The sequence below is a fragment of the Dendrobates tinctorius genome, unplaced genomic scaffold, assembly GCF_039654945.1.
Source record: "Dendrobates tinctorius isolate UK_male_01 unplaced genomic scaffold, ASM3965494v1 ptg000161l, whole genome shotgun sequence".
In the NCBI taxonomy this organism is placed as follows: Eukaryota; Metazoa; Chordata; class Amphibia; order Anura; family Dendrobatidae; genus Dendrobates; species Dendrobates tinctorius.
This window is the reverse complement of record NW_027361828.1, coordinates 8,309,753-8,381,841: the sequence shown is the minus strand read 5'-3', so window position 1 is coordinate 8,381,841 and position 72,089 is coordinate 8,309,753. Positions and strand designations below refer to the sequence as shown.

Below are 72,089 nucleotides of genomic sequence, written 5' to 3'. Positions count from 1 at the left end.
TATGTGGACCTTGCCATTGATGGAGTTGCGTAGAGCACACCTGATTTTGTCCGCAACATTGTGGAGAGGAGGCATGTTTCGCCTGGAGATGTAGTGATGACTGGGAAGCACTTACTGTCGGACAGCCACTGCCATCCAATCCAAAACCGTCTCAACATGTTCTAGCCTCACATTTGTCCAGTGGTACTCGGGTATTTGAAATTACGCAGAATGTGCACCAGAGGAAGGTGTTTCATTTGGACACGTAGCATGCACAGAACAAACACGTCATGTCCCTGCAGCAGCTATAGCATCACCACTAGTAGCACCATGGCCATGTCCATGTCTCCTAATTGATGCTATACTCATTTATAGCACCCAAAAAAATACACAAGAGAAAGTGCAACGCAGATTATTACACTCTACATCATACAAAAATAAATATATGTGTGTCTATGACTGGAAGAGAAACTGAGGGAGACTAAAGGCACCTCAACGCGCGTTTTACCACTATGGACTTCGTCAGGAAACATCTCTCAGTCATAGATATGTAGCATCATGCCCCATGTTATTGTGAATGGATATATAGATTTATTAAACCCAGCTATTTACTGTTATATGCAATGTGTTTTGTCTGACTTTTATGGTAATAACACCACTAGTAATATGTATACTCATGTGTGTACCATTATATTTATTTTTGCAATCATATTTGGTTTTTATGTGAGTATGTAACACACATTGATGCATTTGCATATAGTACTTCACTAGTGGCATATGAATGTTTACAAATCGAAAATGAGCCATTGTTTGGCAACTGCTCATAGTGCTTAAATTATATGTACGTGAATTTTTGCCCTGGGTGCAGGAAAAACTAGATTGGCCCCTGTAAATAGTGACTGTGCCTCGTTGAATATACAGTATACAGTAAGTAGCCACTTTTTCTCCTTGATATAAAATAGTCACTGGGGCCCCCAAATTAAAAAAAATGGCCACAGTGCTGAATATAAATGTAGGTACTTTTCTCTTTTAATATAAATTAAGATACTTCTGTTAATCGTGAATATAATATAAGCTACCACTGCCCCTAAAAACCAGCAATGGGACCCTGAATGTAAAATAAACCACAACTGCTGTGCTAGAAATAAGTCACCACGGTGTCCCCAGAAGAACTATAAGCCATATGAAGAGAATTAAGCCACCATTGTGCCCACAGAATGTGTACCTGCCCCCTAAAAAATTACAATGGCACATCACTGTGCCAATGGCATCATAGAAAAGGCCCTGAGTGCAAGGTGAAAGACACCACTGCTATAATTTATCATATGCTGGTCTTAAGGATGCAGTTACAATTGTATACATTACGAGCACTGTAGGATTCCATATTTGGCTCTATTCCTTGCTGCTCATTGCTGCTTAAAAAATAAAAACAAAAAAGTAAAATTTTTGGGGGACGGTTCAGACCCATTAGACTTCCACCCAATAGGTGTGCCACTGGTAGGATCGTCTATCAATAATAGAAGGTATATTATGTGTTTCTCCTGACAGGGTTAATTGCCACTCCATAGTATTAGAGATTTGTTGGAAGAAATGACTTCAGTGTCCTTCAGGTGCAATGAATTCCATAAATCTGAATGCAGTTAATCTGTAAGGCTTTAGCTTCTTCTATTGGTGCTTGCAAGCTGAAGTTCAAAATTTAGAAGTGTTGTCAAAATTTGTTTTAAATTAGCCACAAAAGCAGTATTTGCACTAAAATAGAATTCTACATAATCACTTGATAATTACCTTGCAACTTCAGCCAGACCATACAGTTGATCCTGCTGGTCTTTATGGATTGTGCTACAGTGATTTTGTGCCGACCATGTAGACATGATCACTGTGATCAAGGACGAACACTGACAGCTTAGGGCCCCTTTGCAAGATATATTTCTCAGCAGTTTTAGAGATAAGACAGCAGAGTCGGAGCATGCACAACTCTGCTCCATTCAGTAAGGGACTGCAGATCTCTGGGGGGGGACAGTGGTCTGATCCTATGGATTGGAGATAACTTGATTATTTGGTGAATAACGCTTCAAAGAGCAAGGTTGACTTTTTACAATTACAGTATCATACATGAAGCAAAAACAAATAAGTTCACATATACATACATACACACATATGTACATCACCAAAGTTACATGCACCCCAATGAGTCTTTGAACCCACGTACTGAATGGCCACATGAAACCAAAGTTCTTATTATTCTTATTTTTTTTAATTCACCTAAAGTTTGCCCATGTAGTGAATGCATTGTCTGACCAAAATTTGCACACACTCCAATCCCTCAAGGAAGAAATTTGGAGGATGGTCTCCGAAAAATGTTTTCCCAGTTTAAAGGAGCGGGTCTTCTATACTTGTAATGCCCATACACTAAGTTTATGGGCTTGAAAACCTTTTCCCATGTGGGGCTACACCTTAACATACTGTGTAACCATTTTTGGAACGAACATCATATACACCCTTGAAAAAAATTACTTGGCTGTTGCATCATGGAACACGTTCACCCTGGTGATCTAGTGGTGGTGTTGAAAGAGAGGTGGAGGATGGCCTCCGAAATTTTTTTCCCAGTTTAAAGGAGCAGGTCTCCTATACTTGTAATCCCCATACACTAAGTGTATGGGCTGACAAACATTTCCCCCTGGGGGGTACACATCAACATACTGTGCTAACATTTTTTTAAAGGGCATCAAAACAACCCTTTTACACAATAAGTTGGCTGTTGCATCACAGACCACGGTCACCATGGTGATCTATTGATGGTAGCACCAAATAGCCAAAATCAGGAAGCGTATACCCATGCGTGAGTGTGAAGAGGTGCATGGGAATACACCTCCCAAAAAAGACACCGTATTGGAGGTTATGTTTCGCTGTTATCATTCAGTGGTGTAGAGAAGTCTGGCCCAATCCTGCCCTTGTTCATTTTTATATGAGTCAGCCTGTCAGCATTTTCAGTTGACAGGTGGATGCGCTTTCAGTTATAATTCCACCAGCGGCACTAAAAACCCGCTCTGACAAAACGCTAGCGGCTGGGCAGGCCAGGACCTCCAAGGCATAGAGAGCCAGTTCTTGCCTCGTGTCCAGCTTGGATACCCAATAATTAAAAGGCACAGAGGAATCACGGTGGACTTTGGTACGTTCAGCAAGGTACTCCCTCAGCATCTTCCCAAACTTTGCACTCCGTGTGAGAGTACCCCACGCCTCTGGCAATGGGAGGGTTGGAGAAAACTCTCCCAGAACTTTGCCAGTGTTCCCCTGCCTCTGCTGGATTGGAGTTGCGTCTCTCTTGCCTGAACTCCTTACTTGTTCAACTGTGACCTCTGCTGCCAGCATTTTCAGATGGGAATTTTTTTTTAATAATTCCGCAACAATGGCCCTCTAGTATTGCAATATTTTAGTACACCTGTCTGCCTCTGGAAGAAGAGAATGAATTTTCTCCTTGTAGCATGGGTCTAGAAGTGTCACCAACCAGTAATGAGTGTCACTGAAAATTTTGATAATGCGAGGGTCATGGGAAAGGCAGCGCAACATAAAGTCTGCCATGTGTGTGAGACTGCTAACAGGCAAGACTTCCGTGTCCTCATCAACAGGATGACTGACCATGCTGTCCTCCTCCTCCTCCCTGTCCTCAAGCCATCCACGTTAACAGACGGTATGACAGTTGTGCTTGTGGTACCGTCTATAGCGCATGACAGTAGCTCCTGTTCTTCCTCCTCCTCTTCCTCATTGTCAACCAATCCATGTTGGGATGACATGAGGCTGGGCTGTGTGTAATCACCCTGTATGGTTCCTTGCTTCATCGTGCTCCGCCTGCAATGCATCCTCTTTCATTGTGAGCAGAGAGCTTTTCAGAATGCAGAGAAGTGGGATGGTGACGCCAATTATGGCATCATCGCTGCTCACCATCTTGGTGGAGTACTCAAAGTTTTGTAGGATGGTACATTTGTCTGACATCCATGTCCACTCCTGAGGTCTTATATGTAGAGTCTGAACTGAATACCGACGGCCTTGTTGATGCTGGTAGTCAACAACTGCCCTCTTCTGCTCACAAATCCTTTCCAACATATGCAGTGTAGAGTTCCAACCTGTGTGGACATCATACACCGGTCGGTGAGCCTGATGCTGAAAATGCTGCTGAAGCACGGCAAGGGCGGCTAAAGCTGTAGCTGATTTTCTAAAATGGGCACACAGGCTGCGTACTTTGACAAGCAGATCCGGCAGCTCAGGATAGGTTTTCAGAAACTGCTGAACTACGAGGTTAAGCTCACCTCGCCTCAGAGCTGCCACCAGGTTCGGGCCATTGTCACACACGACCATGCCTGGCTATAGGTTCAGTGGTGTCAGCCACAGATCTGCCGGCTCTTTCATAGCAGTCCACAACTCTTCAGCATTGTACGGTTTGTCACCTAAGCATATTAGCTTCAGCACAGCCTGTTGCCGCTTGGCTGAGGCAGTGCTGCAGTGCTTCCAGCTTGTGACTGATGTGCTCATTTCAGAGATGGAGGCTGAAGAGGAGGAGGTGCAGGAGCTGTACACTGTGGGGGCAACCCTGATTGACGTAGGGCCCACAATCCTCGGCATCTGAAGGACATGTTCCATCCCAAGGTTGGACTGGGTCCCAAGTTCCACTATGTTAACCCAGTGTGGTGTCAGTGAGATGTAGCATTCCTGCCCACAAGCACTTGTCCACGTGTCCATGGTTAGGTGTACTTTCCCTGTAACAGCATTGTTGATGACACAGGTAATGCTGGTATGCAGGCATGGCTGGTGGTGCAAATGGCCTGTTTAGGGTTATCGGCAGAGTCTTTAAAAAACAACCAGACTCGGGAAGACCTAACTGCGGCCACCATACTGCTTCTTCCTGCCTGTTAGGGTGCTACGCCTCCCTCCCCCTGTGTGCTGCTGTCATCATTCTGCATGTTCTCCTGCCAGGTTGGGTCAGTTACTATATCATCCACCACCTCGGCTTCCACTTCCGCACCCTGGTCCTCCTCCTGACTTTCTGGCAATTGTGTCTCATCATCGTCCATGTGTTGTGACACGATACCACTGTTGCCTTTGTGTGAACGTGGCTGCTCAAATATTTGGGCATCGCTACTTGCAATCTCATCTTGCCTTGCTTTAAGTGGACCGGGCGAGAGGCCCGAATCTATAAATGGAAAAGTGAACAGCTCTTTGAAGTGTCCAAGTGTGGAATCAGTTGTCTCCGGGCACTCGGCATGGCAAGAGGAAGGAGGATAAGGGTGGGGAATATGCAGTACAGACTCACGGCTACTCAGACTTGACCGTGTGGAAGACGGGGTGCATCATCAGGTGGTGGCAAAGTGACTGCAAACATTATCCGCTATCCAACCAACAACCTTTTGACACTGCTCTGGGTTCAACAGTGGTGTTCTGCGGTCCCCGAGTAATTCAGACAGGAAGGACAGGCGAGAACATATGGGTGTTTGTGTGGCACAATTTCAGCTTGCCCACAGCCTCAACCTCTGCATGCACCATCATGTCCACTTTCCTGTCCCTTGCCACTCACCTTGCCCATTTTAAATGGACTAGAATATTTTCTATGTTCACTACAAATGGCTGAATTGGAAGCGAACTTATATGTGATCCGTGTACGGGAAAACCAAAGTTTAAAATAGCTGGACTGTAGGTAAATTTCTTTTGTTTTTAGCAAACTGGTGTCAATAAGGTAAAACACAGCAATAACAGTTGAATGGAAGTCTCAAATGCCACAATTTGTTGCCTACTGAGAGATGAGGTGTCTGAGGGAGATACCACACTGTTTAATATGTGGTTTGTATTTCTTGCTTTTTTTAACACAAAATAGGGTATAGAACTGGGGTAACAGACAGCCAAAACAGTTGAATGGAGGTCTCAAATGCCACAATTTGTAGCTCACAGATAAATGAGGAATCAGAGGGAGATAACACACTGTTCAATATGTGGCCTGTATTTTTTTTTTTTTTTCGCAAAATAGTGTATAGAACTAGGGTCACAGACAGCAAATGCAGTTGAATGGAGGCCTCATATGCCACAATTTATAGCCCACAGATAGATGAGGCATCTTACAGAGAAAACACACTGTTCAATATGTGGCCTGGATTTTTTGTTTTTGAACTCAAAATAGTGTATAGAACTTGGGTCAGCCAAAACAGTTGAATGAAGGTCTCAAATGCCACAGTTTGTAGCCCACAGATAGATGAGGAGTCAGACGGCGATACCACACTGTTCAATATGTGTATAAATACAAAAAAACACAAATAAAAACACCAATACCACAGTACCAATTAATAAGTAACAGGTATACTCCTGTAATACTGACTGGAAACAACAAAAAAATAGGAGCAAAAGAACCTCAATTGAGTAATATCAAATATAATATTTTAATAATTCAATCATAAAATTATTTATGTAAAATTATAAAATTTCATCATATGAACAAAGAGTATATATAGAAGGACACAAACAATGAAATCTGAGGCATCAGAATTAAATGTATAGACCAGGTGAAAGGACCAAAATTACATCCAAACCATTAATACAATTAATATGATATATATATATATATATACACTGTATATACTATATCTATCTATCTATCTATCTATCTATATATATATATATATATCTACTACTTGTAGCAACCAGTGTACTATCCTGTATGTATCAAAGTCTGCACCTGATATCCGGCTAGCAAGTAACAGAGAACATTGAGAGTTAGATTAATGCCAAGACACAGAGAAAAGTAAAAAGATCATACCCTAAGGCCTGTTTCACAGTTCCCTATTTGACGGGAGGCTAAATCCGCCAGAGCTGTTAAAAATGGATCCGCCTCCGTCATGTGCAAAACGGATGTCACCGGATCCGTGTAGTGTACGGATCCGGTGAAGTCGGCCAGCGGGGGAAATTAAAAGGAACCGCGGTCTGGGAAGGAAAGAGAGAGAGAGATAGAGAGAGAGAGATTTGCATTGCTGCGGCTTTTCTGGAAATGCAATTCAGGGTTAAACTGCTCGGCAGAGGAATTCTGCTGGGCATGCGCAATTGAAAAAACGTTTCAGAGTCCGTATCCTTCGCCAGGAGCTGCTAAAATTTTCACGGATCCGTAAAAAACGGATGTGACGGACAACCATCAGTCAAAATCCGCCACTAATGTAAGTCTATGGGGAAAAAATGGATCCACCCAAAAAAGGGGCGGATCCGTTTTTTTCTAAAAGTGGCTGATTTTGACTGACGTCAACCGCTGCGGTTTCTGACGGCATAGTGGACCTATTAGGGTATGACCTTTTTACTTTTCTCTATATCTTGGCTTTAATCTATTAACTCTCAATGTTCTCTGTTACTTGCTAGCTGGATATCAGGTTCAGACTTTGATACATACAGGATAGTACACTGGTTGCTACAAGTAGTAGATATAAATATATAAATATCATATTAATTGTATTAATGGTTTGGATGTAATTTTGGTCCTTTTACCTGGTCTATACCAATAATTCTGATGCCTCAGATTTCATTGTTTGTGTCCTTCTATATATACTCTTTGTCCATATGATAAAATTTTATAATTTTACAAAAATAATTTTATGATTGAATTATTAAAATATTATATTTGACATTACTCAATTGAGGTTCTTTTGCTCCTATTTTTTGTTGTTTCCAAACTGTTCAATATGTGGCCTGTATTTCTTGTTTTTACCGCAAAATAGTGTATGGAACTAGGGTCACAGGCAGGAAAAACAGTTGAATGGAGGCCTCAAATGCCACAATTTGCAGCCCACAGATAGATGAGTGGTCTGACGGAGATATCACACTTTTCAATATATATATATATATATATAAACTTGGCACACACCAAAGGTTTCTGATGCAGAAAGGTGATTTTTAATTATACAACAGTACATACATACACAGACGTTTCGGTCTAGGACCTTCATCAATGTACGATATATTGTACTGTGAGATTCTTAGTGACTGGGCTTTGTGAGATAGACCAATCCTGTGAGGAGGCACATGAAGCCGTCCCACTGCGTGGTGGTTTGTGGAGTGTGGACGCAGTATCCGCCGCGAATCCCAAGTCTTCGCGGCGGATACTGCGTCCACACTCCACAAACCACCACGCAGTGGGACGGCTTCATGTGCCTCCTCACAGGATTGGTCTATCTCACAAAGCCCAGTCACTAAGAATCTCACAGTACAATATATCGTACATTGATGAAGGTCCTAGACCGAAACGTCTGTGTATGTATGTACTGTTGTATAATTAAAAATCACCTTTCTGCATCAGAAACCTTTGGTGTGTGCCAAGTTTATATATATTTAGTTCACGGATTGGGATCCTACTTGGGCACCACCTACAATTCTCAGGGTTGTGCCAACGGTTTTGTTCTTACTTTTCAATATATCGCCTTTATTTTTTGTTTTTACCACAAAATAGTGTATAAAACTAGGGTCACAGACAGCCAAGACAGTTGAATGGAGGTCTCAAATGCCAGTTTGTAGCCCACAGATAGATGAGGCGTCTGATGGAGATAGCCCACTTTCAAATATTTTTTTTTTTGCCCAGCTAAATTGTGTCAATAAGTAATCTAAGACACAACAAAAAAAAATCTATGGAGGCCTGAAATGGCACAATTTTGAGCGCAATGATATGCCATTTGTGTGGTGGATAAAAGCCAGTGTAAAATATTTGCCCCGTAGTTAAATATTTTTTTGGCAGTTAAATATTTTATGGGCAGCAAAATAGTGTCAAGAAATTATATAAGACACTCCAAAATTTTTTTACAGTACCACAAAAATGGCCGAATTTTCGGCGCACTCAGATGTGATGGCTGGGATGGGAAAACCCGTTGAAAATAGCTGGATTTTCACGCTGTACTATGCAATGGATTTGGCTGTATTCTGCAGTGTCAACAAGCAAATGGAGAAAAAAAGGGGACTCTGGATTGCGTTGGAATAAAATAATCAGGATTAAGATGCAAAAAAAATATTACTGCCCACTGATACCTGGGGCTATGTATATACGGTCAATATGTGTAAGGCTATGTTTCCTCATTCCGGAATCCGGGTGCTTTGGGTGCAGCGGACACCCGCCCCGCCCAAAGCGCTGCCCCCTTTTGTACGCGCGGTGATTCCGCATGTGTTCATTGAACACATGCCGAATCACTGCATCCTATACACAGAACGGTGCTATTTATCTTGCGGAGACTGTGCGTCTCTGCAATATAAATAGATATGCTGTGGTCTACAAAGACATGCCGCATGTGGGTTTATGCGGGTGTGCCACCTGCGTATTTGTGCGCATAGTGGAGATGGGATTTCATAAAATCCCTTCCACTATGTTTTAACATTTGAATGCTGCGGCAGGTTGGTCACACATGTCAAACATAGTGTTTGACTAGTGTGACCAACTTTTTACTATTGAGGCTGCCTATGCAGCATCAGTAGTAAAAAAGATATAATGTTAAAAATAATCAAAAAAATATAAAATCATGTTATTCTCACCTTCCAGCGTCCCACGCAGCGTCCCCAGGCCTCAGCGATGTTCCCGGCAAGTCCCGTTCCCAGGAATGCCTTGCGACAATGACCTTTGATGACGTAGCGGTCCCGCGTGACCACTACATCATCAAAAGTTATTGTCGCAAGGCATCACTGGGAACGGGACCTGTCGGGAGCATCGCTGAGGCCTGGGGATGCTGTGTGGGAGGCCGGAAGGTGAGAATATCACAATTTTTTATTTTAATTCTATTTTTTACAGGGATATGGTACCCAGAGCCTGGAGGAGAATCTTCTCTCCTCCAGACCCTGGGTACCATCCGCACACTTTCTGCTTACTTTGCGCATAGTGGGCATAGCCACATGCGGAAAGGAAGCGGAGCAATGCATTCTTATGTGTGCGGAATTCCCACGATTCCGCAAAAAGAATGAGCATGCTGCGTATTTTTCTGCGATGCAATTTTGCTGTGGAAAAATACGCAGCATTAGAACAGCATGTGCGGAATGCCATTGAATAATAACAATCTTTATTTTTATATAGCACTAACATATTCTGCAGCACTTTACAGTTTGCACACATTATCATCACTGTCCCCGATGGGGCTCACAATCTAAATTCCCTAACAGTATTGTCTTTGGAATGTGGGAGAAAACCGGAGAACCCGGAGGAAACCCACGCAAACATAGGGAGAACATACAAACTCAAGCAAAAAAGGGGAGAAGCCAGCGCTGCTTATGGTCAGAACGCAATACATAAAGTGCATATGCACATATTAATTTCTAACTGTATTCAAAATGAGATATTTGGCAAACAATTGATCAATCATTTGAGCCACCCCGCCGCGCCAAGGCAATCTCATATGGGGCAGTCCTACTCTACGTTTTTTATATTCGCTGAGCCATTACGGTCTCCTGAATGCATTAAAAGCAAGATCATATTGAATGCAATCTGTACCTGAAACATAACTGAATCACTCCCATGGAGCCAGAAGAAGTGAGCGCAGATAAAGGCCAGCCAGGTCTGAATATAGACATCTAAGGTTTAACCTCCACACTCACCTGACCAGCAAACACAGATGAAGGGTGACACAGGTGCAGACACAGGTGCACAATTAAATAGAGCTTGGGGCAGGGCAGGGCTGCTGTGTGCGCACAGCAGCCTAGATCCATCACAGTGAACACAGAAAAAATGGCGAAAATAACCCAGTGCGCACGACAACAGTGGTGGTCAGCCACAAACCAACATCAAGCAAAAAACGTAGAGTAGGACTGCCCCATATGAGATTGCCTTGACGTGGCGGAGTAGCTCAAATAATTGATCAATTTTTTGCTAAATGTCTCATTTTGAAATACAATTAGAAATTAATATGTGCATATGCACTTTATGTATTGCGTTCTGACCACAAGCAGCGCTGGCTTCTCTTCTTTTTTTACAACATACAAACTCCTTGCACATGTTGTCCTTGGTGGGATTCGAAGGCTGCAGTGCTATCCACTGAGCCACCGTGCTGCCCCATTGAATACAATGGGTTGCTTATTTTATGCGTTTTTGCAGCCTATTTGCGGCGAAAAAAGTGGCAAAAACGCATAAAATCCGCTGGAATTCTGGACGTGTTCACATAGCCTAACAGGCAGCAGCAGCAGACAGAAATGGAATGTATGCAATGAAGTATGCCACATACAATGCCTGCCTGCTATTGATATTTATATTTATATACCCACAGACACTCCCTGCCTACCTAGCACTGCAATCTATATACCCCATAATTAGTCCTTAGAAGGACTGTTGATTAAGCTGAATTTGTGTATTCTATTATGGCATGCCCACACTAACTTATAAACCCCCAAATATGACCCTATCTCAGCAGCAACTCTCCGTATACTGTCTGATACCGGAGGTGACAGTGATGAGCAGGGCGGCGGCAGGTCTCATATAGAACTGATAACGCTGTGCAGCCAGTCAATCAATGTAATATCACAACCAAGATGGCTGTGGCATTACAGTGTGTGGCAGACAATCCCTACATGTTGATTGGTGTTCTAAAGAGAGCCAAACATGCAGGGCGGGGCCCGAATTTCTGACAAGCAAACCCAGAAATGCTCGGCGCTGTCCGAGAACAGCGAGTATAGCGATGCTTGGGCAAGTACCGAGCATTATCGAGTATGCTCGCTCATCACTAATAGATACACATAGATAGACACACATATGCATATACATACACACCATGCATACATGTGCACACACTTATACAGAATAATGAACCCCAAATAATGCTCCTGACAGAATAATGGGCCCCAATGCCTCATAGAATACTCTATACAGAATGGTCCCATATAATGCTCCATACAGAATAGGCCCCATATAATGCTCTATACAGAATGGGCCCCATATAATGGTCCATACAGAATGGGCCCCATATAATACTCCATACAGAATGTGCCCCATATAATGCTCCATACAGAATGGGCCCCATATAATGATCCATAAAGAATAATTGACCCCATGAAATGCTCCATGCATAAATAAATAAAATACTTTACTTCTCCCTCTTCCCTCACAGGTCTGACTTCTCAGCCAATTCTACAGTGCTCAGGACATGTAGTGACGTCATTGCACCCTTTACACAGAGATGTCACAGAATTAGAAGACATGGAAAAGACAAGACCTGCAAAGGAACAGGGAGCGGTAAGTATTTCAAACAGTTAAAATCATGGGGGACGGCCCTCCCAACTCACTGGCCCCATAGCGTTCTGATGTCCATGATGGCGAGTGGGCCCCGACACTTGCATCGGGTGGTGATGCCAGCCCTGTCTGCCTGCAAGGGCCCCCCTCTACCTCCGGGCTCCGGTTCAACTGCATAGGCTGCACCAGCAGTATGTCCACCCCTGACTGCGATTATCTATTGACGGTAATATAGTTGGCACTGTGACCATCAAGGACAATGAAGTTGTAACAAGGTGGCACAGGGTGATAGTCATGGGCGAGTCCACTAGGCCACAGTCAGTGAGCACCCCGGCCCCTTGCATATGAAAAAGCAGATAAAGTCACAGCCCTGTAGCACGGTCAATTAACTCCAGCACACAGTTGTCATCCACCCAGGAACAGCGTCCTCCAAATGTATTACACTTCAAGCTTCATCTCCAACAGTAGAACACTTTAGTAAAGGTGAATTAGAGGAGGTATTATTTCCGGCGCTTTCCCTATCAAGTTCTGTCACAGCATCAGTTCCCATCCGGTTCCTGGGAATTGACAGTCCTTCGGTGGGCACTTTCGCAGTCCTGAGGCCCGTTTTCACTGTCTGGCAATCCTTGGCAGTCCTTAAGTAACCAGGGATATCCTCCACTCCCAGTACTACTGGGAGACAGGAACTTCCTCTGTCTCTGAGGCTGCTAATCCAGCCCCCTGTTTAACCCTTACTGTCCCTAAACTAATCATGTTCAATAAAGTACTGTATAATACAGGGACATGAATTAGGGTAAACATCACACAGTACACATACAGCAATAAAACAGTAGTTCATAACAATAGCACGTTAACACATAGACAACTATCAGGACACCGCATGGGGGACACATGTCCGATATAAAGGAGAGAGGGAGCAACTGAGGGTCCCCGCCACCTCCTTACAAAGTGAAGTGGCAATATGTGCATAGTAAGTATGTTATCACTGTAGGACAGTTCAAATATACCGGTGGGAGCAATGTGGCAGCAGGAAATTTATCAGGCAAGTGTTGTATTTTGTGATTTTGTAGCTTTCCCTGCTTTGCGGCTATTTTTAAAAATATTTTATATTCCAGTTTACTTTTATAGCTATGGATAGTAAATCAAAGTGATGATAAAAGATAGATTTTTTTTTTAACCCTTTGACCCCCGGGCCATTTTCCTTTTTTGCCTTTTCGTTTTTTGCTCCCCTTCTTCCCAGAGCCATAACTTTTTTATTTTTTGGTCAAAATGGCCATGTGAGGGCTTGTTTTTTGTGGGACAAGATGTACATTTGAACGATATCATTGGTTTTAACATATCGAGTACTGGAAATGAGAAGAAAATTCCAAGTGCGGTGAAATTGCAAACAAGTTCAATTCCACAATCGTTTTTTTTCCCATGTTCACTAAATACTAAAACTGACCTGCCATTATGATTCTCCAGGTCCTTTTGAGTTCACAGACAACAAACATGTCTAGATTCTTTTTTATTTAAGTGGTGAAAAGAAATCTCAACTTTGGTGAAAAAAAAAAATGGCTCCATTTTCCGAGACCGGTAGCGCCTCCATTTTTCGTGATTTGGGACTGGGAGAGGGCTAATTTTTTTGCGCACCGAGTTGATGTTTTTGCTGATACAATTTTGGTGTACATGCAATCTTTTGATCACCCGTTATTGAACTTTATTGCAATGTAGCAGTGACCAAAAAAATCTAATTCTGCATTTTGTTATTGTTATGCCATTTACCGATTGAGTTAATTATTTTTTATATTGATAGATCGGTTATTCTAAACGTGGAGATACCAAATATGTGTATGTTTGATTTTTTTAATTGTTTTATTTTGAATATGGCGAAAGGGCATGATTTGAACTTTTATATTTTTTATTTTTTTAACCCCTTTCTGCCATTAGACGTACTATCCAGTCCATGTGACCTGGGCTTTACTTCCCATGGATGGGATAGTACGTCATAGCCAATCAGCCACGCTCACGGGGGGAGCGCGGCCGATCGGAGGTAGGTGTAAGCTGATTCTCACAGCTGACACCCAACACTAAGTGCCAGAAGCGGTCACAGACTGCTTCCAGTACTTTAACCCAATGAACACTACAATCAAACAAGATCGCAGCGTTCCGGAGCTGCCTTTGGATCAGAGACCCTGCGGTCCCGATCGCTGCAAAGGATACCCGATGTCGTCATGATGGCATCTGGGTCTCCAGAGCTGAGAAACTTCCTGTCATGCGCAGTGCATGTCGGAAAGTCTCTCAGGTTAGTGTATAGAAACTGCAGCGCTGACAGCTTCTATAGCATGCAGATCTGAATGCTATTTAGAAGCCATCAGCCTGCACAAAATGAGCGTCCCATAGTGGGAGAAAGTGTAAAACTTAGAATGAAATAACATTTTTTTTAAATAATTGTAAAAATATATATATTAAAAAAATAATAATAAAAAAAATCAATATTTATTCGATCATTAAATAAATGAAAACAAAAATCTAAAAAATAAAAGTACATATATTTGGTATTGCCGCATCCGACCCAACCTATAAAACTGTTCCACTACTTAACCCCTTTAGTGAACACCATAAAAAAGCAAGGCAAAAACACAATGCTGTATCATCGTACCGCCGAACAAAAAGTGGAATAACATGCAATCAAAAATACGGATATAAATAAACATGGTTCTGCTGAAAACGTCATCTTGTCTTGCAGAAAATGAGCTGCCATACAGCATCATCAGCAAAAAATAAAAAAGTTATAGCTGTCAGAATAAAGTGGTGCAAAAACAATTATTTTTTCTATTAAATTATTTTTTATTATATAAAAGCGCCAAAACATAAAAAATTATATAAATGAGGCATTGCTGTAATTGTACTGACCTGAAAAATAAAACAGCCTTATTAATTTTACCACACACGGAACGGTGTAAAGGCCCCCCCAAAAGAAATCCATGAATTGCTGGTTTTTGCTCATTCTGTCTCCTAAAAATCGGAATAAAAAGCGATAAAAAAATGTCATGTGCCTGAAAATGGTACCAATAAAAACATCAACTCGTCCCACAAAAAACAAGACCTCAAATGACTCTGTGGGCCAGAATATGGATAAATTATAGCTCTCAAAATGTGGTAATGCAAAAACTATTTTTTGCAATAAATTGCGACTTTTAGTGTATGACAGCTGCCAAACATAAAAACCCACTATAGATCAAACCCCCCTTTATCACCCCCTTAGTTAGAGAAAATAATAAAATAAAAAAGTATTTATTTCCATTTTCCCATTAGGGTTAGAGTTGGACTAAAGTTAGGGTTAGGGTTAAAGTTAGGGTTAGTGCTATGGCTAAAGTTAGGGTTAGGATTAGGGTTGGGGCTAAAGTTAGGGTTGGGGCTAGAGTTGGGGTTACGGTTTGGACTACGGTTAGGGTTGGGATTAGAGTTAGGGTTCGGATTAGGGTTAGGATTGAGATTAGGGTTAGGGGTGTGTTAGGGTTAGGTTTGTGGTTAAGGTTATGGTTATGGTTGGGATTAGGGTTAGGGGTGTGTTGGGGTTAGGGTTGGAGTTAGAATGGGGGGGTTTCCACTATTTAGGCACATCAGGGGCTCACCAAATGCAACATGGCGTCTGATCTCAATTCCAGCCAATTCTGTGTTGAAAAAGTCAAACAGTGCTACTTCCCTTCCAAGCTCTGCCAATGCACCCAAACAGTGGTTTACCACTAACATATGAGCTATCAACATACTCGGGACAAATTGCACAACAACTTTTGGGGTCCTATTTCTCCTGTTACCCTTGGGAAAATAAAAAATTGGGGGCGAAAAGATTATTTTTGTGGAAAAAATATGATTTTTTAGTTTTACGGCTGTACGTTATAAACTTATGTGAAGCCCATAGGGGTTCAATGTTCTGACCACTCATCTAGATAAGTTCCTTTGGGGGTGTAGTTTCCAAAATGGGGTCACTTGTGGGGGGGTTTCACTGTTTAGACACATCAGAGGCTCACTAAACGTGACATGGCATCCGATCTCAATTCCAGCCAATTTTGCTTTGAAAATTCAAACGGCGCTACTTCCCTTCCAAGCTCTGCCATGCGCCCAAACAGTGGTTTATATATGGGATATCAGCGGACTCAGAACTAATTGTACACCAACTTTTGGGGTACAATTTCTCATTTACCCTTTGTAAAATAAAAAAATGGATCTGAAGTAAATTTTTTGTGAAAAAAAGTTATATGTTCATTTTTTTTAAACATTCCAAAATTTCCTGTGAAGCACCTGAAGGGTTAATAAACTTCTTGAATGTGGTTTTGAGCACCTTCAGGGGTGCAGTGTTTAGAATGGTGTCACTTTGGGGTATTTTCTATGATATAGACCCCTCAAAGTGACTTCAAATGTGATGTGGTCCCTAAAAAAAACAATGTTGTAAAAATGAGAAATCGCTGTTTAAATTTTAACCCTTATAACTTCCTAACAAAAAATTTGGGTTCCAAAATTTTGCTGATGTAAAGTAAACATGTGGGAAATGTTACTTATTAAGTATTTTATGTGACATATGTCAGTGATTTAAGGACATGAAAATTCAAAGTTGGAAAATTGCGAAATTTTAAATTTTTTTGCCAAATTTCCTTTTTTTCACAAATAAACGCAAGTCATATCAAAGAAATTTTACCACTATAATGGTTTACAATATGTCATGAGAAAACCATGTCAGAATCACCAGGATCCATGGAAGCGTTCCAGAGTTATTACCTCATATAGGGACAGTGGTCAGAATTGTAAAAATTGGAAAGGGCATTAAATGCAAACCACCCTTGGGAGTAAAGGGGTATTAATATTTTTAAAAACTTTTTTTTAACTTTTTGCATGCTTCAATAGTCTCCATGGGAGACTAGAAGCTGCAGTTGTCTGATCAGCTCTGCTACATACAGGAGATGATCAGATCATGATTCCACCCGCGACTGTTAGAGGCACATGTCAGCTGTTCAAAACACCTGACATGTGCTGTTAAAGATGTGGGCTCAGTGCCGGAGCCCACACCAAAGGGAGGGATTCCGACGTGGACGTACTATTACGTCTAACGTCGGAAAAGGGTTAAAAAGATCTGGGCAACAGTAATCATTCATTGTAAATCTTTTAATTCATGCAAACAACCCAAAAGCCAATCTTCATGAGGTGGACTTGGTAAAGTCAAATGCACCTGATTTTTAAGAGGTGTGCGCTGCCTAATGAATTAGGTATGTCTTAAAATTGGTTCGTGCCTCTGTGCATCATACCACAAATCTTACTCCAGAGACTGCAGTAAGATTTGTGGTGTAAGGTACACCATTACTCATTAGGAATTATATGAGCAGGCATCACCACACCCTACCTGTTATTGTCCCGTCCCAACCCTATCCATTTTGGTGGAACTGGTTGAATCTGGCATGAAAATACCCAAAGTCAAAATAATTTTGTGCCAATTTTATGACAGATTTGTGGCATAAACTCTTCGATGAATAGGAGCTAGAATGTGTTAAATGAAGAAAAGTCTTTGGCAATGTGTTATAAAAAAAATTATGCATATGGCATCATTGAAGGTGGGCACAAATATAACAATTAATAAGTTCCTGAGTACAAAATAATTACAGTTTCTATTTTCAGTTGAATAAATTGGTGGCTGTTCTGTTCTGTATAACTTGTTATTGTGCTTGTTTAAGATATTAATGTTGGTAGTTTGCACTGCATGTGGTTTTAAGCCATAAAAATTGTCTTGAAAGTTCTCTGCACTCAACAATTACCCTCTTCATAGAGGGGAAGAGCCACTTTCCAGAGGAAATGTTACTTCTCTTGGCTTCCTTCAGTGAAGGATCTCATTAATTACCTTATGAATCCGTCAACTGTTGTTCAGCATTTGCTTTCAGTACTAACTTCGCTTTAAAAAAAAAGTAACATTTGACAATCAAAAATATTTTTTAATGGAGAAGTTATAAGTAGAAATGAGCAAATGTTTTGAAATTATTCTCCAGCCTTGCTAATTAAAAAAAAAATTCACTTCATCACAAATAATTAATTTTAAATTTAATTATATTTTATTTAATTTAAATGTTACTTATTAAGTATTTTATGTGACATGTCAGTGATTAAAGGGCATGAAAATTCAAAGTTGGAAAATTGCGAAATTTTCAAAATTTTTGCAAAATTTCCTTTTTTTCACAAATAAACGCAGGTAATATCAAAGAAATTTTACCACTATCATGATGTACAATATGTCATGAAAAAACAATGTCAGAATCACCAGGATCCAGAGTTATTACATCACAAAGGGACAGTGGTCAGAATTGTAAAAATTGGCCCGGTCATTAAATGCAAACCACCCTTGGGGGTAAAGGGGTTAATATTTTTAAAAACCATTTTTTTACTTTTTGCATGCTCCAATAGTCTCCATTGGAGACTAGAAGCTGCAGTTGTCCAATTAGCTCTGCTACATACAGGCGATGATCAGATCATGATATAATCACCATGAATTGAAAGCACTCCAAAGTGCTCTAACGCTTCTGAAAAAATATATATTTAAGACATTCTGATGTCTATTAGACTTTTTCCAAACAATTTCAAGATCTTTTACCCAAACAACACGAACAGTAATATTAAAGTGATTGTACTCAACTTACAGTATATACTCGAGTATAAGCCGACCCGAGTATAAGCCGAGGCCCCTAATTTTGCCACAAAAAACTGGGAAAACTTATTGACTCGAGTATAAGCCGAGGGTGGGAAATACAGCAGCTACTGGTAAATTATAAAAGTAAAATGGTGGTCCCTTAAGATGCTCCATATTAATATATGCCCTATTTAATGCTACACAAAGGTTAATTGTGGCCCCATAACATGCTCCATATTACTATATGCCCCATATAATGCTGCACAAAGGTTAATGGTGGCCCATAGCATGCTCCATATTAATATATGCCCCATATAATGCTGCTGCTGAAATTTAAAAAAAATTACATACTCACCTCTCGTCGCTGCCCCTCAGCGTCGCCGTCGGCCGCTCTCTGCAGTGACTGTCCAGGGAGAGGGCGCACACTAAAAAAGTCATCGCGCCCTCTGACCTGAAGTCACAGCCAGAGGACCCAGGAGACAGCGCAGCAGTGGGACAGGGACAGGTGAATATGGCATGGCTCACCCTCCCCCAGTCCTACTCACCCTCCTGGCATCTGCATATCAGGCTCTGCTACATCTCAGTCCCGGCGTCTGCATCTCTCTTCCTGTCTTCGTCCTGTGCAGTCACATGGTACCGCTCATTAAAGTCATGATTATGCTCTCCACCCTTATGGGAGTGGAGACATGTCCATATTCATGATTTTAATGAGCTATACCATGTGACCAGCACAGGAAGAAGACAGGAAGGGAGATGCAGATGCCAGGATATGCTTATGCCAAGAGGGTGAGTATGAGGTCTCCTGCTCCCCCTCCCCCACCAGCTTTCCGGTGTATGACTCATGTATAAGCCGAGAGGGTCTTTTTCAGCCCAAAAAAGGGGCTGAAAAACTCGGCTTATACACGAGTATATACGGTACATGTCTGAAGGTAACAGAGGCCACTAATGGTACCAAATAACCTGTGTAATAGCACACTATACTGACAAGCTTTTTATGCATTAAAAAAAATGGTCCAAAAATTATCCCTTTTTGTCATCAGGCAAACCAATATTGCTGGAAGTCAGAAAAACTGATATTTCCTGCAATGGGGTTCAACTGTAGAATTTACCTGCTTAGGCCTTGGGTCCTAGCCAAATATGGAAAGACTATGCATTTGGGTATCATTTTATGTTATCTTAACTTTGTATGTTGCTTTCTGTGGCTACTATAGTCACTTCACCATGGCTAAAGTATAATCAGGGTTCATTTCCTGGTTTAATTAGCCTCTCTGACCTGGTAAGATAATGTCAAACAATAACACTACAGCAGACTTTGATGTTCCAATCTTGGGCAGGGAGTGTGTTGAGCGATACCTTCCGATATCGGGAAATATCGGATTGGATCCGACCGATACCCCAAAAATATCGGGTATCGCCGATTCCGATACCGGAAACCCATGCAAGTCAATGGGGCACAAATATCGGAATGAAAATAAACCCTTTCTTTCCTTGCACATCCAGTTCGGGAGGGGGGAAGAGTGTGGGCGGTGCATGGGCGGACACTGTGCGTGTCTGTGTGTGTGGGCGGGGTCTGTATGGGCCTCTCAGGGGTCTGTGCGGGCCTGCCGGGGGTCTGTGCGGGTTGCTGTAGGTCTGTGCGGGCCTTCCGGGGGGTTGTATGTGTGTGCAGGCATCGTCCGATGGGACTACAAGTCCCATCGGGCTATGCTTGGTACAATGACAGTGATTGACACATTAGCCAATGATGGGACAGTAGTAGTCCCATCATCCGGCTAATGTGTTGAATGTAAAAAAAACCATACATACTACATACATACTACATATATACAACATTCATACAACATACATACTTCATATATACTACATGCATACTACATATATACTACATTCATACAACATACATACATACTACATACATACTACATATATACTAAATTCATACAACATACATAATACATACATACTACATATATACTACATTCATACAACATACATACACACATACATACTACATATATACTACATTCATACAACATACATACATACATACTACATATATACTACATTCATACAACATACATACATACTAAAGTACATACTACATACATACTTCATATATACTACATTCATACAACATACATACATACTACTGTATACTACATTCATACAACAAACATACATACATACTACATACATACTACATTCATACAACATACATACATACTACATACTTGTACATACTTCATATATACTACATTCATACAACATACATACATACTACATACATACTACATATATACTACATTCATACAACATACATACATACTACATACTACATACATACTACATATATTCTACATTCATATAACATACATACATATTACATGCTACATGCATACTACATATATACTACATTCATACAACATACATACATACATACATACTACATACATACTACATATATACTACATTCATACAACATACATACATACATACTACATACATGCTTCATATATACTACATTCATACAACTGTGGTACAGTAAAGGGTGTTTTACTGGATGGAAGATATGTTTCTCCTAGCAGATTAATGTTTGGCCGGGTTTTTCCTTAAAGACGGGACCTGCGATGATGTCAGGGTCACGTGATCAGCCCATGTGATGTCTACCTCACTGGTGGGAGGGGTTAGGCCCTATGTAATGGAGGTTGGTAAATGCCACATTGTGAGTGTGTTTCTGGAAGCTACAGGAACTTGTGTGGACTCAGCCTGACACTTGTATACTGGATCCCCGTGCTGCAGGACTTTGGCAGCAAGACTCGGAAGAACCCCGGGGATGGCACCTGGCGGATGCCGCAGGACCTGGCAGCCGCTTAGTTACGCCCGTCCCATGCAAGGAGTGAGTCTGGGACCAGTGGTTCTCCAAGCTGGAGTATGTGCTTTATTTCCCTTATGTTTTGTTAAGCTGCTGAGTGACATTAAAACCACTGAAACTGGACTTTATGCCTGTGTGTTGCCTCGTTACTGCTGCCCAGCTATTTCCTACCAGAGCGAATCCCTACAATTGGTGGACTGAATGCGGGCACAAGCAGTGAGGCCAGGCTGTTTTGATCTTTGATCGGTACCCCAGCCTATGTCCTGGGTGAAACAACTGGCAGAGATCCAGGCGGGGAACTGTCCAGAAATGGAGGCCACTGTAAAAGCGCTCATGGAGGCCATGCGACAGCAACAGCAGGCTATGCAGCAGCAACAGGTGGCTATGCAGCAGCAGCAGGAAACCAATCAGCTGTTGATACAGCATATCACAACAGCGCAAGCAAAAGGAGCTGACCGGAGAATCCAGGATATTCGGAAAGCGGTTTGTACATCGATTCCTAAAATGGAAGAATCGGATGATGTGGAGATGTATCTGGAGATGTTCGAAGGAGTCGCTGAGAGAGAAGCTACCCCGGGACCATTGGGCGGATGTCCTCGCTCCGTTTCTGACCCCAGGACCTTTGAAGGCATATCAGGACCTACCCACCAAGCAAAGGGCAGACTACACGGTCGTCAAGGGTGAGATAGTGGCTCGTCTTGGGGTAAATGTGTTAGTGCGGGCCCAGCGGGTACACCTGTGGGAATTTACCCCCTCCAAGCCGGCCCGGTCCCAGTATTACAACATGTTGCACCTGATACAAAAGTGGTTGCAGCCTGAAGTGTTGTCCCCCACGGCCATACTGGACCGCATAGTGACTGATAGATTTTGGAGGGCTTTGCCCTACTCCCTCCAGACCTGGGTCGGACAGGCATCCCCTACTGATGCCATGCAGATGATAGAACTCATAGAAAGGTATGAGGCTACCAAGGAGTTACAGGGAGGGACCCCCCGAAAGGTAACCGGAAGGTCCCCTAGGTCCCCGCCCCGGGTTCGGCGAGCAGAGCCAAGGAAGGCCGCTCCAGACTTATCCGGGGAAGTAAGGAGCCCCATAATCTGCTGGTGGTGCCAGGAACCAGGTCATATGAGAGCTGATTGCCCCCACCTGACTGAGCCCATGGACACCAATTTTTGTTACTGCCAGTCCCACTATGCCGAACCCATGTGTGCAATGGGCACCCCGAAAGGCCCTAATATGGAACATTTGTGTCGGGTAGAAGTGGAGGGCACTCCGGCTGTGGCCCTATTGGACACAGGGAGTCTTGTAACCCTGGTACGAGCCAGCTGGATACACACCAGCGAGTATACGGGTTGGAAAATTGGGGTGTTATGTATACATGGAGACTTAAAAGACTATCCCACCGCACTAGTCGTAATCAGCACGCCAGCAGGGAGGCGGTGCCACGAGGTGGGGGTGGTGACTAATTTACATTATGGAGTGATAATTGGAAGAGACTTTCCATTGATTTCTGTGCTGTGGCCATCTGTGGTGCCATCCACTGAGCAACTGCCGGTACCAGAGGCAACCAGGTTACATTCTCCAGAAGGGGGGCATGAACCTAGTGGCCCGGAGGAAGATGTGCTGGCGGTAGGAATAATCTTCCCTTCGGTGGAGGAAGGGGAGAGTTCTCCCATAGAAGTATTGGCTGGAGAGGTGGAAGACTTGCCGCTGGGACCCGAGTTGTCAGACTTAAATATATCAGGTGATAATTTTGGTACAGCGCAACTCCGAGACCTCACTTTAGCCAGGGCCAGAGAAAATGTACTGTTTGTCAATGGGGAACCCCAACAACCTGGGGCAGATACGGTTTTTTCATGCTTTGAGTTGAATCAGGATTTGTTGTACCGAGTGGAGAAAATACGTGGGGAAATGGTAGAATAGTTACTGGTACCTCAGACATATCGAAGGCTGGTAATGGATTTAGCACATGCGCATATACTTGGGGGGGCATTTGGGCCAAAAGAAGACCCTCGACCGAATTCTGCAGCGATTTTACTGGCCAGAGGTTCATGAAGAAGTTAAACGGTGCCGTAGCTCCTGTCCAGTATGCCAGGTAACCAGTCCCCAGCCTCACTTTCGGAGCCCTTTGGTGCCTTTGCCAATTATAGAGGTACCCTTCGAGAGAGTGGCCATGGACCTGGTGGGGCCTCTCAATAAGTCGGCAAGGGGACACCAACACATTCTTGTAGTTCTATACTATGCTACCCGATATCCTGAGGCTATTCCTCTGCGCCACACATCAGCTAAGCTTATAGCAAAGGAACTCATGGGTATTTTTTCACGGGTGGGAATTCCGCAAGAGATATTAACAGACCAGGGAACCCCCTTTATGTCAAAAATTATGAAGGAACTCTGCCGGTTGTTAAATGTTAAACAGTTGCGTACCTCGGTCTATCATCCCAAAACAGATGGTCTGGTAGAAAGATTCAATAAGACACTGAAGAGCATGTTAAAAAAGGCAGTTTCCAAAGATGGGAAGGCCTGGGATCTGTTATGGCCATATTTGTTATTTGCAGTGCGGGAGGTACCTCAGGCATCTACGGAGTTCTCACCCTTTGAACTATTGTACGGCAGACATCCACGGGGCTTACTAGATATAGCCAAAGAGGCCTGGGAGAACCAACCTACTCCCCACAAAAGTGTGATAGAACCTGTTGCAAAAATGCAAGAGAGAATGGAGACAGTCCTACCTTTGGTCCGGGAAGATATGGAGGAAGCACAATGGTCACAGAGTCGGGTCTATAACCGGGAGGCTCGGGTAAGAACCTTTAGCCCTGGGGATCGAGTTTTGGTGCTTGTGCCTACTGTAGATAGCAAATTTCTCGCAAGGTGGCTGGGATCTTACGAGATCATGGAGAAGGTGCACCAACCAGGTCGGAGAAAGCCAGAACAGGTTTACCATATTAATTTGCTTAAACCCTGGAAAGATAGAGAGCACCTTGGTGGGGATAGTCCGCTGACAGCATTTCAGATGGAAAAGGCTCCGTTACCTCGGGGCGAGGCAGGAGAAGCCCAACCCGCGGTCAAAATTGCAGATACTTTGTCTCCTAAACAGGTTCAGGAGGTCCGGGAGTTCATCAGCCGAAATACAGATGTTTTTTTGGAGCTCCCTGGACGCACCTCCCTAATCCAACATGACATTGTCACAGAGCCACAGGCCAAGGTCCGATTAAAGCCATATTGAGTGCCTGAGGCCCGGCAACAAGCCATCTCGGAAGAGGTAAAAATGATGCTACAGTTAGGGGTCATAGAAGAGTCTCAGAGTGAGTGGGCCAGCCCAATAGTTCTAATACCCAAGCCTGATGGGTCTCAAAGATTCTGTAATGATTTTAGAAAACTCAATGACATTTCAAAGTTTGATGCCTACCCCATGCCCCGGGTTGACGAGTTGATAGAGCGCTTTGGGCAAGCACAGTATTTTACAACTCTGGACCTCACAAAAGGTTATTGGCAGGTACCCCTAACAGAGGCGGCGAAGGGAGAGACGGCGTTTATAACACCTGAGGGTCTGTTCCAGTATAAGGTGTTACCCTTTGGGTTGCATGGCGCTCCAGCAACATTCCAGCGGTTAATGGATATTGTTCTCCGTCCCCATCGCCGCTATGCCTCAGCCTATCTAGATGATATTATTGTGTTCAGCACTTAGCAAAAGTACAGGCAGTGATAGACTCCCTGCGACAAGCAGGGCTAACTGCCAACCCAAAGAAGTGTTTCATAGGGTTGGAGGAAGCCCGGTACTTGGGTTATGTCATTGGGAGGGGAGTTCTCAAGCCCCAAGTGAACAAGGTCGAGGCAATTCAGAACTGGCCCCGTCCCCTCACAACAAAGCAGGTAAAGGCCTTTTTGGGTTTGGTGGGATATTACAGGCGATTCATTCCCAACTTTGCAACCCTGTCTGCGCCTTTAACAGATTGTTTAAAAGGAAAAAAATCTGTGATGGTCCACTGGAATGATCAGTTAGAGGAGGCCTTTACAAAATTAAAAGGGGTACTGTGTGGTACACCAGTCCTGATCACTCCAAATTTCAAAAAAGAGTTCGTGGTGCAGACTGATGCCTCTGAGATAGGCCTCGGTGCCGTGCTCTCTCAGGAAGTTAACGGGGAAGAGCATCCCGTTAGTTTCCTAAGCCGGAAGCTTACCCCAGCTGAAACCCGGTACAGTATTGTGGAGAGAGAGTGCCTGGCCATCAAGTGGGCACTGGAATCGTTGTGCTACTATTTGCTGGGGAGAACATTTCGGTTGGTGACAGATCATTCCCCTCTTACATGGATGAGTCAAGCTAAGGAGAGGAATGCCCGAGTCACCAGGTGGTTCCTGTCCCTGCAAAACTTTAAGTTTTCAGTAGAACATCGCGCAGGCAGACTACAGGGGAATGCAGATGCCCTGTCCAGAGTTCACTGTATGTCATGTGTCCACCCCTCTAGGGTTGAACATAGGGGGAAGGTATGTGGTACAGAAAAGGGTGTTTTACTGGATGGAAGATATGTTTCTCCTAGCAGATTAATGTTTGGCCGGGTTTTTCCTTAAAGACGGGACCTGCGATGATGTCAGGGTCATGTGATCAGCCCATGTGATGTGTTCCTTACTGGTGGGAGGGGTTAGGCCCTATGTATTGGAGGTTGGTAAATGCCACAGTGTGAGTGTGTTCCTGGAAGCTACAGGAACTTGTGTGGACTCAGCCTGACACTTGTATACTGGATCCCTGTGCTGCAGGACTTTGGCAGCAAGACTCGGAAGAACCCTGGGAATGGCACCTGGCGGATGCCACAGGACCTGGCAGCCGCATAGTTACACCCGTCCCGTGCAAAGGGTGGGTCTGGGACCAGTGGTTCTCCAAGCTGGAGTATGTGCTTTATTTCCCTTATGTTTTGTTAAGCTGCTGAGTGACATTAAAACTACTGAAATTGGACTTTATGCCTGTGTGTTGCCTCGTTACTGCCGCCCAGCTATTGCCTACCAGAGCGAATCCCTACACAACATACATACATACTACATACATACTACATATATACTACATTCATACAACATACATACTACATACATACTACATATATACTACATTCATTACAACATACAGTGGGGAAAAAAAGTATTTAGTCAGTCAGCAATAGTGCAAGTTCCACCACTTAAAAAGATTAGAGGCGTCTGTAATTTACATCATAGGTAGACCTCAACTATGGGAGACAAACTGAGAAAAAAAAATCCAGAAAATCACATTGTCTGTTTTTTTTTCATTTTATTTGCATATTATGGTGGAAAATAAGTATTTGGTCAGAAACAAGCAATCAAGATTTCTGGCTCTCACAGACCTGTAACTTCTTCTTTAAGAGTCTCCTCTTTCCTCCACTCATTACCTGTAGTAATGGCACCTGTTTAAACTTGTTATCAGTATAAAAAGACACCTGTGCACACCCTCAAACAGTCTGACTCCAAACTCCACTATGGTGAAGACCAAAGAGCTGTCAAACGACACCAGAAACAAAATTGTAGCCCTGCACCAGGCTGGGAAGACTGAATCTGCAATAGCCAACCAGCTTGGAGTGAAGAAATCAACTGTGGGAGCAATAATTAGAAAATGGAAGACATACAAGACCACTGATAATCTCCCTCGATCTGGTGCTCCACGCAAAATCCCACCCCGTGGGGTCAGAATGATCACAAGAACGGTGAGCAAAAATCCCAGAACCACGCGGGGGGACCTAGTGAATGAACTGCAGAGAGCTGGGACCAATGTAACAAGGCCTACCATAAGTAACACACTACGCCACCATGGACTCAGATCCTGCAGTGCCAGACGTGTCCCACTGCTTAAGCCTGTACATGTCCGGGCCCGCCTGAAGTTTGCTAGAGAGCATTTGGATGATCCAGAGGAGTTTTGGGAGAATGTCCTATGGTCTGATGAAACCAAACTGGAACTGTTTGGTAGAAACACAACTTGTCGTGTTTGGAGGAAAAAGAATACTGAGTTGCATCCATCAAACACCATACCTACTGTAAAGCATGGTGGTGGAAACATCATGCTTTGGGGCTGTTTCTCTGCAAAGGGGCCAGGACGACTGATCCGGGTACATGAAAGAATGAATGGGGCCATGTATCGTGAGATTTTGAGTGCAAACCTCCTTCCATCAGCAAGGGCATTGAAGATGAAACGTGGCTGGGTCTTTCAACATGACAATGATCCAAAGCACACCGCCAGGGCAACGAAGGAGTGGCTTCGTAAGAAGCAGTTCAAGGTCCTGGAGTGGCCTAGCCAGTCTCCAGATCTCAACCCTATAGAAAACCTTTGGAGGGAGTTGAAAGTCCGTGTTGCCAAGCGAAAAGCCAAAAACATCACTGCTCTAGAGGAGATCTGCATGGAGGAATGGGCCAACATACCAACAACAGTGTGTGGCAACCTTGTGAAGACTTACAGAAATCGTTTGACCTCTGTCATTGCCAACAAAGAATATATCACAAAGTATTGAGATGAAATTTTGTTTCTGACCAAATACTTATTTTCCACCATAATATGCAAATAAAATGAAAAAAAAACAGACAATGTGATTTTCTGGATTTTTTTTTCTCAGTTTGTCTCCCATAGTTGAGGTCTACCAATGATGTAAATTACAGACGCCTCTCATCTTTTTAAGTGGTGGAACTTGCACTATTGCTGACTGACTAAATACATTTTTTCCCCACTGTACATACATACTACATACAATACATTCATACATTCATACAATACATACATATAGACATACAGTACATATAACATAGAGTACATACTCACCATCACTTGTCACTTTGATCCCCGAAGCCAGTGTCATCTGTAAAAAATATTAAAATAGCAAACAACCAATATACTCCCTGATCCGCAGAAATCCACGAGTGTCCCACAACGATCTCCCATGGAGAACAGCAGCATCAGCTGATGCGACCGCTCTCTAGGGGCTCATGGAATACAATGACGGGAGGTAGGTATCCTTCCGCATTGTATTCCTCCGCCACTGTAAAAAAAAATAGTCCCTAGTCTCACTTTTGGCATTGCTGTGTGAGAAAGTTCCCACACAGCTTTTGCCATAATGTGAGACCAGTGAACTATAGTAACCTCTCAGTCATGCACTGCAGGAGATCGTCATGGGACACTCGTGGATTTCTGCGGATCAGGGAGTATATTGGTTGTTTGTTATTTTAATATTTTTTTTCGGAGATCAAAGTGACAAGTGATGGTGAGTATGTACTTTATCTTATAAGTACTGTATGTCTATATGAATGTATCAATGTATTGTATGTAGTATGTATGTTGTACAGTGGGGAAAAAAAGTATTTAGTCAGTCAGCAATAGTGCAAGTTCCACCACTTAAAAAGATGAGAGGCGTCTGTAATTTACATCATAGGTAGACCTCAACTACGGGAGACAAACTGAGAAAAAAAAATCCAGAAAATCACATTGTCTGTTTTTTTTTCATTTTATTTGCATATTATGGTGGAAAATAAGTATTTGGTCAGAAACAAAATTTCATCTCAATACTTTGTGATATATCCTTTGTTGGCAATGACAGAGGTCAAACGTTTTCTGTAAGTCTTCACAAGGTTGCCACACACTGTTGTTGGTATGTTGGCCCATTCCTCCATGCAGATCTCCTCTAGAGCAGTGATGTTTTTGGCTTTTCGCTTGGCAACACGGACTTTCAACTCCCTCCAAAGGTTTTCTATAGGGTTGAGATCTGGAGACTGGCTAGGCCACTCCAGGACCTTGAAATGCTTCTTACGAAGCCACTCCTTTGTTGCCCTGGCGGTGTGCTTTGGTTCATTGTCATGTTGAAAGACCCAGCCACGTTTCATCTTCAATGCCCTTGCTGATGGAAGGAGGTTTGCACTCAAAATCTCACGATACATGGCCCCATTCATTCTTTCATGTACCCGGATCAGTCGTCCTGGCCCCTTTGCAGATAAACAGCCCCAAAGCATGATGTTTCCACCACCATGCTTTACAGTAGGTATGGTGTTTGATGGATGCAACTCAGTATTCTTTTTCCTCCAAACACGACAAGTTGTGTTTCTACCAAACAGTTCCAGTTTGGTTTCATCAGACCATAAGACATTCTCCCAAAACTCCTCTGGATCATCCAAATGCTCTCTAGCAAAATTCAGACGGGCCCGGACATGTACAGGCTTAAGCAGTGGGACACGTCTGGCACTGCAGGATCTGAGTCCATGGTGGCGTAGTGTGTTACTTATGGTAGGCCTTGTTACATTGGTCCCAGCTCTCTGCAGTTCATTCACTAGGTCCCCCCGCGTGGTTCTGGGATTTTTGCTCACCGTTCTTGTGATCATTCTGACCCCACGGGGTGGGATTTTGCGTGGAGCACCAGATCGAGGGAGATTATCAGTGGTCTTGTATGTCTTCCATTTTCTAATTATTGCTCCCACAGTTGATTTCTTCACTCCAAGCTGGTTGGCTATTGCAGATTCAGACTTCCCAGCCTGGTGCAGGGCTACAATTTTGTTTCTGGTGTCGTTTGACAGCTATTTGGTCTTCACCATAGTGGAGTTTGGAGTCAGACTGTTTGAGGGTGTGCACAGGTGTCTTTTTATACTGATAACAAGTTTAAACAGGTGCCATTACTACAGGTAATGAGTGGAGGAAAGAGGAGACTCTTAAAGAAGAAGTTACAGGTCTGTGAGAGCCAGAAATCTTGATTGCTTGTTTCTGACCAAATACTTATTTTCCACCATAATATGCAAATAAAATGAAAAAAAAACAGACAATGTGATTTTCTGGATTTTTTTTTCTCAGTTTGTCTCCCATAGTTGAGGTCTACCTATGATGTAAATTACAGACGCCTCTCATCTTTTTAAGTGGTGGAACTTGCACTATTGCTGACTGACTAAATACTTTTTTTCCCCACAGTATGTATGTTGTATGTATGTAGCATGTTGTATGTATGTTGTATGTATGTAGTAAGTATGTAGTAAGTATGTAGTATGTATGTATGTTGTATGAATGTAGTATGAATGTAGTATATATGTAGTATGTATGTATGTTGTATGAATGTAGTATATATGTATGTATGTTGTATGAATGTAGTATATATGAAGTATGTATGTAGTATGTATGTATGTTGTATGAATGTTGTATATATGTAGTATGTATGTAGCATGTAGTATATAGTATGGTTTTTTTTTACATTCAACACATTAGCCGGATGATGAGACTACTACTGTCCCATCATTGGCTAATGTGTCAATCAATGTCATTGTAGCAGGCATCGCCCGATGGGACTTGTAGTCCCATCGGACGATGCCTGCACACACACACAGACCCCCGGCAGCCCGCACAGACCCCCGGCAGCCCGCACAGACCCCCTGCAGACCCGTACAGACCCCCGGCAGGTCCGCACAGACCCCCGGCAGCCCGCACAGACCCCTGGCAGGCCCGCACAGACCGCGCATCATGATGACATCATTTCAGTAGCCAATCACAGCCATGCCATTAGTTAACATGGCTAACACAACTGGCTCATTGCATTATGGGAACTTCCGATTCCGGTATTCGATATTGTAAAAATATCGGAACTCGGTATCGGAACTCCGATACAGCGAATATCGGCCCATACCTGATATTTGCAGTATCGGAATGCTCAACACTAGCAGGGACCCAATTTTGTATAATGGTACAGAAATGCTAATCATGGAAGCTATGAATTTTTTGGGGAAAAATGTTAGCACTTTGGGATCAAATATTGATAAATAAATTCACACCATTCAAAAAAACAAAAAAATCCTCATTTTTGGAAAAAATTAGGATGATGGTGGTGAAGAAATAGAAATCCTGTGCAGGGGCTTGCCAGGGCAATTTACACCAGCCAATGTCTATAAGATACTCATTTTTACAAAAAATATGTCAGTGACTATGATTAAGTTGGACATACAGTATGGGTATTTAGTTTCTATCCAAACGGACAACTGGACACACATTAGTGTTTCCTGGCAACACATAAGGATAGCTGATAATGTAATGAAAGAAATAAAGGAAGAGTATGCAAAACAGTAGATAATGATGGTGATCATTACATCGTCCAATCCAAGCGCTAATTAAGGCCTGACTACCAGAAAGATGAGAGTGGGGAGAAGAAGGACCGCTGAAGCCTTGCTCTTATTACTAGCTAGATTACTTTTTTCCCTTCACACTTGACAGCTCACCTGAGAGAAGGATCTGCCCAGCAAGGACAGGAAACCTACTGAAATAAAAGGGTGGTACCTCTCACCTGCTTCAGCTTGTTTCCTGTCCTTGATGGGAACCTTTGTGCTGAAACTCGGCGGTGAAGAGTTGTTATTTTTTGTTTATGGCTCACGCACTCCAGTCTCAGTTCTAGAAGAGCAGGCAGTATGCCTGTGGGCAGGCTTTCAGGAGATGGAAGTGCCATCCACTAGTCCAGATGGCGCTTTAGTGTACATGCGTGCACCAGCGGCACAGACATTTATGCTGTGCAGGTCTGGATCCACCGCTCTCCCTCCTCCATCTTCCCACTCAAAGACTGTAGTGAGTAGCGCTTCTAGGGGCGCTCTCTGTTGACGTCATGGGAATGTCACACTGGGAATAGTAGTATCCGAGTGACATCAGAGGGGGTGCTTCGGAGATAAGATTGCGGCACTCTGGATGAGAATGACGGCCAGCACACTTGGGGATTCAATGCGTCCTGGCTGGGGCGGTGTGGACTAGCGTTTTTCAGGCTGGAGCAGGCAGAATCGAGAAGAGCGCTGTGGACCACCCTTAAAATTTGGAGGATAGCCATGGGATAGTGCTTATGTCAGCTCACTCTATCATGGAGGACTTGAGAAGACAGAAGCAGCAGGAAGCCATCGCAGCAGCAGCATCCACCACTACCATTGCCCACTCACCAGCATGGGAATAATAAAGGGAGCAGCCACTCAAGTGGCAGCCGTCCCAGTCGAAGGAATGGAAGGTCACAGGACTCTTCGGTATCCGGGACAGATGTTGTATGTACCCCTGATCAGTCTCCAGATCTGATACCCTTAATGTGACAGCGGGCAGGGAGTGATCTACATGAATGTCACCATTTTTAATAGGGCCATTTTTTTGTTGAAATCACTAGGAGCCTAGGAAAGCTAGCACAAAGAAGAATAAAGAGTATGCCCTGTATAAGACCCCGCTAGCAGTGCACTGGCAGAATAGTCTCTGCTCCTACTGCATAAAGAAAACCATCATGGATGAGACCCCAGACTTTGCCGCAAGCCTTAGTTCTGTGATTAAGGCTGAGGTTGAAGGTTCCCTAAAGACCCTGTTAAAAAAGGAAAAGAAAAGAGCTAAAGAGGTCTCTACTAAGTCAGATGATTCTCCACTATATGAGGGAGAATGTTGCAGTGACTCCATGTCCTCCTCTTCTTCAGACAGTGATATAGGGGGCAGACCATGCTTTCTGTTAGGCGTCGGGTTCCTGTCGCTGCACAGAAGGAATCCCGAGCCTTGCATTTGGCGGTCTTCCACTCCTCTCCGGTCGCAGAGGTCCCTGCTCAGCAGACTCGTCGATCCCGGTGCTCTGCTCAGACCAGCACTGTGGGTTTGGTTGCTGCTGCTACCTCTGGTCCAACTATAGCAACGCATGATGGTCAGCAGCGAGCTACTCCAGGGACTAAGTCCTCCTTTCTGTCCACTGAGCATGCCCGTGGGACGATCTCTTATTGGAGATTGGAGGTCACATGCTCAGGTCCTTCTCCAGCTCAGATTGGACCATCAGGAAGGTCCCGGAAGGACGCTGCTATAAAAGGGTCGCATGGCCGCTCGGGCATGCGCTAAGATAGACTTTTGTTGAGACTTGTGTGAGTGATGTTGGATACATGGAATATCCGCTAGCCCTTAACACTTTCCAGATGAGGATACAGATAAGCTAGTCAGAGCTGTTAGGTCGACAATGGGCCTGAAGAAGGAAAGAACATTTGTCATGATCCAGGCTGGGTTTTTCTATCCTGTCTCTCTTTCCCGGTCTGATCATGTCAAGGGTTAACCTTTCTCTGCCTCGTTCTGGCTTCAGGCTGGCTATTTCTCTCCACTGCTTCCTGCAGGTGGTGTCAGTTATAGTTTCTGCCTACGACGTGAGTAGCTTACTCCGTGTATACCCTAATTTGTCCTCCTGCTGTTGCTGACTTTGCCCGTGTCTGTTTTGTTCCAGACGCTGTGTTCCCCCTTTCATGTTTTGGACTCTCTGGTATTTGACTTGATTTGGACGCTGTTCCCTTACTAAGATCAGATCCAGAGTTCACCCCTGCGACTACCTGCACGTCAGGTTGATGACAAATGAGCACCGCTGGTATTGGCAATGTATGTTCTGGAGGCACCACACATCTCCGAAGCTCCGTCCTGGGGAACAAGTTGTGTATGTGCATGTTTGGGAGTAACTCCGCAACACACTTCCACTGGATGTTTTTTGATGGCCACCCATACATGCTCGTTCACAAACAGGTCCCTCCAAGACGTAGCATGACAAGGACTCCTCATGATGTCCTATACATAGATGGATATTTTCTACGACATGGGTCATGCTCCCCTGGCTCAGTGGAACAGAGTTAATGGCCTGGACGCTTATAGGTTGGGCCAGCGTCCTACACCTCAGGCCATGAGTCTGGACAAAGCAAGCATCCACCAGAATGACTCCTGCTCCGCTGTCCACAAGCACCGGTATCACCTCCGGTACCCCACCATCCAACACTTCTGCTGACATAGTACCTTGGGAGGGCAAAATGGAGGAAATATACACTCCCTGGTCACCTCCCTCCAAGCGACCAGGGGAATGTGGCTTCTGAGATGGCACAGATAATTTGGCATGGGTTGGGAAAGCCTTTAGGACATGACCAGTCTGCCCACAGTAAAAACATGCCGACACCACTCCCCGAACCGTAGGCAGTTCCGTAAATAAACTAGCTCCTCCTACTTGCATGGGTTCGTCTGGAGACTTGGCACGTACTGGGCAGGCTCCCATGAAATGGCTTGGCTTCCCCCAGGAAAAGCATACCCTCTCACCACGACGAGCCGCAGACACCCCCTTGTTTGTACCAACAACACCGGGCTGTCTGGGTTCCTCCATCCGCACTGGTGGGTCCTCCTCCCTAGCGAGGACTACAGGGGGCACATTTTGTGTATGTCTCTCCCTAAGGCGTCTATCCACCCGGATGGCAAAGGACATGGCGGCCTCCAGCTATCTGGGGGCGGCATACTGCACCAGAGTATCCTGCAACTTTGGAGACAGACCCTGCACAAATTGACTCCTAAGTGCAGGGTCATTCCACTGAGTGTCAGTGGCCCACCTGCTAAACTCTGAGCAGTACTCCTCAGCAACCCACGCTCCCTGTTTACACCTACGGAGTCGGGACTCCGCCAGGGAGATGCCATCAGGATCCCCATACATTAGCGCCAAAGCCGCAAAAAACTCGTCCGCAGACTCTAATGATGGTGAATCGTCCGGCAGAGAGAAGGCCCAGGATTGGGGATCCCCCTTAAGAAGGGACATAATGATTCCCACCCATTGCTCTTCACTCCCTGATGAACGAGGGCGCAGCCTGAAATATAATTCGCAGGCTTGCTGAAATACCAAGAATTGATCTCTCCCTCCAGAAAACCTGTCAGGAAGGGATATCTTGGGTTTTGGCTGAGCCTGTGCCTGAACCAAACCTCCAAAGCCCACCAACAGCTGCAGTTGCTGCACCAACTCACCGCGCAGCCCCCTAATCTCATCCATAAAGATTTGCAGCATTTGGGCAAAGGTCTGCATTGGGTCCATGGCTCACCAGAGAAAAAAAAAATGTATGGGTTGGTGATAATGTGATGGTTACGTGTGACTGGACACACCGCCTCCAGCAGGGAAAATTTCTCTGACATACGTGACCCTGGATACACCGCCCCCAGTAGGGCGAATTTAAATAATATAATGTGCAGCCGGATACACTGCCTCCAGCAGGCGATAATGTGATGGTTACGTGTGACTGGACACACCGCCTCCAGCAGGGCGAATTTCTCTGACACACGTGACCCTGGATACACCGCCTCCAGTAGGGCGAATTTAAATAATATAACGTGCAGCTGGATACACCACCTCCAGCAGGCGAATATCAGAATTACACGTGTATCTGGATACATCGCCTCAAGCAGGGCGAATTTAAATAATAAGGGGAAACACCAGGGAAACTGATACAATGGAGGGCCCTGCGATAGGGAACGGGGATGTGGAGACCTCCTGCACTCCCCAGAGTCAGTGTCTCTACACTCCTAACAGTCCCTATGCAGGTTCCGCACCAGGCGATAAGCAGTATACCTAAAAACCCTAGCTCGCCCTGCACCTAGCCCTTTCTAGTGAAATGGACGGTGCAGAAACTAATCCCACCACTGCACTGAAACACACAAAAGGAAAGGTACAAACAGGGATAACACCACTTAGCTTTGCTCTGTTGCTCTTGCTCCCAGCAACAGAGTCCAGCACCAGAATGGAGCTTTCCCCCTGAATAGCTGCTACCAAGCTTTGTCAGAGCTGCAAGGAAATGCTCTCTGTGGCTCTTCCACACCAGGACTCTGACTGAGCTGCAAGGAACTCTCTCTAGCTCCTTCCTCCACCAAGGATGGTTGAAATGACCAATATCACCAACAGTGAGTGAGAGCACATGACACACCTTTATAGTTAAGCCAGAGGAATCACACCTGTTAGTGATTCCCGTGTAATAACGATAAACACCACCGGGGGCAAACTAGAAAAGACACCACTGTGTAATGACCCTAATGGCCACCGGGGGCAAAACTAACTTTAAGCAACAGCTTAAAAAAAAAAAAGGTTACAAGTGCTTTTATCTGTCACAATCCAGTATGGATCATGACAGAGAAATCTTGAAACATAAGGAGGGAATGGCCCTCGTATTTCAATGAGGAGGTGGCTTGGTATGCCCGGAGCAACTGAAGTTTGTCCTGGTAATTGAGTAATTTGAAAACTATCGGGCATGGACAAGCTTTCGGATCAGAGCGCTCAGGTCCAATTCTGTGCGCTTGCTCCACCACCATAGAGCCAGGCATGTCAGGCAAATTGAGTGCTCGTGGGAGCCATGAGGAAGTAAGGTGGTGTAGGTCCTTTACAGATTCAGGAACACCGATGATCCGTAGATTGTTATGACGAGTCCGGTTTTCCAGGTCATCAAGTTTTTCCCGAAGCTGCTCTATCTCGTGGTCTCTGTCCTTTATCTGGGTAACAAAGGATTGTACTGTGTCCTCCAAGTCAGAAATTCGCTGTTCTGCCACTGAAATTTTATTGGTGTGTTCAGTTAGCTGTGATGTGATTGATTCCAGTGATGATTGAAAAGATTGAAGTCTGGCGTCAATCACCGGCATTAGCTTCATTGTAATAGAAGCAGCAATTGCTTGCAGGGATTCCTCAGACATGGTGGTGTTACAGTCAGATGTTTTAGGAGGAGATTTGGCAACCTGAGCTCTGGTCTTGACCGATTTGGAGCTACCCTGATTCACGAATTTATCCATGGATGGTGGAGCAGAGTATGCAGCCATGAGGTATACACAGAGAGAGAGAGGGGGGATACCACAGCCAAGATAAGGTTAAAGAAGCTTACATAGTCCTGTTATCGAAGGTATATCCCAAATTGGGCCGGGGTCAACCACAATACGGAAGGCGAGCCCTGACAAAAGGGGGATTTATCCGTTATTTATCCAATCACGTGTAGGTGTAAGCAGGCGCCATTATAAAAAAAAGCTGTAGTCGCTGCTCAGCGCTGACCTCCGGAAGTTTATCTCAATAACTGGCTATGGAGTTGTAGTCAAATTTTCAGTTTTCATCCCTCGGTGTTATGATCAAGAGAATATGTAGTGTACTAACACCAAATATAAATTTATAGTGTGTTTTCCTCTCTTGGCCACAAAATGCCGCCAAAGTTCCAGCTTGTGCTGGGGATTTTCCAGCCTGTGTGTGTCTGCCAGCACTCCCTGGCCTCCAGCCTCTCACCCCTCAGCATTTCTGGCCTCACTGGTTCTGCACTGCCCTCTCTCTCCCTAGTGCCTGCACCAACCAGTCAACTGCTGCTGTGGATCCACTGCCAGGCTGGGTGAGTCAGATTCCCTCAGGAAAGGTGAAGAGGAAGATGTTTCTAGTCCCATCTGCTGTAGGGTTCATCTGGTGGGATCATTGTCCAAGCTTTGTGCATCCTTTGGGTATCTGTGTGAGCTCACCCCGGGGTCTCTTTTCTACTGTCCGGCTTCTGTGGTGGCTGCAGGGATTCTGCTGTGGGTCAGCAATCACTTTTGGTCAGGCTCTCATCTGTCGGTGTAGGCCGCAGGCCTCACATCTGCTATGATGCCTTTGACTCCCCTGGGCAAGAATTTACAGTCCAGATCCCAATATAATGGACTTTCAGGGATCCTGAGTTTAGGTGTGTTCCAATTGTTGTTTGTGGGGGTCCTGATTGAGCTGGATGGAGTGGATTGATAAGTCCAGTCTTGTAGCTCCTCTATGTGTGTCTGTTCATGTCGGTGGCCATCTTGCATCTTGGATCCCGGACAATTTCTTCTTGAAAAGAAATTAGAGGACATCTTGGAAAAATTAGGGACAGAAAGAAGGGCTTTAGTGGATTCCCTACTGAGGCTACGAAACCTTCCTTTTGAGGACAAAATTTAATTGGGGAATGTCCTTTCTGAGAAAGAAGGAAATGGGAGTTCAAGGGCAGAAAGGAGTGAAGTTTTATGTTTGGCGGGCCCTCTACATCTTCCATAAAACCCTTCCAATAACTCCAGGTCAGCGGTTGGGGAAGGTCTCCCTCTTTCTCTCTACCTGGGTGAACATCTCCCCCAGTCACTGGGTCTTGAATATTGTGAAGGAGGGTCTGAGGATAGACTTTGTCTGTCTGCCACGTCAGACCTTCATAGTGACACCTCTCAGGAGGTCCTTCAATCGATTTGAAGGATACGTATCATCACTTCCCAATCCAACAGGACCATCAAAAATATTTGAGGGCAGCTCTGTATGTCCAGGGACAGATCAAACATTACACAGCTCTTTTTCATTCAGGCTGTCAGTGGTAATATTAGAAGTGACGGCTTACCTTCGTACTCAGAACACCGTTATCAACCCTGACTTGGACAACTTCCTTATAGCGGGAAGATCGAAACACCACTATGCAGAACAGCTAAACAATGTAACAATAGTCCTGGAGGAGCTTAGCTGGATGATGAATGCCCTCAAGTCAAGACAAAAACTAGAAAAGATACAGTCCTTCCTATGCTTGGTTTTGAACTCTGAGTGCCAAATTTGTCTTTCACCAGAGGACAAGATAAGCAAAATAATGAACCTGGCTCTGTCAGCAATAGATCATCCAAGGATGACCCTAAGGAGAGCAATGTCCCTGTTAGCATCCCTGACATCTTGCATCCTGACAGTAAGATGGGCCAAATTCCACCTGAGACAGCTACAGTGAGAAATTCTGTCTGCACAGAGGTCGTTAAGAGGACATTTAGCAGGAAAAGTAGATCTTTCTTCATCAGTCAGAGATTCCTTCCAGACAGGGAAATCTTGTCATCAGGGGTCCAATGGGTGAAGCCCGTACAGGACATAATTACAACAGATGCCAGCAACACTGTTTGGAGAGCACACCTGAGGAATCACACAGTTCAGGTGACCTGGTCTTCTCTAGAGAGAAGCCAGGGATCAAACCTGAAAGAGTTATGGGCTGTGGAAAGGGCTCTAAGAGACTTTCTTGCCTTCCTTTTGGGTCAACAATGTCTTGTCCGACAACCGAGCAAAGAAACTGTGGTGTATATCAAACTCCAAGAGCGAACAAGGTCCCTTACCCTTATGATGACAGGAGACATTCTACTCCAGCTAGCAGAACACCTGTTGTCCCTTACAGCACTTCATATAAATGGAGTAGAGAATAGAAAGGCAGACTTCCTGAGCCGCAAAAGACTGAAACAGGGAGAATGGTCTCTAAATTCCCAGATCTTTCAGCAGATAGTTCAAGCATGAGGGCGGCCGAAGATAGATCGATTTGCAAGTATACAGAACTGGAAACTGAGTAACTTCTGTTCGTTAGACCCAAGAGAAAGACCATTTGCGATAGATGCTCTTCAGTTATCCTGGAAATTCAGGTTTGCCTATGCCTTCCCTCCAATAGCGATGATTGCAACAGTTGTGAGGAAGATCAGGGAAAATCAGCCAAGGTTGATTCTCATTGCTCCATTTTGGCTAAAGATACCATGGTTTTCCCTTCTAAGGTTAATGTCGGTGTCAGATCCGTGGATCCTGCTGGAGATCCCAGACCTTCTCACACAGGTGCCAGTATTCCACTCTCAAGTGAAGGGCTTCTATCTAGCAATGTGGAATTTGAGAGGGCAACACTGAATCAGAAAGGTTTTCACCAGGGTTAGATAATAAAGTAACTTGGCACTCAACTTAGATTTTCCTTTGAAAGATTAAATTTTATTTTAGTGCAGTTTCTGAGACGTTTCGGCCTACAATCGGCCTTCATCAGTCTGCAACAGTGAATCAAATGCAAATACAGAAAACAAAAAATACAAAATTACAATAAATCCTCATTATTGACATAAGACATGGTAATATCTAATATCTTTTCCATAATATGCTAAGAAATGCTACGTGATACAGAAGTAAATGCATGAAAAAAATGCATGAAAAAAAATATAGAATTGTAATACATTAGGAGACCCAGGTGGAGGGGGAGAAAGAAAAATGAGGTAAAAACCTACCCGACTGCTACTTAATTATAATGACGAGGTAGAGAATAGAGAGTTATGTAAGCTCCTATAATAAATAGAATAAGGTAGTTCAGGAACACCATGAATAACGAAATAGCAATTGAGGAATAGAGGAAGGTGTTTTAAAATTATACCTGATTTTTAAGTTATAGTGTAGACATATATTGTCCAGCTATCCCAAGACGTTTGTGCTATATAAAAAGAGTATAGAACCAAATAAGTATATAGTGCATGATGGCTATATGCAGAGCGTGACTAAACAAGGATCTGTACCTGGTATGTCAGAAATGTGAAAATATTGAGTATGGAGTCCAACTCCCTGGAATAATGAAACTGTGTGCCAATAAATAACATTGATGTCAGAATCAAAAAACAATATGCGGTGCACGCAGTGTGAAATTAATGAGGGGTTTTTATCTGTTGTGCTGAGTCTGTATAGCACTATAATGGGCCCATATTAGGCTGTAAAAAAAATACTCGATGGTCAGACCCGCATGAATATAAGTACAAGTAGGGGCAAGTGCCCCTATGTATATGCTTACCGTTGGGGTGTAGTACTAGGGTATGCCGGGCTAGACGCAGTGTCCACTGCTCGTCTGGTCGCCCTGAGGAGTATGAATGAAGGGCATAAATAGAATGAAGGCAGGACTAAGCCTGCATTTGCTAGAAACCAGAGACCGGAAGTTAGCGGCTGCGTGCGTGCCATATACAGGAAGATGCTGTCTTGCGTTCCAGGGATCGGACGGAGCTGCTGCGCTCCAAATACTGGAAGAGGCCATCGACTGCATTCCATATACAGGAAGCAGCAATTTCTAGCATCTATGCGGACGAGAGTCGAATAAAAGCTATGGCTAAATCGTTTGTTATGATTCATTTTAAATGCAAAACGGGGCCAATGTATCCTGGGAGAGGTGGATCAACCGAGAATGTATGATATTGTAGATTATTCCAGAGGATTGGCACAACTTGGAAGAAGTCTTGGAACCGGGAGTGGGAGGTATGGAATAGTGCAGAGGTTAGTTGAAAGTCACTTGCAGAGAGTAATGAGCGGGTAGGCCAATAAACAGAAATGAGGGAGGCGATATAGGGGAGTGCCGCACTGTGTAGAGCTTTGTGGGTGAGAACAAGCAGTTTAAATTGGATCCTATAATGAATGGGCAGCCATTGCAATGGCTAACAAAGAGCGGACGCGTTCGAGTACCAGTTAGCCAGTTAAATGACCCTGGCTCCTGCATTAAGGATGGACTGGAGAGGGGAAAGTTGAGTGAGTGGGATGCCAATTAATAGAGCATTACAGTAGTCCAGACGGGAGTGGATCAGGGCAGCAGTGAGGGTCTTTGTTGTTTCCATGGCGAGAAAGGGGCAGATTCTAGAGATGTTCCTAAAGTGTAAGCGGCAAGAGCGGGCAAGAGATTATATATGGGAGGTGAAGGAAAGATTGGTGTCAAACATAACACCTGCACTGCTGTTCACGTGCTGCCTAGGCGTTATTATGGTTCCATCCACGGAGAGGTAGATGTCAGATTTAGGGAGGTTAGTTGACAGCGAGAGTAGAAGAAGTTCAGTTTTGGAAACGGTTGAGTTTCAGATATAGTGCGGACATATTGGAAACTGTAGACAGATAGTCACTAGTATTCTGTAGTACAGCAGGGGTAAGGTGTCTAATTGTGTGTCATCAGCATAAAGATGGTACTGAAAGCCAAATCTGCTGATGGTCTTGATATAGAAGGGTTAATAGTTTGCCTTTATATCCCTTTAATTGCCTTTAATACTTCAATTGCCTTTTGCCAATTATTGCTAGAATTATTCTTATGACACTGCAGACTATTAGTCTCTGTTTCAAGGAGACACACTTGTTATCATATATGTTCTCAATAGTCAGCCACAACGTGTTCTGGGTACATTGTAAACAAGGTATGACCCTGAGGTGATGGTGGGGGCCACATGAGCTCCATAGAATTACATATTGTTGTAAATGGTATAAAAGATTGCCTTGCATTTCATTACGTCAGATAAAGTGATCTGCCCACGGCCCGTGTGTTAGCAGTCTTTTTTGTCTCCAAGCGCTTGTAAATTAAGGGCGAAAACTCCTAATCCGGGATCACTGGTGATCTAGCTTACCTGACTTTGGGTCAGAACGAAAAGCAGCTATGACAGTTTTGGCGCCCAACGGGGACCGTGGAAACCAGCCTATTCAGAATCCGTATGTGGGAGCTTCCTGGGAGGTTGAATATGCAAAATCCAGGCTGCAGCAGGTGAGAACATTTATTCTTACATTGATTTTGCGTTTGCAACCTCTCTAAGGATGTCTACATATCTCTGGGTAAGGTTGTACAACACGGTTCAAAAGAACCTACATCACCAGTGAGCAGTATGTCCGTATGAGAGTTGAATAATAGAGTAATAAGATAGTAATTGTCATCTGTCAATCTCTTCTGACAAATACTAACTGGTTGTGTACTGGTGTACTGTGTAGCACAGAGCCTAGGATAGACTCCGTGCAGTGTTTATTTTGGATTGGCAGTAAATCATATGAGGCTGTATTTTGTATAGGACTGTTGTTTTTAGGTTGTTTTGGTTTTCATTGATTCTTGTTGTTTAAGAAGTTGGCTTTGGTGTTCTCAGAGTGTCAGTGGACACTGCTGTAGGTTAAGGTGTCAATCCAAAGTGCAAGATAGGCAGGCTGCGTGAGTCCTTTTATATATGTCTATAGAGATGAGTAATTGAGTATAAGGGATTTTTGTTATCTTCTCTTTATAAAATCAAATGACCACTGAAAAGTGAAAGAAAAATCCCTGAATGAGCATGTATGAATGAATCATCACTAGTGTTGAGCATTCTGATACCGCAAGTATCGGGTATCGGCCGATATTCACTGTATCGGAATTCCGATACTTTTAGCAAATCGAATACCGGAATCGGAAGTTCCCATAATGCTATGAGCCAGTTTCATTTGATTCAGCCAATGACAATCCTCAGAAGTGTGGGCACATCCTGTTAGGCATGTAGGCATGTTAACTAATGGCATGGCTGTGATTGGCTGCTGAAATGATGTCATGATGCACTAGAAAAGCCACCGCCACCGCCATTTCTGGTTCACTCTGCTGTGAATTCAGTTAGGGACAGGCTGCTGTTCAAGACTCTGAGGGACAGTTAGTGATAGCGATTTTCAAAATCATATTGTGCTTTACCCAGGCTACATTCTCAATAAGTGTAGCTTTCTTTTGCCTTGCAGTAGTGTTCACAGCTGTCTGCAAGGTCTGTGTGAGTGCAGCTCACGCTGTGTAGTGTGTCCTGCAGGCACGTCTGCTTGTAGGCCACTCAGCGTGTCACTGCCTCATACATACTTTTCTTTTATAGCTGCAAATTTTTCATTCTCCTATTAGTGTGCAATTGCATCCATCCGTATCCATATACGTTGGTTGCAACCACTATAGGACTAGAGAGCGGAGCCTTTCTGCAGCCTTTCAGTGCTAGTGCCCATTTATCTGCACTGTTCACGGCTGTCTGACAGGTCTCTGTGTGAGTGCAGCTCACGCTGTAGTGTGTCCTGCAGGCACGTCTGCTTGTAGGCTGCTCAGCGTGCGTCACTGCCTCACACATATTTTTCTTTTATTGCAGCTCATTTTTTATTCTCCTATTAGTGTGCAATGCATCCATCCGCATCCATATACGGTGGTTGCAAACACTATAGGAGTAGACAGCGGAGCCTCTCTGCATCCTTTCAGTGCTAGTGCCCACTTATCTGCACTGTTCATGGCTGTCTGAGAGGTCTCAGTGTGTGAGTGCAGCTCACGCTGAGTAGTGTGTCCTGCAGCTACGTCTGGTTGTAGGCCGCTCAGCGTGCGTCACTGCCTCACACATATTTTTCTTTTATTGCAGCTCATTTTTTATTCTCCTATTAGTGTGCATCCATCCGTATCCATCTACATTGGTTGGTTGCAAACACTATATAGGAGTAGACAGAGGAGCCTTTTTTCTGGCTTGTGCCCTTCAGCTGCAGCCAGATTAGTATTACCCTATTTTTTGGAGCCTCATCTTTTGCATTGTAGGTCACCTTCCTGCATTGTAATAGCTCCAAAAAGTTTGTGATACTATCGCTTTCGGTCACATCCTTTTAGTTTTTTTCAAAAAAACAAAACAAAATAAAGTTCACCAAACACTACATTTGACAATTGTGTAGGCCACATTAGCTCCTATTAAAGTGTAGTTCACACACACACTTCATAAATTTAGTGTTTCTTATACCTGTTACCAGCTGTTCAGGAATAAGCCCCCCCTTTGTACTTTTCTGCCTATCTTTATCAGTCTACCAAGATGAAGAAGGCAGGGAGTAAGGCACGTGGGTGTGGGCGTGAAGTTTCAGCAGGGAGAGGACGTGGGGATTCTGCAGGGAGAGGATGTGGGGATTCTGCAGAGAGAGGACGTGGGGATTCTGTGCCTGCTGCGGGCACCAGTAAGTCAGCATCCCCCAGTTTTAGCAGGCAACAGTCCTTTATGTGCAGCTTTGTAGGACCTCGCCGTACCCCAATGCTGCGGGAGGAACAAATTGAAGCCGTTGTCGGATGGATGGCAGCTAACGCATCGACTTCAATGACTTCCACGTCCTCTCAGGGCCAGAGCACTGAAAAGCAACCATCTGTCTCTTCACCACCTGCCAAAGTGCCCAGGCAGTCAGAGAGCCCTGGACAGGAGCCATCACAGTCTCTACTTCTGTTCTCTGAATCTGTTTGCTTGGAAAGAGGGGGCCAGCCAAGCAGCATTCAAGAATGTGAAGAAGAGGGAGTATGCAGTGATACGCAACTTCTTTGTCCCTCTGAATCTGAAGAGGTGGGTGGGCCAGTGCCTATGGTCAGCACACCTCAGTACGCATCAGATGATGACGAGACTCAGGTGCCACTTTCTGGTGCGTACGGTGCTGGCGAGACAACCCAGGAGAAGCAGGTGTTTGAAGAGGGGCGTGTAGATGATGAGGTCCTTGAGACATCATGGTGTGAGGAACAGGAAGGTGGTGGGAGCAGCTCTGAGGAAGAGATTCCCCAAACGGCCAAAACAGGAGGGAGAGGGAGGGGGCAGACTTGGTTGCCTGTAGCCTCCACTTCGGCACCAGTTAGGAGCATTCCTCTTCCAAAAGCCAAAACGGGCGCTCCCAAGACTTGCAGTGTGTGGTCCTTTTTTGACACAGTTGCAGATGACATTTGCTTTGTCAAATGCAAGCTGTGTCATCAGACAGTCAAAAGAGGGAAAAATGTCAGCAATCTCAATACCACAAATATGTGGAAACATGTGCGGACCAAGCACGAGGTGGAGTTACACAGACACACTGAAGACGTAGGCCAACGTACAGCACCACCTATCACCTCTTCAGCTCGTGTTGGGGCCTCTTCCTCCAGCTCACACACAGCTGGTTCGGCTTCCTCACAGGATCGCCAAGGAAGAACCTCTGGCACTGTTGTCCGGAGACCCAGTGACATTCCACCCACAGCACCACGTTCCAAGTCATCCTCACACTCCCAGGCCACTCTACAGCCATCGGTAGCACATGCATGGGATAAAAGGCGGCCATACTCGGCAAACCATCCCCGAGCATAGGCTCTGAATGCTGGCATTACCAAACTACTGGCCCTTGAAATGCTCTCATTCAGGCTGGTGGAGACTGACACCTTCCAGAACTTCATGGCATTGGCAGTCCCACAATACACCGTGCCCAGCCGCTTTTATTTCAGCAGGCAAGTCGTCCCTGCCCTGCAAAAGCATGTGGAGGGAAAAATTAAACATGCGCTACTAAACGCCGTCAGTAGCAAGGTCCACCTGACCACCAATGCGTGGACCAGTAACCATGGACAGGAACGATACCTTTCCCTCACTGCCCATTGGGTCAATGTTGTGGAGCCGGGTACAGATCTGGAGAGTGGCGCTGTACGTGTTCTGCCAACTCCACGGATTGCAGGAATCCAGTCTCTACACATTGACTCCTCCTCCTACCCAAGTTCCCCAGAAACAGCGTTGCAGGAGCATGTTACGACCGATATGAGCACAGCCGTGGCCAAACGTCAACAGGCCGTACTCAAATTAATTTCTTTGGGGAATCGAAGCCACACAGCGCAGGAGCTCTGGAATGCAATCAAGCAGGAGAGCGACGTGTGGTTTGTGCCAGAGAATCTCCAGCCAGGCTTGTTAGTGTGTGACAATGGCCGAAATCTGGTGGCAACTCTGGGCCTAGGCAACCTCACTCACATCCCATGTCTGGCACATGTGCTGAACTTGGTCGTGCAGAGCTTTCTGAGGGACTATCCGGATCTTGATGCACTGCTGCACAAGGTCCGCATAGAGTGCGCTCACTTGCGGCGTTCCAGCATGGCAAGATCGCGCCTTGCTGCTCTGCAGCGCCGATTACGCCTTCCGGAACATCACATCATATGTGACCTACCCACCAGGTGGAATTCAACGTTACATATGTTGGAGCGGTTGTGTGAGCAGCAGGCAGCAGTCATGGAGTACCAGCTGCATCAGGCACAAACAAGTCGCACTGTGCGCCGGTCACACTTCAGCACCACTGAGTGGGCCTCTATGAAGGACATCTGCCTCGTTTTGCGTGCCTTCGATGATTCCACGTGGATGGCGAGTGCAGATGATGCATTAGTCAGCATGACTGTCTGCCTGCTTCAAAAAACACTGCAAGCACTAAGGGAGTAGGTTTTGGAAGAGGTGGAGGATGAGGAGTCACAAATGCCATCTGCTTCTGGACAGTCTGCACTACGTGGTTCCTCACAAAGGCCTAGGCAGGGGACACTTTGTGAGGAGGATGAGAAGGAGTCAATGGAGGAGGAAGACATTTCTCCAGAGGAGGGAGGTACACAATGCTCTAGTTAGTGTGTACAGCGAGGGTGGGGTGATGCAGAGCAGGCAGAGATGACGACTCAAGCAGGGGACAGCATTTCTTTGGCAGTTGGGAGTCTGCAGCACATGGTTGATTTCATGCTGCAGTGTCTGAGAAACGACCGCCGCATCGCCCACATTCTCAACACGGCTGATTATTGGGTGTACACCCTCCTAGATCCTCGCTACCGGGACAACTTACAAAGCCTCATACCACCGTTGAACCGGGAGCGTAAAATGCGGGAGTACCAAGACACACTGGTGCAGTCCATCATGTTCTCCATTCCACCCGACAGCAGTGCTTCTAGTGCTTTACAAAGCAGCTCTGTGCGTCGAGGCAGTGGAGGAAGCTCTGCACAAAGAGGGAGCAGAGGCAGCGCCAGAGCACAAGGCAAGACCAGTATGGCCCAAATGTGGCAAAGTTTTGTGTGTCCGCCACAAATGTCTACACCATCACAGACGGCTCCAGTCAGCAGGAGGCAACCTTCCCGTCAGATGGTGACAGACTACATGTCTTGCCCTGTGAGTGTACTCCCAGATGGCTCTTCCCCCTTCAAGTTTTAGGTCTCTAAGCTGGATACATGGCCAGAGCTTAGCCAGTATGCATTGGAAGTGCTGGCTTGCCCTGCTGCCAGTGTATTATCGGAATGCGTCTTTAGTGAAGCAGGTGGTGTACTAACAGACCGTCGCACGCGACTATCCTCCAATAACGTTGACCGGCTTACTTTTCTGAAAATGAACAAGGCCTGGATCTCGCCAGAATTTGCCAGTCCTCTTCCAGAATAAATAATTGGTTGGCAACAGTATCCAGGTCTCCTGTTGTGTTCATGTTTCTACCACCTGAACTGTAATCCCTGGGCTTCAACACAGCCAGTTGTCACTCAGAAGTGCCATCTGCACAGAGAAAAACACTAGCTCCTGTGTTAGTGGGGTTCAGTAACGCCAGCTGCTCCCCTGCTGTGTGGACGGCAAAGTCTCCTGCTCCCTCCACAATCGAACTACTACTGATTTTTAACCGTGCTCCACTTAGGCCTCTGGCTCCACTGTCTCTAGTATTTCCCCTGGCCTCCAACCCCGCCAGTTGCTGCTCTGAAGTGGCGTCTGCACAATCCACACTTGTTCCTGTGTTACTGGGGCTCAGTCACGTCAGTTGATCCCCTGATGTGTGTCCGGCAAGGTCTCCTGCTCTGTCCACATTCCCATTACTAGTAGTGGGAATGTGGACAGAGCAGGAGACCTTGCCGGACACACATCAGGGGATCAACTGACGTGACTGAGCCCCAGTAGCACAGTAACAAGTGTGGATTGTGCAGACGCCACTTCAGAGCAGTAACTGGCGGGGTTGGAGGCCAGGGGAAATACTAGAGACAGTGGAGCCACAGGCCATAGTGGAGCACGGTTACAATCAGTAGTAGTCCACAACCTATATAAAACTTGCTGCAAGTTGGCCTCCGCCTGCTGCATGATTGATCCTGGGCTCCAACAACGCCAGTTGGTGTTCAGAAGTGCCGTCTTCACAGAGAAAAACACACTAGCTTCTGTGTTAGTGGGGTTCAATAACGTCAGCTGTTCCCCTGCTGTGTGAACGGCAATGTCTCCTGCTGCCTCCACATTCAAAAAACAGCAGGCCTCAGCCTGCTCCATGCTTGATCCTGGGCTCTAACAATGCCAGTTGGTGTTCAGAAGTGCCGTCTTCACAGAGATAAACACAGTAGCTCCTGTGTTAGTGGGGTTCAGTAACGTCAGCTGTTCCCCTGCTGTGTGGACGGCAATGTCCCCTGCTGCCTCCACATTCAAAAAACAGCAGGCCTCAGCCTGCTCCATGCTTGATCCTGGGCTCCAACAACGCCAGTTGGTGTTCAGAAGTGCCGTCTTCACAGAGAAAAACACACTAGCTCCAGTGTTAGTGGGGTTCAGTAACGCCAGCTGCTCCCCTGCTGTGTGGACGACAAAGTCTCCTGCTGCCTCCAAAATCACACTACATCTTATTTTCTACTTGCTCCAAGTAGGTCTCATCCTGCTCCATGATTGATTCTGGGCTTCAACACAGCCATTTGTTGCTCGGAAGTTCCGTCTGCACAGAGAAAAACACATGCTCCAGTGTTAGTGGGGTTCAGTAACGCCAGCTGCTCCCCTGCTATGTGGACGACAAAGTCTCCTGCTGCCTCCACATTCAAAAAACAGCAGGCCTCAGCCTGCTCCATGCTTGATCCTGGGCTCCAACAACGCCAGTTGGTGTTCAGAAGTGCCGTTTTCACAGAGAAAAACACACTAGCTCCTGTGTTAGTGGGGTTCAGTAACGCCAGCTGCTCCCCTGCTGTGTGGACGACAAAGTCTCCTGCTGCCTACACAGTCACACTACTACAGATTTTTAACCGTGCTCCACTTAGGCCTCTGGCTCCACTGTCTCTAGTATTTCCCCTGGCCTCCAACCCCGCCAGTTGCTGCTCAGAAGTGGCGTCTGCACAATCCACACTTGTTCCTGTGTTACTGGGGCCCATTCACGTCAGTTGATCCCCTGATGTGTGTCCGGCAATGTCTCCTGCTCTGTCCACATTCCCATTACTAGTAGTGGGAATGTGAAAAACACATGCTCCAGATACTTGGTAGTTCCATTGACTCTTGTAGCTTCTGCTACCCATCCGGGTTCCAGCACCATCAGCTGGTTCTCGGCAGTGCCTTTGGCCGAGGTGCCTCCTTCTCGGTATCCGAGTTCCAGCAACGTCTGCTGGTCCTCGGTACTGCTTTGTAGCACAGGTACCTCCTGCTTAGAAACCGTGTTCCAGCACCGTCAGCTGGTCCACAGTTGTGCCATTGGCTCTTGTTCCTTCTGCTGCCCCTCCGGGTTCCAGCACCGTCAGCTGGTTCTCGGCAGTGTCTTTGGCACAGGTACTCCCTCCTGCCCAGCCTGGTTCCAGCACGCCTGCTGTTTCCGGGTAGTGTCAACGTCACTTTGCCACCGACTCGTTGTCCGGTCGTGCTGCGGTCGGGTTAGCCGAGTCTATGGTGCCTGCAGTTTAGGTGCTTCCTATGTGGGCTGTGGGTTCTGGTAATAAAGGCTGGTTCCGTAGTGCCAATAGGACAAGCACCCCCTGTAGGACTGTGGGTTTCGGTAACTGCGGCCTGCTCACGGCCTTGCAACTTTGTTTATCATGGGTACCTTCTGCTACCCATCCGGGTCCAGCACCGTCAGCTGGTTCTCGGCAGTGCCTTTGGCCTAGGTGCCTCCTTCTCGGTATCCGAGTTCCAGCAACGTCTGCTGGTCCTTGGTAGTGCTTTGTAGCACAGGTGTCTCCTGCTTAGTAACCTTGTTCCAGCACCGTCAGCTGGTCCACGGTTGTGCCAATGGCTCTTGTTCCTTATGCTGCCCCTCCGGGTTCCAGCAACGTCAGCTGGTCCTCGCTAGTTCCATTTGCTCTTTTTCCTTCTGCTAACCATCCGGGTTCCAGTACCGTCAGCTGGTTCTCAGCAGTTCCTCAGCCTTCTTGTACCTTCTGCTACTTTTCCAAGTTCGAGCTTGTGGAAATGGTTTTTGGTTCTCACTCTGGATCTCCCTGACGACGACCCTGAAGACAACTACCCTGAAGACCACACTGAAGAAGACCAAAAAGATGACCCTGAAGAAGATGACCAAGAGGACAAAGAACATGAAGACAACCACCAAGATGCAGAACAACAAGAGACAGAAGACCAAGAAGCAGAAAAACCAAAAGCAGAAGAACATTAAGCATAAGACTAAAAATCAGAGCAAGTGATATTATCTAGATTATAAGCAGAAGAAGACTAAGCAGTGTATTGGGGTGAGTCCGTTCCTCCTCGTGGTGCCCCTGGAAAATGCCTGCTGCTGCAGGCCAAACTGAATGCGGACAAATCCTGTTGTAAATCTTTTGTGACAGGCAGAACGGAAGGTGTAATCTTCAAACTTTTATAGATAAGAACTACAGAAATGCCTGTCACAAATAGGAATATGATGAAGAAGAATAAGAAGAAGATAAAGAAGTAGAATATGAAGAAGAATAATAGTTGAATAAGAAGAATATGTAGAATGTAAAAAAAAAACAATAATAGGAAGAAGGTGAAGAAGAAGATGAATAAGGTGAAGAAGAAGTTGATGGAAAAGATGCTGCTGCTGAGGATGATGAAGGAGAAAGTGTGGGAGAAGTAAAAAAGAAGGTGAAGAGCATGGAAGTAGTGAAACATACATATCTGACAAAATATAAAAGAGGTTAACATAGTCAATATCTTTGTAACTCCGAACGCCTTTAAAAAAAAAAAATTAAGTCCTGCTATTCCATTTGATTGGGCTAAACTTCTATGGCTTTAATGTCTCCTACACCTCCCACAATACATTCTACATTATTCTTAGTGGAAAGAAAGGGTTTTTTTTAATTCCGATATTTCTGTTCCATTGACTTGAATGGGACTTCCGGGATCGGAATCGGCGATACCCGATACTTTTTGGAGATCGGCTGATCCAATCCGATCCGATATTTTTCAATATCGGGTGGTATCGCTCAACACTAATCATCACACATCATTTTGTGTCAAGAGATTGTTACCTTTCTAGTTTTTGTGGGAGATCCCGGACAGACGCGTTATGGATATTTCAATCTACATCTGAGATTGAATGAATTGAGTAATGATATAGCTCGTGTTATATGTGGCATTACATTGTAAAGTTTCCTGGATGCATTTGGTCAGAAAAGGGTAATACTCGATTACTCACATTATACAGTTACCTGCTCTTACAGTGAAATCTCGTGATTTTGAGTTTTTTTTGTAGAAATTGATTTTAATTAAGTCTAAAGAGCTATGGCATTCTGTTACTTTATGAAGGACACTACATTCTGATGGGAGGGGGAATGAAAGGGCTGCGCGGTTTCGCTCTCCTTTCGTCTTATCTCTCCTGAGTGTCTAATGGGAGGGGGCACAGAGCTGCGCTCAAGATTCTCTGTGGTTGTCCTTGGTGAAATTCTCGCTATTAGATTTGTGCATTTTAAAGCAACAGTACTTAATTGAAGTGGAATTAAATTTTGTAAGTTGAAGTTGTAAGTTGAAAGTAAAATATGGTGATTAACTTAGAAGGAAAATGTAAGTGATTGTTTGGTTGAACCTGCTTCTAGTCGTGTGGTTAATTGGTATGGCATGTTGTCGATCAACAGAGGAGGTAGCCGACTATATGGCTGATAAAGTAGGTTAGAGGCCTATCACACCTGGGCCTTCTTACTTTAGTCAGCGGTTTTTTTTGTTGTGGGTGAGAGGCGAAGGCAAGGAGCCTTCTGGATACACTTTGGCAGGCTCACTCTGACTTGCTATGTGTGGGCTGTAAGACAGAGGTCCTGGCACACAGAAGGGCATTTCAGAAGAAAGATGAGCTGTCTAAGTTGAAGCAGCCTTCCCACGTTCCATGGAGCTGGGCTGGAAGGAAAAAGGCCTATTCCTATTCTAGCTAGCTGATCTAACGGGTGAGAGGCAGAGAGCCTTCTCGTTACATCCTGTAGGTCTACCGAGTGAGAGGCAAGGAGCCTTCCCGCTACACCTTGGCAGGCTCTCTCTGACTTGCTAAGTGTGGCCTGTAAGACAAAGTCAATACATATAAACTTGGCACACACCCAAAGGATGATGTTGCAAAAATGGTGATTTTAATAGATGGCAGTACATACATAAACGTTTCAGTCTATGACCTTCATCAATGTACTGAAAAAATTAAACAAACATGACAAAATAAAAGAAAGTATTTACAATAGAATATCATGGGTCTTTTTACACAGAAAAATTACATAATATGCACAAAGCTTTAGGAGACCACGCAATGTGCGTGACATTCTAATTAAAGCTGACATCGGCTCTCCTAGCCCCCCTAAACACCAACGTTTTCTCTCTAATCCCAAATTCGGTAAATTCCCTTGCCTACAATGTATGCAATGCAATAATGTACAGAAAGGCAACATCTTTTATCACCCCCACACGGGCAAGAAATATAATATCTGTGAATACTACACTTGTGATAGCTCGTTCGTTATATATCTCATCAAATGCCCTTGCGGCCTTCTATATGTGGGGGAAACTAAACAGCATATTAGGGATCGCATATCAAAGCACAAGTCTACTATTAGGTGCAAGAATATGCTTCTCCCGATCCCCTTCCATTTTGTTACTGCTGGTCACTCTGTTGCCCAACTCAAATTTCAAGTCATAGAGCAAATCCATCTGCCACGTAGAGGAGGTAACCGTATCAACATCTTAAAAAGAAGGGAGGCCTTTTGGATTCATGAGCTTAATACCCTGGCACCCAAGGGGTTAAATAAAGATTATGATATACAGGCTTTCCTCCAATCCTAATGTTCTGAATTTCATACTAGTAATCTTGTTATGACATACCAGTACTGTTGTTACTGTATACAACTCCGTTATTCTTCCGTTCTTCATTTTTTATTTTATTATGTCATGTTATTTTGCTTGGACTAACGATGTTTTATTTCAATTACAGAACCCACAACTGTGAACTCTTGTTGAATCTTCACCACCAATCACTGAACAACCACTGTTTCCACTCTTGGCACTTCTGTTATTAACGCTGCGTCTGTAACCACGGTAACTTATCCCTCCTCACCACACAGCGTTCTAGCCTGACAGGTTGTGACACACTTCCGGGGCCTTATGCCGACACGCCCCCATCCACGTCTCCTCTCAGCGCCTGAAGCGCCGGATGACGTCAGTCATACACGCGCCCACCCACTTCCGGTGGCGCGCGCCCGATAGGCTAAGCAGCACTGTACCCGGGCTATATAACACCGCCACCTTCCCCATACCGTAGCGCCATAGGATCCGCGGCGGATACCGCATCCACACGCCACAAAATTGCACGGTAAGATTGCTTTTTTTGTCCACACAACTAGTCAGTATGGACATTACCCTCTTGGCAATCACTCAGCGTTTTCTCTTTTCCCACAGTGGGACGGCTATAGTTACCTCCCTGCAGCATTGGTATGTCTGAGTTTTTGGTGACATAGGATTCACTTTCACTTAATTTGGATGGTTGTCTTAACAGCTCCATCCCCCCCCCTTTTCTCAGGTTTTCCTTAAAACCCATTCACTAAGTGCTCACAGTACATTCTAACGGTATGTGCCTCTTCTCTATAGGTTGATCTTTGTCTCCATGATTGTGCCCTCATTAGCATATTACACTTTGTGCCATAATGTGACCGATGTCTCAGCATATTATGTAATTTTTCTGTGTAAAAAGACCCTTGATATTCTATTGTAAATACTTTCTTTTATTTTGTCATGTTTGTTTAATTTTTTCAGTACATTGATGAAGGACATAGACCGAAACGTTTATGTATGTACTGCCATCTATTAAAATCACCATTTTTGCAACATCATCCTTTGGGTGTGTGCCAAGTTTATATGTATTGATATTCACGGATTGGGATCCTACTTGTGCACCATTCCGATCTACAAAGGGTAGTGCCAACGGTTTTGTTAGAATACTGTAAGACAAAGTCAGGCACACTAGAGGGGCATTTCAGAAGAAAGGTGAGCTGTCGGGAGGAAAAGTTGAAGCCATGGGCAACTTTTTCTGTGTATAGTCGGTGCCCGTAATGGGATCCAGGACAGCTATGCAAATTGTAAAAGACAGAGAAGAAAGGAAGCAGTGAAACAAGTGGGATCAATAGTGAAAAAGGCTAAAATACCAGAGTGTGAATGTTTGGATGTACAAAAGGCACAGACAAGGGAAGAAAATAGCAAGTGAATAAATGATGTTTGAGAATGTGCAGCAGTGTGGAAGGTGTATTATGAATGTTTTGGTTGACAAAGTTTAACCAGAGACCCAGACAAAACAGATGGACTTGTAAACACTGTGGTCAGACTCGACTCGGACAAACCCAGACTGAATAGCTACTTGTGTGACCTGTGCTACTGACCTAAGCGAGTTGCGCTAAATCCTGTCCACACAAGATCATATGTAGTGACAAAAGAAGCTGACATAATAGTGTGGTTAGTGGGTAGTTGGGACATTGACCTTTGAGGAGTAAGCTGACAGTAGACATCAGATGACCAACCACATCAGGACCTAGAAGGGCAACTAGAATAAGAAAGATACAGGTGTATTATCCCTGGAGCCCCTCTGACCAGCTAGCTTTGCTGGGGCAGCTGCCTGACCCTGAAAACCAACCATTCCCGTTTTTCAGACACATAAAGGAAATACAGGAGACATATAAGTGTGTTATGATGAGTCACCGAAGGAGGAAAAAACAAAATACCAGCTAAGTCCAGAAAAACCAGGGAGGTTGGCAGCTATCGGATTGCAGACCCCTGAACCTATCCACAACAACTAGCAGTAGCCGTGGGGGGTTCCTACGGTGCCCTAGACCCCTCGATCACAGCCAGAGAACTAAATAGCCTAAAGACAGAAAGGGGAAAAACTAAACTGCCCCAGAGCAGACCCCAAAGCAATAGGCAGCCCCCAACATATAATGACGGTGAAGCAAGATGAAAACACTAACACAGATAGAATGATAGGTTGAGCAAATGATGGGGCCCAAGCTAACTACATAGGACAGGATAGGAAAGCTGCTGTCTGCCATCCGCAAAACCCCTATCAAAATGAGCCAACCGACTGATAGGAAAAACAGGCCCTGAAGACGCTAGGCTTCAAAAGACTATATCAGCACTCAGGTATATTCTGAAGACAGAGCAAAAAATCAACAGATCAGAGACAAAAATGGAATTCAGCTCACGCCCGGCCGGGAATGGCAGAACTCCCAAAAAACAAGGCAAAACAAAAACAAAACTGAAGTGTACAAAGCAGAGCAGAAAAACTAAGCTTAGAGATGCAGGAATCAGACTGGTCTCCAAGAATCCAGCAGGAAAATCACCAGCCAGGAAGAAGGGCGTCGGCAGCCTTATATCCAGTCCTCAATTCCAGCCACCCAGTCATCATCTAGCTGCCCATGTGTTTGGTAATCAGCCTCACTACCTTCCTTCACCAGAGGAGGGAGTTCATCAGACCTCAATGGTGAAGGGAAAAATGAACTCACAACATAAGTGTACCTGGGCAGGCCTAGAGAAGTTGGTGAGCTTAAAGGCAGGTGACACACTAGGACATATAATTAAGACACACACAGATGTGGCAAAGAATCAGGCTTGGGGCATGGATGATAAATCTGCACGGTCTGGGGAGACGTACTGTGAGTCACTAAAACAATGGGCCACAATGGAACAATCAGAGCAGTCTGTACTCCTGACTAACGTGACACAGCAAAAAGGAGAGAGTGCAGAGATGTACTTTGGACGGTTACAGCTGAAATGGGCAGATATGGGTTACATTTGCATAAACCCACTTGATGTTAGAATACTGGTGAATGCATTCATTGACGGTATGAACAAAGACTTACGAGACGCAGTACAGACAGCCAGACCTGAATGGAGATATGTAGATCCGAAAGACCTCCTTAAGGTAGCTAAAGAAGTTGAGCAAACAAGGACGATAAGACAACCTGTCATGTGTGCTGGAACACAAGGAAAACAGTGGAGACGTAGCAAGGGACCTAGGGACATAGAAACAGTGAGGTGCTGGAATTGTGGTGAGAATGGGCACTACGCCAACCATTGCAAAAACCCTATAAAGGAGAGTAAGCAGACCAATCTTCCACCTCCTCCACATACAGACTAGGAAACTGGCAACCCAGTGACAAATGTGTGCCCTGTTCTTGTCCCCTCCGGACCTGGTCCTGCCTTGATGACCACCATAACAATGCCGGGAGGGAAAGAGGCAGAATTTTTGATTGACACTGGGGCAGCCGGGGCTGTGGTACACAAAGATTTGATAATGCCAGACATGATTACTAATGAGATTGTGGAATGTGTGGGGGTAGAGGGGCAAGTGACAGAAGCCCCTATGACTAAACAAATAAGACTAAAATTACAAGATAGCCAAGAGATGCTTACAAAACTTATTGTTAGTGACAATACCCCTATGAATTTACTGGGAGCAGATGTGTTGAGTGCGATCCAGGCCACCATACAGTACTCTCCTGAGGGTATTACAGTCACAAGTCCCCTCTCAGATAAACATTTGTGCAAGATTGCAGCAATGGTGTATATGACAAAAACGGTGAAACTAACACCTGACACCAAAATGTCTGAGGATGAGGAAATGGGACAGGTGCCTGACACTGTTTGGGCAAGGGGAAAAACTGATGTGGGTCGGCTGCCCATTCCCCCTGTCATGATTAAATTGAAAAAAAGGAACCACTCCTCCTTGTTTAAAGCAATACCCCTTGAGCCTAGCCAAATCAATGACCCTGAGCAGAGATATTGAAGAGTATGTTAAGGCAGGGGTTCTGGTGCAAAGATCTTCCCCCTGCAACACCCCTTTGTATCCCATTAAGAAAAAAGGGCCGAAGGGTTCCCCTGACACTTATAGAATGGTTCATGACTTAAGGGCTATTAATGATGTTACTGAAAGTGTGACCTCAATTGTCCCTAACCCACACACAATACTGTCACAGATCCCAGTGATGTCAAAATGTTTCACAGTCATTAACTTAGCGGGTGCATTTTTCTCTGTACCCCTGCACCCTGGCTGACAGTATCTTTTCCTTTACTCATATAGTAAACAATATTGTTGGACAGTCCTCCCACAAAGGGGGAAAGAAATCCCCTACGACATCTAATCAGCAATGATGGCAGGGATCCTTGAGTAGTGGCAATCACCTCTTCCGCAGATTGTACTATTACAGTACGTGGATGACCTTTTGCTGTTATGCCTGGACCAGAGGTCCTGCAGGGAAGCTACAGTTTCCTTGCTATGTTTTTTTTTAGCAGAAAAGGGCTGCAAGGTGACAAATTACAGTATTACAAACAAAAGGTGACATTTTTGGGACATTGTATTGCCAAAGGGACGAGACACCTGACTGAAGACAGAAAACAGGCAATTCAAAATCTCCCTCTACCCAGGTCACATCAGCATCTACGCACCTTCCTAGGTTTGGTGACCTACTGCGGGCCTTGGATAAGCTGCACTACTACTAGGAAAGGCATGTGAGATCACACTGACGTTTCTTTTGGCAATCTATTCCCCACATGACATCCATTCCATACTTGTACAAGTTCAACCAAAACATCTGTCTATGGCCAGACAGCTCAGACTTGAATGTGCTCTACTAATTCCTGAATATGTCACTCTCAAAAGGTGTAACCTTCTGAATCCAGCCACCCTCCTGCCTGTGGATTCAGAAAAGGGGGAATTGGTGACCGCATTAGCAAGTGAGGAAGAATACTTTAACATGACGCATGAACATGACTGCATAGGACTGATGAGTCAGGAGACAGTGGGTTTTGCACACGTTCATGAAAAACCTGTTCCTACGCAGATTTTGAGTTTTCTTTTTTGTAGATGGCTCCAGATACCACCAGGATGGGCGATTCTACACTGGATATGCAGTAGTATCCTCACATGAGGTAATCCGAGCTGAACCACTCCTTCCTCAAATGTCGGCACAGGAGGCAGAGTTGAAGGCACTTACTGAGGCGTGTAGAGCTGGTGCAGTTAAAGTTGCTAATATTTACACAGATTCGAACTATACATGGGGAATAGCCCATGATTATGGCCCTATCTGGAGAAGCAGAGCGTTCCTTACATCAGCCGGTAAGCCCATTAAAAATGCAGAGCTGGTGAAACAATTGATGGAAGCATTGATGTTACCAGTCCAGGTTGGCATTGTCAAGGTAAAAGCACACACAAAAGGTGACTCCGTCGAGATAGAGGGCAACAGAAGGGCGGACGAGGCTGCTAAAGTAGCAGCAAAGTAGCTTAGGGAGCATTGGACGGTGGCGGGAAGTCAGCGTATTCCAGCCACACTGAGCCTAGATGTCCTGAAATCTCTCCAGCAACAGGCTTCCCAAACAAAATAGGGAAGGTACACCGGGGGAGACTGGGAGCTGAGCTGAACTCAAACGGAGTATGGGAGAATAAGAATAAATTGTGCATACCGAAGTCCCTGTTCCCAATCATGGCATGGCGCAAGCAACACATGGCCCCACTCACGCCTCAAAAAGTCACATGGGTGCCATGGTAGATGCCTTCTGGATCGCTCCTGGTTTCAGTTACGCAGCCACGAAACTTGTACAATCATGCCTCATCTGTGCACAGCACAACCCAGGTAAAACAGAAAAAGTCCCTAAGAAAGCGACACCTAGGCCTCTACCCGTTTCAGAGACTGCAGATTGACTACATACAGCTACCAAGGTAGGAGTGTATGCAATTGTCCTATGTGTAGATCTCTTCTCTGGTTGGCCGGAAGCCTATCCGGTAAAATGTGCAAATGCTAAAATGACTGCAGACAAACTGATGAAAGAACTAATCTGCAGGTATGGTGTCCCAGAAACCATAGAGAGCGATAGGGGTACACACTTCACAGGAGACATAATGAGGGAAGTCATGCAGGCCCTGGGTGCACAGCAAGCATTTCATACACCATATAGACTACAAGGTAGTGGGAAAGTGGAAAGACTAAATGGGACACTTAAACTGAAAATTCAAAAGGCCATGGCAGAGACAGGAAAGAGCTGGGTTGAGCGCTTGCCTCTAGCACTCTTTTCAGTCAGACACACTCCAAATAGAAACACAGGCTTGTCTCCCTTTGAAGTCCTGTTTGGTAGTGCACTAAAGACTGGTCTGTACTTCCCACAGGTGCTACAAATGCAACACGGTTCTATGACAGCCTATGTTCAGGCCTTGCAGGAAAGACTTAATGTGGTGCATAAACATGTGTTCTCATCCATTCCAGATCCTAATGCCTATGCAGATGTGCATCAGCTGAATCCAGGTGATTGGGTGGTTATACGCAGACACGTGAGAAGGAGCCTGGACCCACGATTTGACGGCCCCTTCCAAGTCCAGCTGATCACATCCACCTCAGTGAACCTTGAGGGAAAGCCCACCTGGATCCATGCCAAGAAGGTCCTTTTAACAGCAGAATGACTGTTCTCCTAATCACCTTGCTGGCAGTGGCAGGGTTACTGCACTCTACAGAGACACAGGACAAACACTTGAATGCTGACTGGGACAACAAACTTATTCGGCATCATGCTCTTCTCATAAAGGACATGGAAGGACAGAAACCGAAAGACTGTTGGATCTGTACACACAGCCCAGTATCTGCAAAGACTATGACGTACTTAGCCTTACCTCCGGAGCCATGGAAGGTATTAACCTCACACTGCATACACAATGAGACTTGGACTCAATCTAGGTTTTTGGGAAAAGATGTGCCCCGTGATATATCTGCCTCATTGGCTGTAATCAGATGGGCCGCTAATCCCTGGTGGTCTAGCGGTTAGGATTCGGCGCTCTCACCACCACGGCCTAAGGTACAAATGTGAAGGAAGAATGTGTCAAATAATTGGTCCCACCTGTTGTAATTATATCGACCCTGCTGGCAATCTCCAGATCAGGGCCAATATGGGCAACATAGGTGAACTTAGAGACCAATGGTTAAAACAACACAGTGCAAACAGAGACTCCAGGTGGGGTAACACATTCTTTTTTTTTTCTTTTTAAATCCAGCAAATTGGTTTAATGGCCTGGCAGGATGGATTTTTGGCATTGTACAGACTTGTATGCAAATTTTGTTGTTTTGCTTATTCTTTTATGTAGCCGTAAAAGCGCTAATATATGTATTAGTTAAGCTACTGAATAATGCATGTGTGAAAAAAGAATCTAAAGCTGAAGTCACACATAGCGACTTACCAGCGATCCCGACAGCGATATCAACGTGTCAGGATCGCTGATAAGTCGCTATGTGATCGCTGGTGAGCTGTTAAACAGACAGCTTCACCAGCGATCAGCACAGCGACGCCGAGCGCCCGGCATCGCTGTGCTCGTTAGCGCTGATGCCATATCCCTGTAAAAAAATAGAATTAAAATAAAAAATATTGTTATTCTCACCTTCCGACGTCCCGCACAGCCTTCGCGCCTCTCTCCACGCTCCGGTCCCAGTAATCCTTTGCGAGAATGACCGCGAGAATGTCACGGTCTCGCGGCAGCGCGACGTCTCGCCGTTAGAGTTGAGCGACTTTTGCTTTTTTAGGGTCGAGTTTCGTTGCATGAAACCTGACTTTTCCAAAAGTCGGGGCGAGCAAAATCGGCCGACTATAGGGAAAAGTCGGGGTGCGACCGAAACACGAAACCCAATGTTAGTCAATGGGGAATTAAAGTCGGCAGTGAGAGGAGGACAGGAAACACACCTACAGTGCCCATTTGAATGACAAAAGCATCAATTCTTCTTACTTAAGCTTGTCAATCTTAATTAACTTCATAATACAAGTTACGCACTGAAAAATGTGGGTTACTTGGCTAAAGTTGTGGGGGGTAGGGCTGGCTCCAGGTTTCATGTGCCCTGGGCGAAAGAGCACCCCTTTAACACATACCACAACTCATCATGCTCCGATACGGCAGAGAAATAGCGGTATAGTACAATGAAAAATACTTCACTTTTTACATCTCATGACGAGGCCCATCTATTTCTCCACACAGAATCATTGGTCCCATATAATGTTTGAAACAGTATATGATGAGCTCCACATAATGCTACAGTATATGTTGGTCCCCATGGATGAAGCTCCACTGTCTTATGGGCTCAAATAATGCTCCAAATATAATGGGCCCCATTTCTAATGCTCTAGTGTATAATGGGCCCTGTAAATGCTGCTCCAGTGTCTGATGTCCACCTTTGGAATGCTCCAGTGTATGGTGGGCCCCATCTATCATTCTCCAGAGTATAGTGCTCCCCAAAAATTGCTGTCCCAACATTGAAAACAATGAAATAAGTCTCCTCGCTAGGGAATCCCTGTACTAGTCTGGACTCCTCGTCGTCCCCATCTTCCATCTCACTGCACAGTATTTCAACCTTGCAAGTGCTGTGATCCTGAGCAAGCAGGGGGGGCCCACTCGTTGGCGACGGCACTGGCATAGGGCCCCTGATAGTACGGTGGTGTGTCTGACGGCGGGTGGGCCGAACCTGCACTTTCATCTGCAGCTTCCTCTTTGTCAACGTGTAAGATGGAACTGTATATGGGAAAGGTTACCTGAGTTTTATCAGGGTCAGATTCAGGCCGTGTAGCGTGCGAGGGGAATGTAGTGGTCTGGGTTAATGTACCAGCAGATTCATCGAGCAGTGGCTGGGCATCAGTGCACTTGTGTCACCCCCAGGAGTACGGTCGCCACAGTGGCATTACCTTCCTCCTAGGGAGTGTGATGTCATGCTTGGGAGCAACGAAGGATCTCTCTAGCAGGTTAACTGATTGGGCGGCGTTATTCCCACGAGTCACGACCCTCCAAACAGTGTTCATGAAGGCAAAGTGTTTGTTTTACGTGGGCAGTATGGTTGCAAAGCTGAACCTTAAAGGAATGTCCAGAAGGGCACCACCAGGAGTGGAGCCTGCGGCGTAATTTGACTCAACACGGGCAACCTCAACCATCAAGCAACAAAAAAGATGCACACATTGCAAGCTTAATTCCGTTAATGAACGCGGTCCGAGTCCGGCTTACTAGAGGGACACGCGAGGCTCTGGCACGTGAGATTGGCCAATAACTGGTGTGTCATGCCCTTACATGTCCGTGGCTGCATGTGTGCTACACTGAAAAGGCCAGCGTTTGTCGCTTACAGGTACAGATAACCCGCTGAACAACGTTAGTGATGGGGATCTGTGATTACAATTATTACCCGCGAACGATGATTTCCCAGTAAGTGCAGGTCAACCGCAGTTCCGGAATTAGGCCTAACCGTCATTCCTGAAAAAATGAAGAACTTACGTGTGCAAACCACAGGTGTTGTAGCTTGCTTAACAGCTCGCCAGCCGTTCTCAGGCCCAGTATGGATTACACGTGATTGCACAAAGGTGAGAAAGGGTACCGTATCCCCGGATAACATGTATGGATAGCATAGTGTACACATTCAAAATATATGTCTATAGATCAGGAGGCAGGCTCAAATGGTGTCAGGCCCAGTATGGATTACACGTGATTGCACAAAGGTGAGAAAGGGTACCGTATCCCCGGATAACATGTATGGATAGCATAGAGTACACATTCAAAATATATGTCTATACATCAGGAGGCAGGCTCAGACGGTGTCAGGCCCACTATGGATTACACGTGATTGCAAAAAGGTGAGAAAGGGTACCGTATCCCCGGATAACATGTATGGATAGCATAGTGTACACATTCAAAATATATGTCTATAGATCAGGAGGCAGGCTCAGACAGTGTCAGGCCCAGTATGGATTACACGTGATTGCACAAAGGTGAGAAAGGGTACCGTATCCCCGGATAACATGTATGGATAGCATAGTGTACACATTCAAAATACATGTCTATAGATCAGGAGGCAGGCTCAGACGGTGTCAGGCCCAGTATAGATTACACGTGATTGCACAAAGGTGAGAAAGGGTACCGTATCCCCGGATAACATGTATGGATAGCATAGTGTACACATTCAAAATATATGTCTATACATCAGGAGGCAGGCTCAGACGGTGTCAGGCCCAGTATGGATTACACGTGATTGCACAAAGGTGAGAAAGGGTACCGTATCCCCGGATAACATGTATGGATAGCATAGTGTACACATTCAAAATATATGTCTATACATCAGGAGGCAGGCTCAGACGGTGTCAGGCCCAGTATGGATTACACGTGATTGCACAAAGGTGAGAAAGGGTACCGTATCCCCGGATAACATGTATGGATAGCATAGTGTACACATTCAAAATACATGTCTATAGATCAGGAGGCAGGCTCAGACGGTGTCAGGCCCAGTATGGATTACATGTGATTGCACAAAGGTGAGAAAGGGTACCGTATCCCCGGATAACATGTATGGATAGCATAGTGTACACATTCAAAATATATGTCTATACATCAGGAGGCAGGCTCAGACGGTGTCAGGCCCAGTATGGATTACACGTGATTGCACAAAGGTGAGAAAGGGTACCATATCCACGGATAACATGTATGGATAGCATAGTGTACACATTTAAAATATATGTCTATAGATCAGGAGGCAGGCTCAGACGGTGTCAGGCCCAGTATGGATTACACGTGATTGCACAAAGGTTATAAAGGGTACCGTATCCCCGGATAACATGTATGGATAACATAGTGTACACATTCAAAATATATGTCTATACATCAGGAGGCAGGCTCAGACGGTGTCAGGCCCAGTATGGATTACACGTGATTGCACAAAGGTGAGAAAGGGTACCGTATCCCCGGATAACATGTATGGATAGCATAGTGTACACATTCAAAATATATGTCTATAGATCAGGAAGCAGGCTCAAACGATGTCAGGCACAGTATGGATTTGACGGCCCAGACTACACAGCGGAGGAGCAGGGAGAGGTAAAGATTGCAAATGCTGATGCCCTGCCCAAGCAAGGGGGGGCCCACTCGTGGCGTCGGTACTGGCACTGGGCCCCACATAGTACGGCGGTGTGTCTGACGGCGGGTGTGCACCACCACCGTCAGAGACACTTGATTGCACTATGAGGGACCCTGTGCCAGTGCCCGCGCCCAAGAGTCGGCCCTCCCACCTGTCCAGGGCAACGGCACTCGCACGGTTTCGTGCGCTAGGTGGTGACCCCGGCCATGGGGGGGAGGCAGCACAGTTAGGGAGTTTTAGAAAGTGGCATATGTTGATGTTGGACATTCAGCTGATGCAAAAAGCGAAATTGTTCAAGTCCCAGGAAGAGGAGGACCAAAGCAAGCCATTTTTCTGTCACCCTATGTGTCATCAGGGGAAGGTGGGACAAAATCCTTGGAAACCCATGCATGGTTCATTTTAATGAAGGTTAGATCATCCACATTTTGGGTTGACAGACGGGTCCTTTTTTCTGTCAGGATTGATCCAGCTGCACTGAAGACTCTTTCCGATAGCACACTTGCAGCTGGGCAAGCGAGCTCCTGTAAGGCATATTGTGCCAATTCAGGCCAGGTGTCCAGTTTAGCGGCCCAATAATCAAAGGGGAATGACCTGTGTGGGAGAACATCGATATGGGAGGAAAAGTAGTTTGTAACCATAGTTGACAACTGCTGTCTCCTGTCACTTTCCATCGATGCAGTATTACCAGTTGTGTGAGCGGTACTTGAAAAATCAGTCCACAACATTGTCATGAAACCCCTGTCTCCAACGCCACTTCTGCTGTGTGCACCACGAACACCTCTGCCAAGCTGCCCCTGGCCCGTACGGCTCGTGTGAGAACCATCACCGCTGCTGTGTGCTGGGAATGCCTCAACCAACCGGTTTACCAGAGTTGCTTGTTTATTAGCCAATATTAGGTCAAGGTTCTCGTGTGGCATGATGTTTTGTAATTTGCCTTTATAGCGTGGATCCAGGATGCTGGCCAACCAGTAGTCGTCATCGTTCATCATTTTGGCAATGCGGGGGTCCCTTTTTAGGATCTGCAAGGCATAATCTGACATGTGGGCCAATGTTCCCGGTGTCAATGATGCACTGCGAGTGCTGGTTGGAGGAGCACTTTCTGGCAAATCCACATCCCTCTAGTCACGCACAAACCCTGTACCAGACCTTGCCATGCCAACATTTTCACTTGCCCCACGAGATGCATCCTCCTCCCCTAAGTAATCATCACCATCATCAACCTCCTCCTCCTCTTCTTCCTCCACCTCGTCCAGGATAGGTCCCTGAGCAGACAATGGCTGAATGTCATCAAGGATTCCCTCCTCCTCTTCCTCCTCGTCAACATTGGCTGCAGACGCCTGCTCCTTAAGGTGCGTCAAAGTTTGCATGAGCAGACACATAAGTGGGATGCTCATGCTTAGGATGGCGTCGTCTGCGCTTACCAGCCGTGTGCATTCCTCAAAACACTGAAGGACTTTACAGAGGTCTTTCAGCTTCGACCATTGCACACCTGTCAACTCCATGTCTGCTCTCAAAGTGCCTGGCCGTGTATCCTCCCACAAATGCATTATGGCCTGCCTCTGTTCACACAGCCGCTCAACCATGTGCAGGGTGGAGTTCCACCTTGTTGCAATGTCGATAATGAGGCGGTGGTTGGGAAGGTGGAGCAATCGCTGCAGCTTCTGCATACGAATGGAGTGTACAGGCGAACGGCGGATGTGCGCGCACAGTCTTCACACCTTCTGGAGCAGGGCTGTTAACTCCGGATAATTGTTGAGGAAGCACTGCTCCACCAGGTTCAAGGTGTGAGCCAAGCAAGGTATGTGGCTGAGTTTTGAAAGGGCTATGGCTGCCACAAAATTACGGCCATTATCACTAACAACCTTGCCTGCCTCAAGATGTATACTGCCCAGCTATGACTCAGTTTGTCGCTGAAAGTACTCGGCCAGCACTTCCACGGTGTGTCTGTCGCCCAAACACTTCATCTGCAACAAAGCCTGCTGACGCTTTCCACTAGCTGCTCGATAGGGGGACACCTCGTGTGCAACAGTGGCAGCTGCAGATGGAGTGCTCGTACGACTGCGCTCTGTGGACGGGCTTTCGCTTCTGGAGGAGGAGGAGGGTTGAACGACTACAGCCAACTGTTTCCTATACCATGGGCTAGGCAGCACTGTCCCACCACTGCTGTCCCCTGTGGACCCTGCATCCACCACATTAACTCAGAGCGCAGTGATGGACACGTAACGGCCCTGGCCATGCCGACTGGACCATGCATCTGTTGTGAGGTGCACCTTTCCACTCACTGACTGCTTGAGTGCATGGACAATGTGGTCTTTCACATGATGGTGGAGGGCTGGGGTGGCTTTGCGAGAGAAGAAGTGGCGACTGGGTAGGTCATAGCGTGGTACTGCATAGGCCATGAGTTCGCGGAAAGCTGCGCTTTCCACCAACCGATAGGGCATCATCTCTAACGAGATTAGTTTGGCAATGTGGGCGTTCAAGCCCAGTGTACGCGGATGAGAGACTGAGTACTTTCTTGACCTACTCATAGTCTCTGGGAGGGTGAGCTGGACTTGAGAGCTGCATATGGTGGAACTAGCAGTGGACAGGGCGGACTGAGAGAGGGTTTGATGATGGTGATGGAGTTGGTGTTCTTTCTGATGGCCTAGATTCAGTCTTTCATTGATATAACAGTGGGATTCCCTGACTGCTTTGGCCTTGCAACGACACCTCCACATTTGCTGCTGTGCTAACCGCTGGGCTTACAGTGGGGGATACAATGTAGCGTTGCTGACTACCTTCTTTGTGATCAGTTGCACATGTGGTACTTGAGGTTTGGTGTTGTGTCCACGCTTGCAAGTGCATGCTGGTTAAATGTCTAAGCATGCAACTGGTATTCAAATTTTTCAGATTTTTCCCTCGGCTAAAGGTCTTTGCGCACTTCTTACAGAAAACCTTGGCCTGATCATGAGGATTTTGTTCAAAAAAGTGCCACACTGCACTCTTCCTACTTTGGAAGACATTTTGCGGCCTAGCACGCTGTGCTATTTTGACCGTCTGGACAAGCTGTCCAGCAACTCTTTTGATTTTTGGAACCTGTCTTTGGAGTGCTCCGGGCCTGCCAGATAACAGCTGTTGCGATGTCGATGTCTGCTGTGGATGCTCCTCCTCCTCATCTGAGCTATTGGAAGCAGCACCCTCTTCCCCCAATGGATGCCAATCTGGGGCAACAACTGGGTCATCCATCACCTCCTCTTCAATGTCATGTGCACCTTCCTCTGTGTCACCGTGTATGGTGGTATAGTATGCGGGAAGGGGCACCTGAGTCTCATCAGGGTCAGAATCTGGCTCATTACACTGCGAGGACAATGTAGTGCTCTGACTGAATGTACCAGCAGAATCATCTATCAGTGGCTGTGCATCAGTGCACTCCATGTCAGATTCATCTTGGCCTGGGTAATTCACCATTTCACTTGATAACCCAGGCATGGTATGTGAAAACAGCTCCATGGAGTAATCAGTTGTATGGCCTGCGTCATCCTTCAATCTTGGTTGGGGTGAAGGACACAAGGAAAGGTGTGGTTCATGAACATGACCCTCCAATGACGACTCAGTGCTTTTATTTTTTACAACTTCAGAAGAGGAGGCGATAGAGCTGGAGGCTGAGTCAGCAATGTAAGCCAAAACTTTTTCCTGATGCTCTGGCTTTAAAAGCGGTTTGCCAACTCCTAGAAAACTAAGCCTTCGAGGCCTTGTGGAGCCAGACGATGACACAGGCTCAGCACCTCCTGCATTCGGTCCTATTTTGCTTTTGCCACTACCATCAGATCCACCACCAACACCATCATTACCAGCTGGCAACCCCTGCCCAATTCCACGGCCTCTTCCACCAGCCTTCCTCATTTTTGGTAAAAATGTACACAAAATCCCACAAACTATATAGTAATGTAAAACAAGGTACAAGGTGTATATAGGACAGGGGAGACGTTGAATTTCTGAACACACTTGTGGACACTGTTGGATTGTGTGAGGCCCAGTTAATATCACACCGCTATGTCACAGGCTCAATGTCGCAGGTGTGAAAAATGTCACTATAGGACAGGGGAGATGTAGGATTTCTGAACACACTTGTGGACACTGTTGTGTGAGGCCCAGTTAATATCACAGCCCTATGTCACATTCTCAATGTCGCAGGTGTGAAAAATGTCAGTATAGGACAGGGGAGATGTAGAATTTCTGAACACACTTGTGGACACTGTTGTGTGAGGCCCAGTTAATATCACACCACTATGTCACAGGCTCAATGTCGTAGGTGTGAAAAATGTCACTATAGGACAGGGGAGATGTAGAATTTCTGAACACACTTGTGGACACTGTTGGATTGTGTGAGGCCCAGTTAATATCACACCGCTATGTCACAGGCTCAATGTCGCAGGTGTGAAAAATGTCACTATAGGACAGGGGAGATGTAGATTTTCTGAACACACTTGTGGACACTGTTGGATTGTGTGAGGCCCAGTTAATATCACACCGCTATGTCACAGGCTCAATGTCGCAGGTGTGAAAAATGTCACTATAGGACAGTGGAGATGTAGAATTTCTGAACACACTTGTGGACACTGTTGTGTGAGGCCCAGTTAATATCACACCGCTATGTCACAGGCTCAATGTCGCAGGTGTGAAAAATGTCAGTATAGGACAGGGGAGATGTAGAATTTCAGAACACACTTGTGGACACTGTTGTGTGATGCCCAGTTAATATCACACCGCTATGTCATAGGCTCAATGTCGCAGGTGTGAAAAATGTCACTATAGGACAGGGGAGATGTAGAATTTCTGAACACACTTGTGGACACTGTTGGATTGTGTGAGGCCCAGTGAATATCACACCGCTATGTCAAGGTGTATATAGAATTGGGCAGAATAGGAATCTCCCTAGAGTGTAGGTCTGTAAGAACGGAACATGTCCTCGACTTATCCTTACAGAGTGACACACAGATAGCTTCACTGTGGCCGTGATAACAGCCGTTACACGTTACTGAGAGTGGAGCGTGCATGTACACCGCTGTCCGGTGTCCGTAAAATTGTCAAGCTCTGTGTTTTTTAAGTATACGGACTGACACATGCTGTCTCTCTATAGTTTTGAATGTGATCAAACAGCAAATATACTTAACTGTTTGAAAAGCAGACAAAACTAGAAGGTGTAGGTCTGTAAGAACGGAACATGTCCTCGACTTATTCTTACAGAGTGACACACAGATAGCTTCGCTGTGGCTGTGATAACAGCCGTTACACGGTACTGAGAGAGGAGCGTGCACGTACACCGCTGTCCGTAAAATTGTCAAGCTCCGTGTTTTTTAAGTATACGGACTGACACACGCTGTCTCTCTATAGTTTTGAATGTGATCAAACAGCAAATATACATAACTGTTTGAAAAGCAGACAAAACTAGAAGGTGTAGGTCTGTAAGAACGGAACATGTCCTCGACTTATTCTTACAGAGTGACACACAGATAGCTTCGCTGTGGCCATGATAACAGCCGTTACACGGTACTGAGAGAGGAGCCTGCATGTACACCGCTGTCCGGTGTCTGTAAAATTGTCAAGCTCCATGTTTTTTAAGTATACGGACTGACACACGCTGTCTCTCTATAGTTTTGAATGTGATCAAACAGCAAATATACTTAACTGTTTGAAAAGCAGACAAAACTAGAAGGTGTAGGTCTGTAAGAACGGAACATGTCCTTGACTTATTCTTACAGAGTGACACACAGATAGCTTCGCTGTGGCCGTGATAACAGCCGTTACATGGTACTGAGAGAGGAGCGTGCACGTACACCGCTGTCCGGTGTCCGTAAAATTGTCAAGCTCCGTGTTTTTTAAGTATACGGACTGACACACGCTGTCTCTCTATAGTTTTGAATGTGATCAAACAGCAAATATACTTAACTGTTTGAAAAGCAGACAAAATTAGAAGGTGTAGGTCTGTAAGAACGGAACATGTCCTCGACTTATTCTTACAGAGTGACACACAGATAGCTTCGCTGTGGCTGTGATAACATCCGTTACACGGTACTGAGAGAGGAGCGTGCACCGCTGTATGGTGTGAAAAAATGCACGCTCAGTACCTTACCAGGACAAAAAAAAAAATTTGGATTGCTTTTAAAAAAGCAGTTTGCAGAGCAGTGGGAAAACAGCAATGCAGCTATCAGGAAGCCTTATAAGACAGCCTAACAACCAACACAGCTGATCCAGCAAAATATAGCCTCCACTTGCACTGCACACACAGTGACTGGTGTGTTGTACAGGCAAAATCGCTAGCAGCAGAAGCAGTTTTTGGTGTCTTATTCCCTGCCTAACGCTCTCCCTACAGAATCAGCAGCAGCTGAGATCAGCATGAGTAACATGGCGGTCGGCGTGCACGCCCTTTTATACCCCCTGTGACCCCCCCAAAGCAAGCCAATCACTTGCATGCCCTTCTCAAAGATGGTGGTGACCCCTGCCTATGTCATCACGTTGCCCACAGTGTCCGTGGATCCTGATTGGCTGAAAAAGGGCGGAAAACAAACTTTTGAAACGCGACTTTGGCGCTAAAGTCGCCAAGCTCGTGGCCGACCTCACCCTAGGGTCGGGTTTCATTTCATGAAACCCGACTTTATCAAAAGTCGGCGACTTTTGAAATTTTTCGACCCGTTTTGCTCAACTCTACTCGTGGTCATTCGTGCAAAGGATCACTGGGACCGGGAGCGTGGAGAGAGGCAGGATGGCTGCGCGGTCGTCGGAAGGTGAGAATAACAATATTTTTTATTTTTTTATTATTTTTTACAGCTGATCGCTGGTCTCCCGCCTGTCACACGCAGCAATGCGTGCTGGCCAGCGGGAGACCAGCGACGAAAAATATGTCCAGAGGTTTCTTGCAGCGATCAGCGATACCGGCAGGGGGGCCAGTCGCTGATCGCTGTCACACACAGCGATCTCGCTGGTGAGATCGCTGTTGTGTCACAAAAGTTGTGACTCAGCAGCGATCTCGCTAGCGAGATTGCTATGTGTGACTCGCGCTTAAGGCTGAATCTTCTGTAGTGTATCATAGACCCCAGATAGCCATTGCAGATGGGGAAAGTGAGTGTCCACACTGAGGGTGGATGGGCGAAGCAGGTAGGAAGCCCCCTTATGGGTACTAGACCCATGAGACAGTAGCTCCTTTGTGGTCATCTGCTAACCCTGTGGCAAAGGTTATACCATTTACAAAAGGGGGAAATTGATATAGAAGGGTTAA

At 45.4% G+C, this 72,089-nt stretch overlaps 1 long non-coding RNA gene across 1 annotated transcript; it reads left to right on the top strand.

The window, feature by feature from the left end:
• The first annotated feature begins 11,627 nt into the window (after positions 1 to 11,627).
• On the top strand, positions 11,628 to 61,338 carry LOC141052537 (uncharacterized). The gene is made up of 2 exons (XR_012220832.1): positions 11,628 to 12,190; positions 58,786 to 61,338. It is a non-coding gene; the product is annotated as an uncharacterized lncRNA (long non-coding RNA).
• Positions 61,339 to 72,089: the final 10,751 nt, after the last annotated feature.